Source organism: Anoplopoma fimbria, chromosome 18 (assembly GCF_027596085.1).
Source record: "Anoplopoma fimbria isolate UVic2021 breed Golden Eagle Sablefish chromosome 18, Afim_UVic_2022, whole genome shotgun sequence".
Classification (NCBI taxonomy): domain Eukaryota; kingdom Metazoa; phylum Chordata; class Actinopteri; order Perciformes; family Anoplopomatidae; genus Anoplopoma; species Anoplopoma fimbria.
The window spans coordinates 12,142,350-12,213,939 of record NC_072466.1 but is presented as its reverse complement, the minus strand read 5'-3'; the positions used below and the strand labels follow the sequence as shown (position 1 = coordinate 12,213,939).

The following is a 71,590-nucleotide window of genomic DNA, read 5'->3' as shown; positions in this document are numbered from 1 at the left end:
AAGCGTTGCGCTTGATCCATTGGCATGTCTACATCCTTTCATGTGTTCAAACTACAAATGTTTTTGCTGATTTTCATGGGTGTCAATGCTTGTGCAGGTTGCTTTATGTTGCTTGTGTTTCACTTTCATGTTTATCTTTGTGCTGATATCTTTAAAAAAATCTAAATATTCCTCTTCAGATCAAATAATGATAATTTGTTATATGACAGTTGTACATAAATGTAAGTTAATTGACTTTATTTGATAGAATGTACATGTTTTCTTTAGCCACCAGATTTAGGGAGATATAAAATATGTACTCTATAGTTTATGAAGCTGTCAGTATCCCCTGTTTATCTTGTGCTGCTGGTCCAGAAGTGCCTGTTGCAGGCTCACTTTGGCATCTTCAAAATCTGGATTGAGCTTTAATGCTTGCTGGAAGTCACTCTTGGCATCGTCGAAAAAACCTGTAAAATATAAAAAAAATGTGCATACATTATACGTTTATGATTTGTAATGTAATGCCTAATTGGCTTGTTAAGAGTCAGCAGTTTTATTTAATGGGCAGCATGAGCACGAGCGCCATCAGCGAATACACAGCTCCATCTAGAGTATTAAAGAAGGAAGGACACACCAGACTGACTTCACGGCTACAGCATCAACCCACCTATATCTGATCTCTATCAAAAGACAGCTTGTTGACTTTTGAAGAAAGACTGACACAAAGTATTGTGCAAAAAGGGACAACAGGAAGCTTGTGGAAAGGCATATTTGTTGAAAGAAGCTTATTTCTTATTTCATTGAGCCAGTGCTGTGTTCCCCCCCCATTAATTATCTTACTAATCTCAGTATCTAGTGTGTCAAAGGGTGTATACTAGGAGTTTTACAGACTTTTGACCTGGCCTTTTTTTAAACAGTAATAAAGCCCTGTAACCTGAGTTCACTGTTCTACTTTCAGATTCAAAGTACAGGCTATTCTTTGAAACTGCACTTTAACCATAGTAGTAAATCCTTATCTTTGATTTTTATCTGTTTGCCAACATATATGTAACTGACAAATTTAAGGAAAAAACAACAGGAAGTGTTTTGATAAGGTGTTGGGCCAGTGAACACCACTCTTCCAAAACATAGTTCCCCATTTTGGTGTGATGATGGTTAAGATTGAGACTGCTGTCAAACATATTGGTCAAAAAAATTCCCAAAGGTGTTCAATTGGGTTGAGATCTGTTGACTGTCAAGGCCATCATAGATTGGGATTAAAATAATTTTCATGCTGATCAAAACATTCCCACATGCCTGTATGGAAGCATCTGCATTTTGTTTCTTATTTATTTTTATTTTTTTAGCTTTTTGTATACAATCTGGTATGGATATTGTGATTCTTTGCACCCATAGATATAGATTCCTTATTTAATACATTTTTATTTCAGTTTGGAATTATGAACTAATAAAACAAAAGGACAAAGTTTTATAACACATCCCAAATTTGACATTTATTTTGAAGCAGATCGGAAGTCACATATTTTTGCTCTGTCTATTATTATATAATATACTATTATATTATTTATAATGACCCTATTACCCAGTCTGTAGTGGATGAGACCTCTGTTGTAGAAAGGTATTTCAAACCGGCTGTCAGTCCGTATGGCGGAAGTGAAGTCCTCTACTGCTTCATTAAAGTCCACCCGGAAGTACTTTATCTGTCCTCGGTTGTTATAAGCACCGGCCAAACTACTTGCTTCACATTCCCTGTGGAAATATGACACCGTTAAAGATGGATTATTTAACAATTATGGCAATGAAATGACACCGAAGAGGGATGAACACAATTTAAGTCAGCAGAAACTGGGTCATAGTAACTTGACAGATAACAGAATATGTTGTAACACTAGCTCGACCACAGTGGCGGACTGTTTTACATCTTTAAACCAGAACAAACAGTACCTGAACTGTGCGCAGGACGAGATAAACTTTGAGTAAAGTTCTTCTGCCCGTTTGAAATTCTGTCTTTTAAACTCAGAGTGAGCATATTCAAGTATTTGGGGATTATCTTCCTCCATAGGTTGAAGGGTTTATTTTTCTCTTGTTTTACTAACTACGGATATGACGTCACATATTGAGACATCCAATCAGTTTCAGCGGCTCGCAAGTGGGCGGGACTTGCATTCAATACAGTAAAATCGAATAGAAAATACTGTATTTTCCCTTTACATCTCATATAATTTATTTCTTTGACTTCACTAACATATATTACATTACATATTATTGATACTAAATATTTATATGCCAATGTTAATTTTAAAATAGTAACAAAGATGCCCCTTTCCCTGTAATTTTTTGGGTAATATTGTGACATAGATGCACCTTTCGTCAGTTATTTTTTAATTTTAGTTTTAATTTTTAAGCTAATAACCAGTAATATTATGCAATCAATATGCGACACCTCCCATTAGTCCTATATTGTTTGACCTATTGTTTGACATAAAAAGGTTGATAAATATTATTTCCCATTAAATTACCCAAAATAATATGTAGTGACGTAAATCCAGACCATAATGGACCATAAAATCTAAGATCAGTTATACACTAAGGATAGCAGATTTCTGATGGTTTAAAATCAAATTATTTTTGTAACAGCAGGTGGCAGTCTTGAATCAGATCTCCCTAAAACAGGCAGTGCAGTCCTCAGTGCAAGTTATGTAGGTGCAATTAAAACTATAGTTCAAATTATATATGCATGCCATTTTAAGAGAGATTCCAGTCACCGGCTAACTATCTGAAACAGTATTATTCTTATAGTGTAGCAATGGGGGTGTTTTTAATTGTAAAGCAAAGGATGTGATCCTGACAGACACAAACATCTGACACACTAGTCTCAGGACAGTGTTGACATTCGCTGCAGTAAATACACAGCAAGAAGGGAACCCATAAGCAAACTGGCGAGACATTCTCAGACCATCTCCCAGGTGAGAAAGTCACCTGCCCTGGTGAAAAATGCAACCTTAAGGAAGCAGAGGTCGCCCAGTAGCCGTGCACTTATCCTTTTGCGGCCCCTTTATCTACAGACTGTGTGGACGAGTTAAAACAGTTCAAATGGAAACCAGTTTGACCCAAAGGAAGACGGTTCAGACCACTGGCTGTTGACACTTCCGAGAAAATGGCAACAACATGCAACCTATGGAAATGTAGGTTAACTGAAGGCCATTTCATCACATGGAGCAAGACGTTTCTGGATCCCACAACCAAGAAGCCCAAGAAGACACAAACTATATAAAACTGAGGAACTAGATATCTCAGAATTAATCAAATAACAAAACTCAAGTGCTTTTTAACACATTTAAATCAGACAGGATGTTTTTATTTGAGGCCACCTAAAACTCCACGAAGCTACGGAAAGTCTTATACAGCTTATTTTGACAACAGCAGTCTTTACAGTTGAAGCAAAGACTGTTATGTTCAGCAGCCAGGGAACTATCGCTTCTTCTTGCACCCTAAATGTTTCTATTTGCTGTGAGAACTGACACAACGTATTAAAGTCCACTGTGGTTTGGCAGAACCAGAACACACATCCATCACACGCCTTCATCCTCTTCACTGACAGACACACAGCACCATCACACTCATCACCACAGATCACTACTGTTAATCTGTCTCATACTTGAAGTAATTTTTCAGTAAATTAGAGACTTTACCAAATAATAAATGGAGGGAAGTAATTACTTACTTCATTTCTGGCTGGGAGGATATGGCAATTTCTTCAACAGGTGGAGTTGGTGATTGCAGTTTATTACCAAGGTCAGGAATGGACTCAATACTAAATACATGCTCAATGAAAAAGATTATTTGAAAGAGAACTATTTGCAATAAAAAAAAAAATTGAAACTCAAACAAACCAGGTCATTTGCAGTAAAATGTATTTATATGCTTTAGTAAACACAGTTGAATTCCTTTTGTCCATTTTCTCATACTGTTATACTTTTTGATAATGTTATCCCTAAACCTGGCAATCTTGGCAAGAAAGTCAATAATTGTATATCCCAAAATGTCCAACTATTCCTTTAATACAGACTATCCTACAGTGAAGGAATAATAAATGTTAATACCACAAATGATCTGGTATTCCCCGTTTTTGACCAACCACATATGGTTATTTTAAACATCCTCAGTCCATTTCTCATTTTAGATGATTGTTAGATTGTTCATTATAAGGTTACATCACCTTTATTAAACTTAATTATCAATGAAACAGAACATTGTTCAACTCTTTCGAGAAAATTCAAGTTTGTCCTCAACTTTGCACCAAACTCAAATGTGTCTTTTCCATTTCTCAGAGGTATGTGAGTCCCATTCATCTTCTTCGACTGAATCGCCGGTGGGCTCACCTCCCTGAACGCCCGTGTGTGTGGTAACCATGAAAACCGCTAAAACAGCGAACAAACACAAAACAGCTGTTTGGTTAAAGGAAGGAGGGAGAGGATCCGAACCAGACTGGAGGTAAACGTCGGTGTGTAGGATCTTTACCTCACACAGACAGAGCAGACAGAGAAGCTCTGTTGTCAGCTCTCCTTCAGGCAAATAAGCCAACCCATTCCAGAGGTTACATGACGACCTCTGACTGTTGTTTTTTTGGCAACACTGAAGGTGTAAAAAACCACATGATGGTGATAACAGGGTACAAAAACAGATGGGGGTGTAGGAAAAATGTTATTGTCCAAATTAATTTATCAACCCAGTTTAGTTGAATCAATGGCTCTGCTCAGTTTGTGGACTTTATTCCAGCTTTATTTAGAATTTTTAGTGACAGGATCTATGTTTCTGAGTAAAAGGGGTTTAGAGTTAGGGAGTGATCTTTTCTTGACCTCAGATCTCAGAGCGCTTCGCGAAGCCAGAGTAAATTATAACACATCGTTAAAAGAAATGTGGGAGCTTGTCTATATTGTTTACATTTCTATATTGACACAGAAATACATACATGGCTCTGAAATGTACAGTTATACAAGAGATACTGATATAATGGCTCTTTTGTATCCACAGAAACATATTTTAGAGTTATGTGTTGATTTTGCCAGCTACTTAATAGTACAGTACAGACTGAAACTTTATTTTCATTTAGGTATCATAAAGATGCATCAATCAATCTCTAACAACATTTTAAAAAGGAGAATTTAAGAGAATTTGACCAAAATTATCAGAACTTATCATAAGTCAAAATAATATTTTTTGTCCTCACATGAAAATGCACAATGCCTGTTAGCAGATAAATAAAAAACATAATAGAAGTAAGATTCAAGTTACACTCCTACAAACTTAGGCACTTTTTAAAGTAATAGCCATTCAATGTATTTTTTCACTGTTAGTGGCGGACCCCGCCATTCCCATTCTGGATACAAATTACTGTACACAATGTATTCACGGGGCATTCATGTAATCCAGTCTTACTTGTATTAATTTCACTGTTACCAGGTTCACTGTTAAGCCTAAAAATATAATGTTAAGACATAATATTCATGAAATTGACAGTATCACCCTCAAGTTAAAAACTAAAAAAGACAACAGGGTACACAAAAACCTCCTTTGTTATTATTTTATTGTATGACTTGTCTGCTTGGTTACATCTATTATTCTTAGCAAACATTATATGTCATCTGATAACATTTACAGACACAGAAAATAAACATTTATCATCCATGAAACATATTACAACTTGTAACAATACTTAAACTGTTGCAACAGATTATACAGTAAGAAAATATGCCGTCCCCAAAATATGCCGTCCCCAAGTATCTAATGGAAACAGTTTACTGGTTTATAAAAAACAAACTATTTTTTCCATTGAAATATGTAACTAATTAATTCCAATTACTATATACAATATGCAACTTTGTACAAACAGGATGCAAAACATACTTCATACAGTACAGGAGAAACAATGGAAATACTACTTGTTTTCTTTGGTTATTATACATCACACTATGTTCATGTAAGAGTTTAGAGAAAATTGTTTAAGTAGCTTTAACTGCACCTTCAAAACATTGCATTTAATGCCCACATTCAAGTGTAGACATTTAACTCAACAGTGCACTACAGTCAGTAACTTGAGGGTTATTGGTTTATGAATCACAGCTTGACACGATCTGTGGTTGAAGTCCATACAGTAGTTATGGGAGGATGGATGATAGGAAACACATGTCCATGTCCAGGAAGTAAGCCAGCGAGCTGTCCCTGCAGAAAGTAAATAAACAAAAGGTCAGAATGTGTTGAGGGTGGGAGGCTTTTACCACAAATCTCCCTCAGAAAAAATAATGTCAGTACCTACCACTGTGTCCAGCCTTAAGCACTGCTTAACATGTTCTCCAGACGCTCTATTCTCCCAGACACATCGGCTAGTGAGATCAGTCAAGGAAACTCATTTGCAAACACATTTACAGTTGCGATTAAATGATGAATACATACATAAAACACACTGCTAAACTATATTACGATTACAATGACAGCAGGTAGATATCATAAGCTTTAGTTTCAGAGAAATCCGCTGCCCGGAATGTTTATAGCAAAATGTCGACAAAAAGGATATGCTTGGCTGTGAGCTGCTGGATGGCAGACTGCGTTTGCTTCTGGAAAGCCAGTCTGGCTTCACATTTACAGGGATCCTCCACCACCACCACCGCCTTCACCTCTTCACCTGGAGAAAGCAAATTTCACATTAGTACAACAGATCATGCAGAAAGTGAAAAAGCACACAAACTACCGCCCACTCTACCTTTTTCCACTGGGATGCAGTTCAAGAACAAACCAAAGCTTGAAAGAACACTTTCCGAAATATTCTACAGTATTAATTTACCATTACTTTTGCCACAACAGTAATGCAATAATAGTGAATTAATTCTACAATATTACCCGATAATTGTCCAACAAATGCTACAGTCAACAGTGAATTATAGAGTCAGGAATTAAGCACCAGTTGGTTGGGATGTTGTGAGGCCCTGCTTTCGAAACCAAACACATTCTGCACATTGCTTTGAAAGATTTGAGACATAGACTTTCTGTTGTTCTTACGTTTCGGGGCACATGTTTTCTTGTCGGCATTCAAGAAATAACCAATCCGGCACTGGCAGTAATATGAGGCATTGCTGTTGACACATATGTGTTCGCAGTCATGTCCCGTGGCACAGGGGTCCAGACCTGGAATAAACCGTGATTAAGGGATGGCGCTGTCAGGATGGCAACGTGGGTACAGTTTCATGCATTATACTAATGGTAGGCATCTTGTGATAGGAAAGGTAGAACTCTGCAGATCCATCAAACCAGTTCATGGCTATCAGTATCTCTTTCTACTGTTGATAAAAGTAAAATAAACTATTTTAACTATTACAGTTGAATCTGATTCAATTTCTCAAATAATCTTTTACTTGCATTGGTTAAAAAAATAATATATGCAAGCTTTTCTTGTGTTTGCATTTGACCACATGTCATTTGTGGTTGAAAACTGGATCCATTCATACACCTTCACCACATCTCAGCCAAGGTAATTTACGAACTGCTTAGGTTCACTGTGTGTTGGACATAACAGGTAAAATCACAGAACCTTGAGGTACAACAGTAATGACAGTTACATGGACATATTATCTCATCGGTACGAGGGGGACAAGACACACATCAGACAGAAACATGGGGACAAATTCACGTTTACAGCAGAGCCTCATTTCTCCAAATCTTAAAGTTCTTGCACAATTAAAATCTAGCAATTCAAATAAATCATTCTGATCAGTAAATTGCTTTAAATTGTGGGAATTTTCACACATTTCCCCAGCAACAATTAGGACTCTTTAGAGCTCATATGGATGTAAACAAGTGCATTATGTGTGAAGGTTTTGCAAATGCCCATATTTTAGTGTATATTTCAGTCATTATTGCATTAGTTCGGATGACATCTATTGAAAAAGTGAGGTTCCACTGTGCATTTAAATCATTTTACATTAAAACGGATAAATTAAAAGCATTACCACAATGATGCTTTGATTACAAACTATTTTCTAACAAGCTCCATTTACATTTTTTTTTTGCTTTAAAATAAAGAAGCTGAAAGTTTAGGGCTGCACAGCCACAATACTTTACACAGGATTAGCATGGCGACTACAAGCAGGTTCTAGTACCGACATCTGCAGTCCATGTGGGGGTTGAGAGCATCTGGTATTTTTCCACATGATTTCAGAGTTTACATTTCACCAATAACACAGTAAATGATCCACAGGCTGCAACAAAACCCCCTTTAGACTGTAGGTGCCCTTTACTGAGAAACTAGAACCTTGGTTAATGGCGGGAAAAGGTCTTGCAGGTCTCTTTGTCCTACCGCACAGGGTCTCCCTGAACTTGGAGGTGAGCTTCTCGATTACACCGTAGGTCTCCACGTAGAAGACGTGGTCCTCCAGAGGGATGCTGGCCATCAGCTGCAGGGAGCGCATGTCAGCTCGGTCGACCCCGACAGCGTAGATCTCGATGCCTGAGGCCCGAGCTGCAGCAGAGACCTCCTCCACCTGGTCTTGGGGTCTCCCGTCTGTCACAATGATGGCCACCTTGGAGATTTTCCTAGACAGAGGCCGGGCTCCGGACTGCTCGGTGAAGGCCTCGTTCACAGCGGTCTTGATGGCGAGGCCCGTCATGGTGCCAGCCGCCAAGGGCTCGATGCGGGAGATGGCTATCTTCATGTTGGGTTTGTTGAAGTGGCTTTTGAGGAGGAACTCAATCTTGACCGTGCTGGCGTAGTTGACCACAGACACTCTGGTGGCGTCGGAGCCAACGTCCAACGTGTCGACCATGTCAGCCAGGAATATCTTCACCTTCTCAAACTCACCAGGACGCACACTGCGAGAGCTGTCAATGATAAAGACCAGGTCCAGGGGACGGCTCCTGCACTGAGAGTCTGTCTCTGGTGATCAACCAAAACCATGGCAGAATTAAACCCATTTCATACAGAAAACCAAGTTCATTATTCAAAAAAACATTCAAGCTTGTTGGTTAAACTGTCACAGTGAGAACAAAACACAGGACACGTTGGGATACACAACAATGTCCACAGGTTAACAAAAGGAAACTGTTGTGCATCACTGCAATGGTAAAATGAAAGCTTGTGTTTTAGGTGAAATTATTTAGTATGCCATAAAACATACTGTATCATTTCCGTCTTTCAATAGTCCATCATAGAATTATCATCGGACATATCCTTTTATTTAATTTCCCTTAATGAAAAGGATGCTCGATGCCCACACATAAAAAGAGACATCACACCTAAAGATAGAGAGATTGTTAGGAGCCCTGCCTGTCCAATCACATTCACATAAACTAAAGTACAATCTGCAGTTCAGCATCAGATCCTTTGTGCTTTTTCAAAGCAAAAAAACTGATTGTTTTACACTGAACCAAACTTTGACCCAATTGCTTAATTTCTTTTCAGAAAATAAAAGATATTTTTCCATGCACACACAAATTTGTGGACACACTTGTTTAAATCTGTTTTAGTGAGCACTTGCAACATTGCCAAGATAATCCATCCACCTGACAGGTGTGGCTTATCAAGCCGTGATAAATATTCATTACACAGGTGTAGCTCAGGCTGGTCTCAATGAAATGGGACTCTTAAATTGTCAGTTTTATCTTGAAAAAAAATATTGGGATGACATGACTGCAGGAGCGATAAAAGCATTTTTTTGGTCAAAGATACAAAAAAAAAAAAAAAAAAAACAACATTGGAGATGGTTCATAGTTGTGAAATAAACGTTCAATTCATGGGCAACAGCTCTGCTGGACATTCCTGCTGTTAGCATGCCAATCGCACGCTCCCTTAAAACTAAACAACATCTGTGACATTTGGTAAAACTGCATATTTTAGAACGGCCTTTTATTGTGATCAGTCACACCTGTGTAATAATGATGCTATTTAATCAGACTCTTGATAAACCAGATCTGTCATGTGTATGGATATTCATGGTAAAGGTGCACATGCTCACCAACACTGATTTAAACTGATTTGTACACTAAATTTGAGAGAAATAGGTATTTTGTATGGATAGAAAAAGTATTAGATCTTTTATTTCAGAAAACAAAAGGGTTGTATTTATATTTTGGTAGAGTATATATATAAAGAAATACATTAGTTTTAGCTCTGTCTTATTTTAAACTTCAAATGCACATTTCCAAGTGGTCTGCTTTTTCTTTAAGTACCTAGACATGGTCTCGTAAATTCAAATACGATGAATAATGACGTCAAAGGAAATGGCAATTCAGTCTGCTTAGAAGGCTACATCAGAATGAAAGAAACAGATCTGACCTGGAAAACATTGAGGATTTGGTTTGGAAAGCAGACCTGACTGTTAATATTCTACCTGTCTCCACAGGACTGATGGTGGTGATGAAGCCGCTTTGGGTACTGACCAGTAGCGTCACAGGAGCGGTGGTCTCCACTGGAGGCACAGTGGTCACCACCACTGGCAGGCTGGTTGTCACCGGTGCCACTGTAGTTGCTGGCAGAGTTGGCTGCACTGTTGGCTCTGGTAGAATGGGAGGGACAGTAGGGGGGAGCACCACAGGGGCTGTTGGTGTAGTTGGGTCTGACTTAGTTGGGCATGGACCTTTCAATTTGTAAGGGAACGGCCCTTTGAGCCTTTGATTGGGATGATGAGCTACTGGTGGATATTGACCTTTGTATATGTGGTGCATTTGCGGAGCCACTGGCCCTTTGAATCTGTTGTGATAGGGCGGAATGGGCACCAAGGGCCTGTGGTAAGTCACTGGAGGAGATAGAGGAACAGGTCGATACACGACCGGTGGAGGGATCCTGGGTGGCTGGTAGTGGTAGAGATACCCTCCTCTATACGTGTAATCACTTCTGTGAACTACAGCGCCACCAGAAAGGAAAAGTGATAGAGAACATTAGTAGGCTGAAAGTAAAGGAAAGATGTGTAAGTTGACATTGACAAGTAAGTTGTAGTTAAATATACATAAACAGACAGACAAATTATTAGTTGAAGCACGAGTGTAAATTCAGCCACCTGGGTTGTTTACAACAAAACTGTAATTTTCTCAACGACCGTCACAATTTCACTTTTCATGCATGTTGTGTTAGAGAAAAGTCTAAGATATTATTGTTATACTGCTGGTTAAATTACATTTGTGAAAAATGAAATATCTAGCCATACTCAACTCTAGCTTTTAATATTTTATCTTAAATTTACAAAAATTACAGAGAATCAAAAAGTCTAAAATAGATTAAAAAAGTCTAATGTGGTAATTACATTTACTCAAATACTAAAGTTAAGTACAGTGATAAAGTACTTGTACTCTACTTAAACATTTCCAGTATACACTACTTCTACATTTGAAAGGGAATTATAGTACTTTTTACTCCTCTAAATTTACTTGACAATTAGGTATATAGGTAATAGGTATTAGTAAGGCTACTTAGCAAAAATAAAAAATGTCCACACCGAACCTATGATGACCTTAACCAACCGCTACAAAAAATACTTCTTACACATACTGCAAAATAAACTGTATAATAATCGGCACTGAAGGGGGCTATTTTTTTCTGATATGGGTGCTTTTTACTTGCTTATAAGACTTTTACTTAAGTACATCTTTGAATGCAGGACTTTTACTTGTTATAGTGTTTTTCAGAGGTGAAAGAAGTATTCCGATCTTGTAGCAATACATCAATGCAAAAATACTCCATTACATGTAAATTACTTACTTAAGTAAAAGTATGATTGGCAAAATGTACTTACAGTAATAAAGTTAAAGTACTTGTACTGCAGAATGGCCCCTGCAATTGATCCGCTATATGACATCCTTGGATTGAACATAATATGGATCAATGTGCAAGTAGTATTCTACTGTTGCAGCTGGTCCAAGTTTTCTAACTCATTTATATACTGTTAGGTTTAGTCAGTTCTCAACGTAGAGTTTGGGCCCCTTCAAAAGCTCATAAGATCTAAATCTGGGAGGTTGTGCGATGATTATTGGGAGAAAACAAAGAGACAACAAAGAGACATAAATAATAAATTGTTTTCGTTTTTTCTTACTTATATTTTGGGTGGATTTTTGAGCCTAAAACTGATTTTTAGCAATGCATTGAATTTAATAAGCTTATCATATCATTTTTTAAACTTCATTTTAAAAGTAACCACAGCAGTCAAACAAAACAAAAAAAATGGAGTAAAAAGTACATAAATCTCATTGAAAAGTAGTGAAGTATAAAGTACCGTAAGCTTACCGGCACCTCCCAACTGTACTTAGGATAAATAGTCAATTAAGTTAATTTCTTTCCACCGGTGGTGTATTTATAGTGCTATAACGCTTCTGTTACTTTAGTAAAATAAACTTCATCCACCGCTCTCACCAACTATTCCTAACTGTCTTTCATTATAAAGTAAAGCACTAATGAAAGTTCCAGTATAACTTACTTGCTGGATTCAGGGTCCTGAACGGAGGTCGACCAATGTTTCTGGTTTGAGCGTAGCTTTGTGCGGCGACCGTGTGAGGATCCACCGCATCGAGGTGATAAGTGGCCAGAACATCAGACAGCAGCAGCGACAGGACGCTCCAGAGGAAAGACTTCATCCTGATCTTCACGTGGAGTCCAGCGGTGTCTGTCCGCTGCCTGCTCTCCGTCTCTGAGGGTCCTGCTGCGGTCTGACCGCCTCCACGAATGAGGGGGGTCTGAGTCCCAGACGTCAACCCGTCCGTCCAATCCAGAGGTGGGACATGACCTCCAGGACACCGTGAGAGACGGTATAGAAAAAGGACTTCTGTCCTTCCTGCAACGTGTGTAGGAGACCTCAACAGTACCAGTTATATGGATGTGGTTTGACCCCTCTGCAACTTTAGGGTCATTTACATATAAAGGCCACGAGACACCCAAACGCACCACTTTATACTGCCAAAATTGTAGCATTTTTTTTTTTTTTTAATTACATTTGAATTACATTGATTACATTTTTCATATGTTGAGTGAAGTATTCAATAATAAAACATAAATAATTAAAATATTATGGTTTGGGTTAAGGGGTTAAAGGTAGTAGTCACAAGTTGTTGGATGAGCTTTCAATATGGTTCAAGCAACACTTGGTGAAATTCTAGTTAATCAATTATGGTATAAGGTCAAATAAAAAATGTAAACAAATATCGAAGATCCATGCTATGTTGAAAACGGGGATTTAATAAAAACCAAATTCAAAACAAATGGTTAACCATTTTTGTTGAATATTTCCATGACAACTGTACAGACGCAACCTGCTGCTGAACATTATGTGTTATAACTGAAAGCTCCACTAGAAGTGCCGGTGATTGGGTTTCTCTCTCTTGAATTTACTTTCGGCATTCTTGGCACGAACAAAAAAAAAAAAAAAAAAAAGAGTCATGAAGACATAGATGTTCTGAAACGTTTATTGAAGTCAAATGTATTTCCACTAGGATAAAATCATATTACCAATAAAATAATGGAGAGGTTGTTGATAAGCATGCGACTACTAATGTTCACAAGACTCGCTGTTTGCTCCAGACCTCAGGTGAAAAAGAAGCAGAGAAAATCATCCATCATCAATGCCTCCGCTCTCTCTCTCTCTCGATCTGTCTTGTCTCTCAGTCTCAACTGGGAAACTATTCACTTGCTTCGCTAACACATCAGGGCAGCAGAAAGTTACAAAAATGTCAAGGGTGGTGGTGAACTGAACCACAGCAAAGCTAAATAAATAACGGACGAAAAAGTGCTACAGATTCCATTCAAGACTGAGATGGAATAGCCTAGATATTAATTATTAGGGGGGGAAAAAGTAACACAATTCAACAATAAAAGCTATAATAAGAGGATTGTCATAATAGTTTTTTTACACTTCATATATCAATCTATAGATAGGATGGTGCTGGATTGATGATAGCATTTCAAGCAATGTAATTTTCACATGTATCCCTTTTACTAAGACATAAAAAGGCCAGAGGGGTGGGAGGGAGGGGGAGGCTGGTAACTTCCGTTGCTTTTCAAAGATCACATTCATGTATTTATTTCTCACAGATTTCTTTCTTTCCCACCTTTCTCCTCTCACACCTCCAGGGTGCTCTATAGACGCTCTGTAGAAATACAGAGGGTAGGGTTGGACAAACATTGTCAGTGGCCTTACACATACACAGTAGGAAGGTGTTCAGAAGGAGTTAGTGAGGAAAGGTAGGAATGCATATGGTGGTGTGTGTGCATGTGTGTGTGTGTGTGTGTGTGTGTGTTTGTGTGTGTTTTGGCAACAGGGCTGGTGCTTAAGCAGGCATGTAAGGGGGAGGTGGCTCCTTCTCTGGCATCTTCATTGCCATCTCATAAGTGGGCAGGATGTACTGGAGAAGAATAAAATAAAACAAAACATTAAATAAACATAGGCCTATACCTACACTACTATGGAGGCGGCTGTATAATAAGACTGCATGTCGTGTGTCACATCATGAGTGCAGCATTTCAGTCCAAGATTATTATTTTTTTTTTAAACTGATGAGCTGTAAATTGTGCATTATAAACATTTCCTAATGTAGCAATTTATGTTTTTTTCCCTGACATGGTAAACACTTATGAACAGATACTGGTGTCCTCTTGTAGCTTCTCAGACAACCAACATGGTGATGGTATGCCACCTGCTGGTTTACTGTGAGCATTACATATTGCTGCATCTGATAAGTGTATTTTTATGACAGGAGATACTACTCATAAAAGTAATAACGGTCAATCAGGGAGTATTTAGCAGCGTTACACACCTGGGGAGGGGTCTCGAAGGCCGGGTAGACAGCAATCTCTGGCATGTTCCTGTTGTTGATGTACTTGTAGCAGTTCCACACACAGTTGATCAGGTAAGACTGGAGAGCAAATACAAGATCACATTTTGAATGTTATTGTTTCATCTGGCTGTGTGACTCCACAGACTAGCACTTTCAATCCTTTAACTCGTTTAACCACAATGTCTCTTTACTTATAACAGGACAGAGCCAGCGTTGTTGCTAGCTGTGTTAACCATGTCTTTAACTCAGCCTTTTTCTGAATCCACTGATATGAAACCATATACAGTGCATTTTCATATTATTTTACTTTACAATGATATTAATCAAATGAACAAACACACTCTATAAGCCAGATTTAACTGTGAATAACCAATAATATTACCTTGAGGATGATAAGGAAGGCAAAGAAGACCAGCACAAAGAGCAGCAGGCAGCTGGAGTCCATAGAGAGGAGGTTATCCTTGTATGGGAAATCCGGCTGAGGAAGACAAGAACAGACGTCAGATAATCAATAAGACCTTTTTTTAACTTATTCAACCCACATCACCTTCAACTCTACCACGCAATCAATAGAAAAAAGTAACCTTACAAAATGTTGAGGCTGTTCAAACAAAAAAAATGTTAAAACGGTAGGACTTTTTCAGAAATTAAAAGAAAAAAATAGGTCAAGTGTTTCTCTATAAAAAATCAAGTTACACAAAATACGATTGCAGTTTAAACAGACTAGCTTATCCGTTAACAGTTTTCCTAATTACTTTTAGGGACCAACTTGACAGCAGCATCGTCTGCAGGTCATTTGATTTTCTCGGTTTTCTCCTCACTTTCTATGAAAGTGGAATCATGTTCTTAACTGTCAACAGTGTCCTCTTGCAGATAACTGTTCAGGTAAAAATTTAAGATTGCCATAAAACATTTTAAAACTTTCTCCTTTCCATAAACCTTAGTATTTTTTGGTAAAAAATGTTTAAAATTAGAACAATTAGGCTTAATTCTTAACATTATCTTTTTGTTGTCATTATCCTCCATTGTAAAATAAACATGGGAGCGGTAGTGCGACTGACTCCTAATGTCTACAGGATAAAACAGTTTGGGCTGGTGAGACTGGAGGGACTGTTTGCACTGACCAGCTGGTCCAGGTAGTCCTTGATCCTGGGTAGGTAGGTGAGAGAACTGATGGCCACCAAGCAGCTCAGAGCAAAGTCAAACAGCTGATAGCAGAAAAACGGGATGAGCCAGCCGTCACGATGCTGAAGAAAACGATTAGAGGTGGAGAAAAGTCATGTTGTGAACTTCCTGATAAATTAGGCAGATCGTGTTTGAGGTCAATGTGTACAGGGATCATGTTGCATTTTTTACAACCTTATATCCACACCCTTGTCCTAGATTAACTTTAAAACAGATCTGTATCCAGTAGGTAGGCTCTACTGCCCTCTGTAAACTCTACACATGAGGATTCATTCACAGCCTGAGCAGCGTACATAAACACTACAGTTTTTAATGTTTTAAAGTAGAAATGCACCAATACCGATGTCGCCTCAAACAGCTGGATTTGCTATCTGTGACAACAGGCCGATCTGGTATTAAATACTATTACTTTAAATCAAAACCATTCAGTACATATGTATATATTTTCTAAATGTTGTTTACAAAGTAAGGTACGCAATCTTTAAGTCAAGCCTGATGTTGCCATACATATAAAAACGAAGAGCCCTTCATTTAGAATAGGTACTCTGTATCAGCTGATAAAGCCTACGTATCACGTTCGGTGTCAGGAGTAAAAAAGTTGAACAGGTTCATCCCTATTTAATAGTCTGTTACTGTGATTCTAACATTGGTTTTCTTGGCTCAAATAAAAAAAGTTTCCTAAACCGAAATACTTTTTCCTTCGGCTCAGGCTGTGGCTGCATCATCAGCTGTGGCTTGGGGTAAATTAAGGGAGCCTGCCTTAAAGAGACAGGGAGTGCTGACATTGTAACTATGTATATCAACACATACACTTATTGTAACACAAACACACACACACACACACACACATATATACATATATATATATATATATATATATATATATATATATATATATAGAGAGAGAGATAGAGAGAGAGAGAGAGAGAGTTGAGAAAGGTTGAAAATTAGCAACGTGGTCCAATGACTAGACTACAAAACAAGAATCTCTACAGGCATTCTGGGTGTATACTTCTACGTCACTCTCCAATCCTTCATTATGAAGCAAAGTACTGAATACCTTTGGTATGCTATGATCATGGTTCAAACGTTTAGGGTATTCAATTAGGAAACTACAGCTCTGCACCGCCACACTGTATCTGGAAAAGGGTTTCTACTACTGTTGTCTCAGGGCTTGTATTTGCACGGCTAAAGCATAACTCTTGCACAGACTGCCGGCATGAACAGACTGCCGAGCCTGCAGATGTGCGTCACACTTTAACCGTGCAGTCATCACAACTAGGAGATTAATTCAGGGCCACGTCAAAAGGCTATCAAACCTGTCCGTCTGGATGCCATCAGGCAGGCCTGTGAGGTAAAGATGACAGGCAGTAAGAACAAAGCATCGTGCGCTGTACTCCTACTGCATCAGGATTCTTTTGAACATCCAGCTAAAATGCACTGGAGTTAAAAAACAAAACATCTTGCTTACCTCTGAACTCTGGTGCTATTGATATATAACTTGAGAGCACTGTTTTTTTTGTTTTTTTTCATGCACATTCTAGGATTACATATTAGCATAAGAAACCATGACAGTGCTTTAAATGAAATGAATGCTGTCAAAAGACAGTTAAAAAAAAGGCACATCATCCACTTACAGTAATGGCTCCATACACCATCATGGCACTGATGGTGAGCATCAGCAGAGAGATGGCAAATCCAACACAGGCATTCTCTGTGTGAGAAAAAGTGAGAATAAATACATCAATCCACCAAATGCAGGGAATGATTCATTACAATTTTAGTTATGGTATTTAGCTTTCGCCTTTATCATAAATGTGTATATCAGTGAGTGAATAATCTCCTGCTGTCTTTGAAGCAGCAGTGATTTGCATACAGTGTAAGTGAACAGTCTCCAGGGCTTCTAACTCTGTTTTAAAGGCCAGCTTTGGGGAGCATTAAGCCTCTCCCTCTCACCGGCGTAGTGTCTGGAAATACACAATGAAACTCAGCCTGGGATAATTAAAAAGGTCTGCCTTTCATATCCTCATTTCTCTCCATCACTCAGTCTCTCCTTCCTCAAACTCTTCTGCCTGTTGGACTAGATAAAGATTATGCTGGTGAGAAAGCTCCAACAGCACTGCGGCCCGATGACATTTCTTTGTTATTTAGCTCAAACATAACGACTTAAATATCAATGTATGAAACTGTCAGAGGACTCTCTGGAACTAGTATTAAAGTTATAGAGAACAAATTCACCTAGGCTTAAACTAGGAGGGGGGGTCAACCATGCCACCACCGTTGTTTCTCTTCCTCTCCAGCTGAGTCACCGTTTCAGAAAAATCAAGAGGCCTTCCCCAAGCCAAATCAACAAAACAACCACCAGCTAGAAAGAGAAGTACTCTGGTGGTCTGGCCAGCCCTGCCCTTGCACATATAAATACAAGCACCTAGGACTAACATAAATCCTTACATTTAAATACAAAAGAAACAACAACAGTGACACCACACCAATACCAACATTCAGTTGGTTCAGTGTACATAGAGCAGCAGTGTTCTGTAGTCCTCATAAGTTGTTTTGTTTTGCAGTCAGTGGGGAGTTTTTTGCTCCCTGTGGAAGATGAATCACACGTCTAACCTCAGCACAGCAGCAGCTCATCTGTTAGCAGCTACACACTCCTAAATCCAGTGCAGATAATGTTCATTTAGTGATGTTTCAGTGGGAAAGCCATCTTCACTTGGACACAGAGGAATTAAAAGGCCCACCATGACAGGATGTGTTTCATTTGTTATTGCGGTATAAACAAAAAAGAAAATGTTTTATAATGCAGTTTGTTAGCCCATGTAATTGTCATGTATACTTCATTGCTTACCAGACATCCTGTCGGAGGCAAAGTAATGGTCGATGACCTCATACTGCAAGTCAATGGTGGGCACGTTCTCTGGGTGGGTCACAGCTACAGTCAGCAGGATGCCCATCAACAGATTGACAACCTGAGGAGAGGAAGGAAGAAAGAAAGTTTATAAAAAGAAGCAGTACTTTTGCTCGTCTTAAGAGTAATACTTAAGTTGTTTCACTCACATAATTAACAACATTTTTGGAATATGTTTTAGATTGAATTCCTCCCTTACATTTAGCCATTGGTTTCAGTTCATATTAATATTGTGGGGAAGCCAACTTGCCGAGGCATTGGTGAGACAAGAAACATTACAGTGAACAATTGATCACCCTCCTGTGTCACTTTGTGAGGAGGAACCATTTAAGGACTCAAGGACGCTCCAGCATTCAAGCCGCTGAGAGGCATTGGATTCATAAGATACCGGGTGTTGCAGGAAAAAGCAACTGAAGTCAAAATAAAAATTCTTCAGGATGCAGGAAATAATGCGATGACGCTCAAAAATACTCTTTCATTTAGAAACTAGTTTTTAAAAGGGTGGAACTAAAAATGAATGATGAAACATAACATTGTCGTCAGGTTTTTCAATAAATTCAACATTTTAACAAAAACTTAATTATTGATTATTTAGGTGAAGGAAGCACATTGTCAAAATGTTCAATTACTGCTTACACTTTTACATTTTTTTTAGTTTTTAATCCAATTAACCTTTTTTAAGTTATTATATCAGCACACCAGAGCACACACACTGTTGGCCTGTTGCTGCCAACATGCACAACATTGCTTGTTACTCCAAAAGTGACCACTTTTGTCGATCCCTAACTTTAATGCCATTTTGGGGTTTCCCTGTGTTGTAAATCTTCGTGGAAGCAGTGATTTCGTAGGATTGGAGCGACATGGCGTGTTTTCATGTGTCAGGTACTGTCCAAAAGTCAGCAGAGGACTTTGAAAACCAAAACCAGAAACATCTGTTGCGTGACGTGGTAAACGAGATGGGATTAATCCAACTATGAGCTGAATTATAGCCAACGTGAACAAACATATGAAATGCAGTATCTTGATTTCAACTTCAAATACAATCTGCATCATACGTTGAACGCGATTATAAGCTAGATGTAGACAGGTCGCGTTGCTGTGGATTCCTTCACCATCACGCTTGTTGTGATACGTGGTGAGCTACGTTAGCGAGTCAGCGGAATGTCGGCTAGCTCGCTAACCGTTAAACACGTTCCAAACGTTCAGAACCCGGATGCTGACAACTGGCGAGATTCTAAAGCCGTTATTTGTTGCCATGGTATTGGCGAGAGATTCTAAAGCCGTTATTTGTTGCCATGGTATTGGCGAGAGATTCTAAAGCCGTTATTTGTTGCCATGGTTTTGGTCTACTAGCCGCGTGTTCATGGTTGCGCGAATTGTATCGACAGGAACACTTAAGCTAGCTAATCTAGCCTGAAATGAAAGCATGCTAACGTTAAGGCTAGCGTCCTGTCAACGGATAATAATTAGTGGAAAGTGGCGCTTAGCTAAATTTGAAGTTGCTGATAACAATCATCATAACTATATCAACCTATAATGGTTGATATACATCATGTATCTCAGCACTTAAAGGACTTTAACACAGTTGATAGGCAGCGCTAGCTAGCATTAGCTTACTTAGCTCCATCGACCATTTTACGTACCATGTACCATGTCCCCAGGATGATGGTCCCCGTCCGGACGTGGCAGCATCCGCAGCATCTGGTGGTGTACAATCTGTCTCGACTGGGTTTAAAGTGATGCATGTCCTCCACGAGCGTAGGAAGAAACATCGGGAGAGCTTGTCGTGGAGGAGAAACAATCTTGTCAGCATCAACAGTGAGCGAAAAAACGGGAGGAACGCCCACCACTTCCTACACCAGGGATAAAAACAAACGCTCTGACGGGCACGGGGGGGCGGGGACTAGAGGGTTACTTTTGACTGACAGGAGTGTGAACCAATGGCCGTGAAGACATTCCGAGTAGAACCAAGATGCCACGATGGAACTAAATTGAAATACTGTCCAATTACATTACATCACATCACATCACATCACATCACATTACAGTCATTTAGCAGACGCTTTTATCCAAAGAGACTTGGCGTAGTGGAGAGCAAGGTAGTTCTCCAATCAGAGGGTCGGTGGTTCGATACCCGGCTTCGGCAGTCGATGTGTCCTTGGGCAAGACACTTAACCCCAAGTTGCTCCCGAAGGCGGTGTGGACTGGATGATGAGTCTGTCAGTGTGTGAATGGGTGAATGATATGTAATATACTACTGATTGTAAGTCGCTTTGGATAAAAGCGTCTGCTAAATGACTGTAATGTAATGTAATAAGTGTATTCAACATAGGTATTCAAGAGAACTACTAGTCACCAGAAGTCATAAGTGCATCTCCTTTCTTAAACAAGCATCTAAAAGCATAAACCAGAGCAAAAGTACAGTGCAGAAACAAACTAATATCCATTTACATTCAGCTTCCTATAAAGGTATGGCTGGATTACCAGCCGGGAAAAGCAGTATATTGCTACGGGTACCAGTTCTTCAGGTGGATTTATGGGGCAATAAGTTTGCAATAATTAAATATAAGATAAAATAAGATAAGATAATCCTTTATTAGTCCTGCAGCGGGGAAATTTACAGGATTACAGCAGCACAGAGGATAGTGCAAACAAGAGACATAGTAAAAAAAAAAACAAGATCAAAAATAAGTATTATAAATAAGCAAATGAGCAATAAAAAAACAGTAAAAAACAGTAAAGAATCCACAGTAACTGAAATATTATATAGACAGAAACTATTATAACTACTGTATTGCACAGTGTATTAGTGTATTAGCGTCATGTGGTCTACTCAATACCCTAATACACTGTGCAATACAATAGTTCTAATAGTTTCTATGTGCAAATGTGTTCAATACTGCAAATTGAACACATTGTTCAATGTTCAATACTGCAAATGCGTTCAATACTGCTAATGAAAATATCAAAGCAACACTTGCATTATTTACCTAATCGTGAGACCCCATTTTATGGAAGGGGCCACGAGGTAAAACCATGCATTTACTTAATCACATTACTGCAAAGTTATTAGTAATTACTTACTAATACTTATACAACAATGTATGAGGAGTGGGAGGAACAGATGCTGGGTCAGTAGGGGCCCACAGCTCATTATTGCCCTGTGGCCCCTTGTGAGTTTGATAATAGATAATAAACCATTTTCACATATCATCACTCGTCAACAATTAAATTAGCTCTGTGATAGCAGATCGATTACTGAAAAAAACAACAACACTACAATACTTAATCATCTTACTGTACTATATATTATAGTATTACACACATGGTGCAATAGCATGTACATAATATCCGCTCATTGTTATACATAAGTTTAAACAAACTGTATTTATGCTCTCAATATACACTCATAAAACAAAACAAAAAAACAGAACACATTATGGAATAAAAGTTATAAAGCACATTTATTAACAATGATGTAATACAACAATAGTAAATCAAATGCCAAATTCATGGCATATATTTATCCATCCATTATCCTTAACCACTTATCCTGTTCAGGGTTGCGGGGGGACTGGTCCAAGCCGATCACAGTTGATTATTTATTTAGTACAACCAGGACTATAGACAAGATTTTAGAAATACTAATATTGTTAGTCCTTGTCATAGTAGAAAAGGCACAAGTGTTACCAATAGAATTACAGGGGAACACCACCTAAATTAAAGTTTTCCAATATGTTATTTCCATGGCCTAGAGAAGTTCAATCAATATATCTGAATCTGAATATGGGCGTAGTTCCCCTATTCTACTCTTCTCAAGTTGCCAGCCAGCCACGACAATGAAAGAGTAGAGCCAATATGCATAAAAAAACCTTAGCAGCTAAAAGGAATTCAGTCATTGTTAATTTAATTTATTATACCTTCAATTTTCCTACTGTGGCATCAAAATGTCTTTCATGAAAAAGGGCAATCAGGTATTGGCTGTTCAAAACATTTCTTGTAAAGTGACTCTAGGTCTTTTTATATATTAAATATTACACAAAAGTGGGCATACTGCCACTTTAAAACAATAATATTGCAAAGTGTATCATACAAGATTGATAATTAATAAATCACATATTGCATCTATGACCATCTTCAACCGTGCAACCAAACAAATGATCATATACATCTGCCTTCTACACCTGATTTTCACAAAAATTGAAAGCTAACATTAACATTCAGTGTCCTCATTTGTCCTACATTGGCCCTGTGTACAACAAGCAAACTCAAATCTTTAATAAAGATAGTAAATCAAGACTCTTCTAATATTTCATTATAAATATAAATAAATTATAAATGAACAACTGCAGATACATTTCCATGAAGTGCAAGTATAACTGTCATTTCCCATCCCCACCCTCCCTCAAAATATGAAAATAACACATTTACAGTAGTTCCCAAGTTACAGACATTGGCCTTAGAACAGAAACATTATTTTTAAAGTTTTAAGTTAAACAAAAACTACCTCCCTGTTGGGTCTGTGATAATCTTCATCTGAAGCCCTCTGTTGACCCAGAATGTATCCTCCGTTATCTTTCTTCTGCCATGTGTAGATTAATAAAGCTGCCAATACAGCTGCCAGCACCACTCCTATTACTCCTCCTGTAATAACAGCTGAGAACATAAATTACTGAGTTAGAATACAAACACACAGTATACCCCTCCGATTCATTCAATGTACCATGCTGCAAAGTACCGGCAAAGATTTCTTTGTTCTCCAAGAAACTCTTGCTGTTTGCCAAAACGACAAATCCTGATGCCCCGCCTGTGAATGTATTTTCAAAGTTCAGAACCGAAGGACCCTGAAGACAAAAGTAGGAACAGTCGCAAAACTTTATTCACTGCTCTGCCGTCTAAATTATAAGGTGGAGAAATAATGAGACTCATGAAAACAACCATACTTGGGACGTATTCTTGGTTCCTTTGCTGTTGGGTTGACCCTCCATTTCACCTGAGACAGAGAACATGACACGTATTGTGTGTTGCTTTGGACAAAATAATGACAAGAACAACAGATACAATATTAAGTGGATTATGAATATTTAAGTCATTGTGAGTAGTACTCAGCATTACCTTCTTCTGACCAATCCCCTGAACCAAAGCCAGAACTGTCCAATTCATATCCTGATCCCTCTAAGTCCTCAGGAGGGGCAGAAAACTAAGTAAATGGAGAAAAGGGGATGAGGATATTTAAATATGCGGACCACCACAATACTGTTTCCTGTCTTATTATCAGATATATAAAAACAGAACAGGTGGAGGGAGTCTATAAAAGTTACTCTCCTTAAGAGGACAATAAAGAAATGAATCATGTCATAGATACAAAGTCCCATTGAAGCAACCCAGTCTCAAAAGCACACTGTGGCTGACAAACCCAGAATGATGCCGTTGTTATGACCAATAAAGTGTAATGAGTAAAGAATAGAGCTTGAATAAAATGGTAAAGTCACTCCACCCATTTGGCAAACAGTGAAGGTAAAAGAACACATAATCTCTTGTTTTTGGACTCACCACTTTCAGTGTTTCGTGTTTGCAGTTTAAGTGTACTGTATAGAGTAGCTAAACACGTAATTAAGAAGCTCTTAAAAACATTTCTTTACAAGTAAATCATTATCAGAATACTTTTTTCTAAAAACACAAGGCATTTATTTGAAAACTGTACTGAATATTCTCAAGCTAAACTCATTGATAGGGACTAAATGGCTTGTATGCAATGCCTGTATGCCTCGTAATACAGATTTAAAGCTGCTGTGATTAGGTGAAGAGGGGTGGAGGAATAAAAACGTTTTGAAAATGGAGTATTGCTAATTACTCAAACCTAAAGGCTCTGTGCGTATAGAACAATCTGAACAGTCACACTGTTAAAACCCTGCCAGAAAATAAAATGTGCCTTTGGTACTTCCTGGATCGGGGGACATTGTTATGGTGCATCGTAAATACTTATGTACTTTTACTTGTTATTATAGTGCAGGAGTTTTACCTGAAATGGAGGATTTGTATATTGTGGTGTTGCTACTTTTACTTAATTATCTTAAGTACTTCTCCACAATTGGAAATATTTGTGTATTATTATTTCACACACAACCTCACACAGTAAATTCAAAGTGTAAAAAGAAAGCAACACAATAATATGTGAATACAGTATGAACAGTGTCACTCTGCTTTATGAGTACCTTTACTTTTGATACTAAATCCACTTGGTAATAATTGATGTACTTCTATCTAGATAACTTTGAATGCAGGACTTTTATTCTTTATGGAGTAAATTAAATTTGTTGGTGTTTCTGCTTACATACTTCCACCAGGGCCAATGGGGCATGTTCTGCCCTGTTAAGATAGATAATTAATACTGAAGGAACCAAAAACTGTTAATTGATTTTGGTAAGAGGTGTACAATTGACAAAAAGGTGAGTGTGAACACGTTTTTATCAATAATATCTTCAATTATCTGCGTACAATATTTTATTCATAATCCCTGTCACACCAATACGTTTCTAATTAATGTTAAAAGCTGTTATTGAAATAAAATATAATCAAATAAGCATGTACAAATTCGACTATTGTACATTAAATATAGGTCATTTTTTAAAGGTTTCTGATAAAACTCAAGACCCAACCATCAATAAGATCGTGAACGTAAACACACCTTTGGTCAATAATACATAACAAGCTAACTTCAGGAAGTGAGTAAGGTAAACGCGATATTCACTTTACGTTTACACTGTTAAAAAACAGACTGAAAATGACTTACCGACATACTGATTGGGTGTATTAATCCCAAAGCTAAAATCAAATAAGATGTCAAAGAGTTTCTCATCTTTCAGGTGAGTTGGTGTTCAGATTATTTTGTCCTAATCCTCGACAGGTTCTCGATGGCTGTTAAAGGTGTTGAACCTCGAGCCTCCCCAGGTCTGCACAAACCCCGCCCTCCGCTGAACATGATCATTAGATGGTCACGTGTTTACATTCGTTTTTTAATTAAAATTAGCATGTATTATTATTGATGCATTCACGTGTAAGCAGTATTTTAATGTTGTGGCTGGTTAAAGTCCAGCAAATAACTAATTTATATACCTTGGGGTAGTTAAATATATAATACGTAATATCTTTCGGATATTTCTTTTTATATTTATATATTTTTTATATATATATTTCCTTTTATTTGAAAAAAAAAAAACTACATGATAGCTGGCATGTTTTGAAGAAACAAGTACAATATTAATCTCTGAAATTTAGTGCAGTAGTATTAAATTAGTATAAGATTCGATAACATCTGTATATTTTTATTACAATAAATTGAAACCATGCGACTACACACTGCGGATCCGAGAAATTGAAATAAAAAATTATTGGGAAATCCGTTTGCTGAGAACATAAACTTGCACCTGTTTAAGTAGTGTTCAGGGATATTATTATTATTATTATTATAAGGAATAAACTTTTCATAATTTCAAAGATGGAGAGTGACCTTTTCCTATCTTGGAGACAGACCACTTTAAGTAGTAGCTTATCCATCTGATATTTAAAATCTATGTAGAACAGCTTTAAAGATGGCAAACGTGACAAAAACCACAACAATGCTGGTCAAATGTTAGAAGAACAGTTTAATAATACATAGTCACAATTCTGCTTCCAAAAATGAGTTTGTTTTCTTCATCTAACATCTGGAAATGTACATAAGGCCACCTGAAAATGTACATGACTTTGACAGTGTGACAAAACTCATATGTTCATATTTATATAATTGACAATATTTTACATTGCTTTTGCTTACAAGGTAGAAGCTGTTCCAAAATACAGCACTCTTCTGTACAAAAATAATTCTTGTCATGTCCTGTGAAGTTTCCGTGGTATCAGAGAGGACTAAATGCAGCCTCAGTTTTAGTACAGAGTGTTTTTTTTCTTCTTCTTTTTAAACTGTCACACTTCAGAAAGACTATCAACAGTGGATGTTACAGCTCCGGTACAAATAGAGGCTGGCCTTTCCCATAACAGATTAAAAACAAAAAACATGCCAGATTGTGAAGCCATAAAGTTTTTTTTTTCCTTTAAAATAACACTTGATCAAATAAAACTGTATACATTATATTCAAGGGGAAAGGAGTGATGAATATACACACATCAAAATGCACATTTTTGCCTTTTTCTCCCCAAAAAGTGTAAAAGACATCCCATTTACAGCATAAACGTTTACAAATGTACAACTGTACAGACGAAATAAAAGCATCACTACAAATTTAGAGCAAGGCCTGTCAAAAACACCACAACTAGACATTTTTTTTTTTTCAATTAAACTAATAATCTTACACTTATTAACTGCACATATACTACATGTATTCTACAAGTATTCATATGAAGCCATCACTACGAGCATTACAGGTGAATTGTATAGCTTTCGATGGCCCCACCGGCCTCCACCAATGCACTTGCATACCCAACCAAATGGAAAAAAAAAGAAGTTTAAAAAACAAAAACAGAACCATTTAAAAAAAAAAAAAAGAAAGAAAAAAAAAGGTTCTTTCGGCATCCCTTTCTTCAACTTATCCCACTACTTCTAGTTAATTTCACCTCAGATATACAAAGCTGGGATAAGCTCCACTTCACAACATTTTTTTTGGACTACTCCTTCAGGCGGTGGGGGTCCCATCGTCGCTGCAAGCCCCTACCCAAAAGCAACAATTTACACATACATAAAGATGCTATACATCGTTAAACTACTTCTACGCAAGAGATGATTATTCAGTACATAAAGATACCGTTTCTAGGGCAGTGTTCATCTCAAAGTACAAGACAGATAAGATGTTACACAAAACATGATAAAGGAAAAAAATCATTCCAAGGATTAAAACCTGTCACAGCATGCCAACACATACCCCAGTCCCACCCCACTATACCCACAAAAAAGCCCCCCCACTACAGTCATTTCATGTTAAGATTATACCAGGTTACACGCCCGCTGTACAACCAAACCTCATGCTCTGCTTCTATAAGTTAATGGTAGCTATTTATTTTGCATAAACCCCGAGTGATCACCTGGATGAGGGACAGACGTGTCGAATGGGGCTCAGTGGATGCAGCAGCTCAGGTTGGTCAGTCTGTTATATTTAGTACCGAAACTGTTCAGAAAATTACATCAGGCAGAACAAAACCCCGCTTGGGTAAACACACGCCTCCCCCAATCAGCCTTAAAAAGAATAAGCCACCACTGGAAAAAACACCACCCTAGACTAAAGCACCAATCCCGAAGCCAAGCTCGCAAACTGGTCTTGAAGACCTCTGGGTGACTGTGGCACAGGACACATAGTACTCACCTGTGGACGGAGGGGTTTATATCCATCCATACTATGTAGTGCTATTTAAAAACTAATCCATCAGCTGCTTTGGCATGGGAAACACTTTTACTGTGCATGGGGTAATATACAAAAACTATTTTCAATTTGCCTAGACTTGATTAGAACAGCTGACATAATAAGTCTGGTTACAAAAACAAGTGGAATTGTTTTTTTTTTAAAGGATCACTCAGTTTAGCCTTATAAAATCACTTGCTGGTGTTAATTGTAGGAATTGGAAATTTCAGCAAATGCGTATAATTGTTTTTTTTTCTACAGAGAATTTACAAGGTAAAAAACTAAATGTACAAGAGAATATGAAAACCAGTCAAATACATCAATTACATCATTAACAATGGGCTTGTGCTTTACCCAGGGAAAAACAAAATAGGTAAAGTAAAATCTGCCTGCTGACTGTGCGTCCCCTGGGGGCCACACTGGGGACCTGCACCAGGGGTGGCAGAGTGGCAGGGGTCAGTTGTCACAGCGTTCTTAGGTGAAGTTGACTTGTCTTTTTTTTGGTAATTCCCTCAAAATGGGATAACAGAGGGTGTCAAAGGCTAACCCCTATGGCTAAGGAGCATCTCTCACAGAACAGGGGGGTTTGGGGCTCCTACTCCTCCACTTCTTCAGGGGACCCAGGATTTCGACGTGACTACATGAGGCCGTTCGTGGGGCCACCGATGGGACCCAGTTCAGATCCGCTCTTCATGTAGTACTTTTCCAGCTTGGCCAGAATGTGCTTCCCGTAGGTGTACTTACGTAAAGTGGCAATGTGAGGACGGATCTGAGAAGGGAGAGAGCACAAAAGATCAGCAGATTGAAAGTAGAGCTGAAATGGCTTGTTTATTATCAATTAGTTGATAAAAAAACAATTTAATTAATTAATTTAAATCATTTCTGAAGCAAAAATTAAAACGATTCACTGGTTTCAGCTTATAAAATGTTGGTACTTCACAATAATATATTAACTATTTCGAGGTTTTGGACCAAGACATTGGATTTACAGATGTCATTTTCTCAGATATCTTACATTTAATAGGCAATTAATGGACTATCGATATTACCAACCTTGTGCATGATGATTTTGCGCTGAGCAGGTTCTGCCATGTCAATCATTCTTTGAACCACATAGTTGGCGTACTGGTCCTTCATCATGGTGTACAGGGCGCTGTGGGGCCCGTCCTTCTGGCAGCACACTTCATCTATCAGCAGAGCCCTCTCTGCACGCGAAGAGTGGATCACACACTTCTCCACGACATTACTGAGGAAAAACAGAGAGGAAAGCTTCAAATACAAAATCATTCCTGAGCTGATGGGAGTCACAGCACTGGTTTGTGACAAAAAAAATATATATTTCTATAGCGAGTTGGTGGCTGCACTTTGCTCAAATATAACCTTGTGGTGGTTTGTAAATTGTTGAGGTAGACTTACCTTGCAAATTTGTGTTGACTGAGGACAAGAACCTTTCCTCGAACCTCTGCGACTATCTTGCTCTTATCTTCTGGTCTGCCGTGCTCCAAAACATGCTGAATGACGTAGTTACCATACTGATCCTGTAGGAGGCAGTGGAGGTGTGAGCTCAAGGTAAAAAAAACCCAACAACATTACAATATTGACTAATCACAAAAAGGATCCGTGCGACACCCTTTACTCTGATTGATGCTCATGCACTACATTTATTCCCAATAGGTGTGAGATAATCATGCATCTCTAGAATGAATCTCTAGAATGATAGGTAGATGAATGAGTGACACCCCCATGTGTAGTCTTTACAAATACCCTTAAGCCATCACTGCGGAAGGTCAGACAAAACAGATGCTGCTGGTTTGGAGTGTTGCTGAACAGACACAACAACCAACAGCATCGTTGCCCCTTCAGAACTGGGTGATAGACAGTTATGGGTGTAATTTTAGTGTGACAAGAGGGAGGCAAGAACTCACCTGACCAAGAAACAAATGACACCACTCTGAATTGATCTTGTTAGAGTAGTAATATAATGGGTAGGTTATGTAACCTCCATCTTTAATTTGGTAGTATTTGCCTTTAAATCCATTTCCTGTCAATGTGTTTTAACAAGAACCAGCATAATTTTGCTCCTGGACTTGAGGTCTAGCCAAGTCCTCAAGGTTAAGTGGTTTAAGCACTAGTTCTGAACACTTTAGTTGTCAAAAGAGGTACAAACTCTCTGTAAATCCTATCAAACAATTACAGTGAAATCAAGTAGAAGAAAACAGAAAATCAGATTGATCAGGAAATGCTTTAGGCAAAAGAGAGGGATCATCAGGCAGCAGGGAAGCATGTGCCTTGTGAATCCTCTGTGGCTTAAAGCAAGATGGGTAAAAAGGCAAGAAAGAGGCGGCGCAGAGGGTTAGGAGAAGGCCTGTAGTTGGAAGTTGAAGAACTATTTACAGGTTAAATAAGATTCTTTACACAAGAAAAGATAAAAAGGGAAAGAGGAAGGGAGGACACGGACATCCGCGAGAGAGAGGCAAATTGCTCTGACCTTGAACAGTGCATCGCGGGACACTGTATAATATGTTTTGGGTGTCATCTCCAATGATACGCCTTGATATTTCTAGATGGAATAAGTGAAGGGGCAGGGTGGATGTTTAAAAAAAGATGTCAGATGCAATGACAGCTAACAGTACAAATACATTCATCTTTACACTTAGCGGACCACAACTACACAGGAACAATGACAAGCTGAATTTATGAAATGCTCAAACGTGAAGGAGACATGCAAATACACATGACAAGAACATATCTCAATGAGCCGTCACATCGAACAAACATTTGCAGACAGATTGGGGACAGATGTGCTCACCTGGCCCAGCTGTTCAGAGTGTTGATGCAGCTCTTCCAGGATGGGCAGAGTCTGCTCCTGGGTGCAGTGCTCCAAAATCCTTTGGATAACTCTGCAGCCATAGGGGTGTGTGGAGAGCACAAACACCTGCAAAAGGAAGTGAAAATAAGAGCTGATCAACATACAGGTAACTATTAATTGATACAGGTAATAGGCATCCATCCCTTTATTTTTAATACTTTTTCAGTATCATTCTTTATCAATTATTAGTACTTTTTAAGACAATATACTTTTGTGAACTGTAAATTGGTATTACAAGATTTCTTATGCCAAATGTATAATTATTACTCTTATACTTTGTATGGCCTCTCATGTGGAGAGTTGTGTAATAAAAGTTTCAATTCATTTTAAAAAGGAAGAACAGGGCCCGGTTTCAGAAATCAGGTTTAACAAACTCTTAGCATCACCCTGACCTCTGAGTTAACTAACCCTGATATTTTGGTTTCAGAAGAGCCGAGTTTTTTGTGGTTTGTTTGTCAGTCAACTCTGAGTTTATTCACTCCGAGTTAAACATATTTTTGAAACTTGGCTTCACAATATTCAGTGGCTTTATGTCAGCCACTTAAACAAATGTTGTAAAGGTAAACACCCCAAGTCACTGAAATGCTGTCAAAACTCATTCACTATATGCAGCTTATTTATAAAAAATAAAAATAAAATAAAAACCTGACTCTAAATTCTAAAAGCTGCAGGACAATCATACTCACTCCGAAATATTAACATATTATCTTAAATATATTAGGAATTCGGTTTGATCAGTGATTGGATTCATAAACCGGCATTTTAAAAGTTTTACATTTCCATCTCCACCAACACGAGTAGATTCTAAATTAAAAAGGGAATGACTGACAGCCGAGTCATTTCTGATTCATGATAAAAGACCCACCTGTCCTTGGAAGGCATCAATGATGAACTGTAGGGCCTGAGGCTGGACACACTCGATACACTTCTGCACCACATGGTTGCCATTCTGGTCCTTGACACACTTCAACACGTGGCCATCCAGCTCACGGACAATGTCGCTCTGAAGTGACGATAAAAAGGGACAAGGGCATATATTTATCTGATTAAATACTGATTTAAAAAAAAAAAAAAAAAAAAAAGACAAAAAGAAATGATAGGAAAAAAATGGTTAGCAACAACATTTAAGAGAAGTATAATCTCACTTACAATTACCTGCTGGTCTGAGGAAATGGACTCCAGGGCTTTCTGAATGACCCTGCATCCATACATCTGCAAAGCCAGGGGAAGGACGTGTCCTCGGATACGTGTTGCCAAAGCCAGCTTCTGGTCTGCACTTCCAAACTGCACCACACAAAACACAAACTCTATTGCACACATGCTACAGAAAACTCTGTTCTAGTTAATATGTGTGTTGTTACTGAAATGACACCGAGATAATCTGTAAACTGTCCCAACCTCAAAGAACTTTTGGATAACATAGTTCCCAAATACATCAGTCATCAGTTGGTATGCTGCTTGCAGAATCTCTCCAAACACCATCTGCCTCTCAGCGGGAGTGGCCCTCTCTAGCTTCTGCTGGATAAATCTAGACAGAGAAGAATGAGACAGAGAGTAACGAAATTTGTCAGACTTTTTGTACACCAATGCAATGCATTCTTTTAGGTTTACTGTTTAAAAAAAGCATTTCTTAGCCACCTGGATCCATGCTGGTCTTGAGAGAACTCCACCATGTGGCCGGGCAGGTCACGGAGTTGGAGGTTTGGGAAGCGGTTGTTCCTAAAGTCTTCCAGTAGGCGGCTGCGTCCAGACGGCATGACATCAGAACGACTGTAGCGAGGTCGAGACGGCGGGAACAGCTGGCTAGTGGAATTGAAAAGACTGGACGTCCCCCCGGTGCTCCGGTACTTGGCCTCGGCTCCAGGCGCGGCAGAAATGTAACGCCCGCTGCCATTCGTCAGGCCACCTAGGAGCAGAGAATAACCGGATACTGTTGTAGTGGTAGTGTCAGTTGCACATGATCCTTATGAATGTGAAACAGAGAACGACCTTGGGGCGGAAGCCAAATTTCAGAAAAATATTCTGATCTTTTACTGGGTGTAAAATATCTTTAATCAACTATGTAAAAGCCACCAATCACTCACTATTCCAATAAATATGAGTCCTACCTAGGTGAAGGCTAGTAGAGGATCCATGAGAAGAGGGCAGAGAAGGTGGAGGAGTGAGTGGAGAGTGACCTGGTGTGAGGCCAATGGGGCTGGGTGAAGAGGAGTAACCCAGGCTGTTGTAAAAGGGCTGGCCGATGGGAGTCAAACTGCTGCCACCACGTTTGTAAAGATCAGAACTTGCCAGCAAGGAGTCCCTGCGAGATACACTGCTACTGGTAGAGCTAGACACTGCAAGAAACATAATTGAGCACCAATTGAGAAAACCGACTCTTTTACAAAAAGCAAAATTCCAATTATCCTCATGTAGCTTGTAAATAAGTCACTGACCAGAAGAGCCGAAGCCTCCAAGAGCAGAGCCCAGGCCAACGCCGAGGGATCCACCGGTACTGCTGAAGCCCAGGGAGGAGCTCTGTGGTGGAGGCGCAGCAGAGGTGTGTGAGAAAAGGGAGCTGCTCTGAGAAGTGTTGGGGACCGATCCAGAGCCATAAAATGAGCTGGAGGGCAGGCCGCTGCTGGGTGGGGGAGCCTGCTGCTGCTGCTGCTGCTGTTGAGGTTGAGGCATGGAGCGGTATAGACCTTGGCCTGGAGGACCAGACATGTTGTTGCCGGAGCCAGATGCTGACACCGCAGCTGCACGGGGGGGGGGGGGGGAGAGAGGAGAGTGTGAGGGATAAAAGGGGAGCTGAGGTCAGAAAGACCCCTTGAGTGGTAATAATTAAGTAAGAACAGAAAGGAGTGGATCCACATATTGGAAATTATAGTGACTAAAGGACTAGTACTTACCAGCCTGCGCTGCTGCAGGGTTGATGAGAAGAGGGGTCTGGACTAGACGAACTGGTCCACCTAGACCAGCTCGGGCACCAGGGCCCATCACCAAGGCCCCATTCTGGTCATAATAGGCTGCAGGGGCCAAAACCTGATAACCTAAAAAGATGAACATAATAAGCAGTCAGCAATTGAAAATAGTTTACCATGTACAAAACAAAAAACACAACAACTTTGTTTTAGCACCCATATTTCCGGTTGAAAGAAAATGATCCAAGTCTTTCTATGCACTCACATTTTGGCAGGTTTAGGCATTTGACAGGTGTCGCATATCAAAAAGCTAATTAAACAGCATGATTATTACTCAGGTATGCCTTGGGCTGAACACAAGGAAGGCCATGCTGAAATATGAAGGTTTATCACACAATACGAAGCCACAAATTTTGTGTGCCATTGGCATGCTGACTGCATCAATGCCCACTAGAGCAGTTGTCGTGAATTGGATGTTACAACTATATGTCGCCTTCAATTTCTGCAGTCTTTTTTCAAGATAAAACTGCCCAGTGGCCTTTTTGAGTGGATTTAAACAAATCTGTACAAAAATGTTTTTGATTAAAAAGTCCTTGGTGTGCATGGAAAAAGTCTTAGATATTTAATTTCAATGTGAAAAATGGGAGTGAAAACAAGTCTTGCAATTATATTTTTGTTCCCCGATAAAACAATAAAAATAAAATAAAAAAAATCACTGAACAAGCTACATTTTTTGGGTCAGAACAATGACACACCAAAAAAAAAAAAAAAAAAAAAAAAAAAAAAAAAAAGTGTACATTACTAAATTCTACAAAACATAATTAAAAAGCAGTTCAAGTGACAACAACAAGCAGTGAAGATAAATGTGTTGCTGCTAGTTTCTTTGGCTATATGGTAGTAAGGTGGTCCACCTACCAGACATTCCTGCGTATGCCAACGCAGGGTTTGCAGCTGCTGCTGCAGCCAAAGATTCCTGCTGACTCTGTTGGCCTTGCCCAGGTGTAAGAGGTCGCTGGTTGTTTCCTTGGCGCATCACCTGGAGAAGAAAAAAAAAAAAAAAAGGATAATGTCACACCCAGAGGCTGCACAAGTAATAAATGTGAATTATCCATCTGAGTAGTTGTGAGCTTGACTGGCCCACGGCTGTAGATTCATAGTAAATAGCATTTTCATAATTTGTTTCCCCTTTAAATGTCCCTTAAACAAGACACACACACACACACACAGAAATCTGTCTAATAAAATATAAGAGGGACAGCCAGCCAGTCTGAAGGTATTTAAACCACGGCAGTGTTTTGTACTGTAATCATTTACTCTCCTTTTTATATACTTAAATACGTGCAGCACTAAGGACATCATAGTTCTGTCGCTACATGGCTGTTTTCTTCACTGAGAAATGACGTAATCAGTTCTGGATGTCTTGAGTGTATTATAAAGTCATGAAATAAACCAGACTTGCATTAGTCTGCCCATATTAGCTTTGAGTTGTGTTTATGACATGAATGCAATAGTACAACTGTCATTCAAGACAGGCTTTTCACAATAAGCCTGCTTTTTGAAGCAACCTATTCCTACCTGTTGTTGGCCTGGTCCCTGATTGGATGCTTGCTGATTAGCTGAGTGATTGGCATTTGATGCAGCCTGTTGCTGGAAAAGGTTGGCCGGGTACACACCCCAAGGAACGCCATAGTACTGTGGTGGAACCACTGTGGGACCTGTGGAAAACAGGTTAGAGGTTTCATATACATCTGATTAGAATAGTGTCTTTTATCTGAAGTTGGCACAACAGCATTGTGTATCAAAAATACATCTTAATGCTAGCTTTAACTGACAAGAACACAAGGGATAAAAATGTGCTTTATTTTCACCTGCAAGCGATGCTGCTGCTGCCAGCCCAGCGGCAGTGTAGGGATCCGTTCCAGGGGGGCCAGCATTAATGATGTAAGGGTTTGGCACAAAGGCAGGAGCAAGGCCAGCTGGGTAATAAGAGTAACAGTAGTGCAATTAATTTCTCCATATCAAATCTCATTCAAATGACTATGCAACTGAAAAGAATTAGGTCTCCGGAGACAAACAGTAGCTGAACTATATTCTGAGCACACTGTACTACATCCTTAGTAAGACAAAGAGCCTCATTTACCGAGATGCTGCTGCTGGGCTGCAGCCAGGGCATATTGTTGTTGCTGAGCTGCAGTTAGCTGTTGTACAGTCAGGGCATTAGATCTCTGGAACAACTGGGGGGGGGGGAGAAAAAAAGATCACAATCGGCTCGGCAAGATTACAGTAAAATGTCTTGAAAGATTTGTTTGGTTTGTCTACCAACCTGCTGCTGTGAGTTGTAGTCAAACAATCCTACTGGAGTCCCTGAAGAGTCCACCTGAATCTGGTTACCAGCATAGTCAAACTGGAGGGACTCCACACCGGCTTGTTGCTCCATACCTCCCATGTTCTGGGCCTCCTGGCTCTGGAAGTCCTCGGGTGCCTTGTTTTGGGCAGGGTTGTGCTGTTGGAAGGCATGTGGGTGGTGCTGTCCCATCATCTCCAAACCAGACTGACTGGGACCCATTCTCTCCACAGCCTCAGTGGGGGAAGCTTGGCGACTTCCAGGGGTTGGACTGGGAAAGTAAAGAAACACATATGTAATTTTAGGTCAAAACTTTCCCTCAGTCAAAAGCCAAGCAACGTTAATGAGACTATAGGTGTGAAATTTATATTCACTCACATATTTTGACAATTTCATTCAGTTAAGGCTTCAATGCAATGCTCAAATTTGCCAAACATTAGAAGACTATCTATAAAATAACCTTGTAAATTCTGAAATGGGGAGGATTTTTTTCAAAAAACAAGGGCTGCATATGATGGTTACAGGTTACGGTTCAAAGTCGGAATTTTAAAATCACCATATTTATAAAGCACCAAACAATAGGCTGCCGTTCACAATACGTTACTGTTAAATGAAAACATACTTGAAGTCTTTGCATTCCCTGTCCATGCCGTTGAGAAGACCTCTTCCGTTGGCCTTAGCAGGATCATTCTCATCTCCAACCTTCATCTCTGGGCTCTTGTCCTCTTCAAAGGGGGAGACTTTCTCTTGGACATCAATCTTTTCTCTCCCATCTTGGTCAACATCTCCTCCACCCTTTATACATTAAAAAAAAAAGATTATGTAAGACTATGTGCCACCCTTGAGAATAATCATTGATAAGCAAGAGGCCCCCCTTCTTGTGAGTTAGAAGTCAGACAGAAGCTAAACTTACATAGCCACCGTTCCTGTAGCGACCATCCATCTTGTCACCAGGAGAAGAGCTCAGGACGTACTCCACCATGCTCACCCCAAGACCTCCACCTTCTGAGCGAGGTGAAAGCACAGAATTGGCATCACCATTCCCATGGAAACTCTGGCCTGGTCGCCGCTGCACCATGATTGGCTGAGACACTGAATGATCTGAATAAAAAGCCGTGATCAAATGTCTAAATAGATGTGAACATTAACTATAGCTGGTTAAACATCCAGTCAATGCAAACCATATTTGATTTTGAATAAATTCCGTACAACCAGTTCCAACTATGAATTCTTCATCTTAAAAGAAGAAAAAGTGAGGTGAGAATAAAATATACAGAGATATAGGAGCTACTCACGAGACGATCCCCATGCATTGTCCCTCCACTCCTCTCCAAGCAGCATGCCTTTCCTTCCATCCTTGGCCAGCTCATCAGAATCCCAGAGTTTTTTTGCTGGCAGAAGCTAAACATAAAATTGGACATCTTTTGTAAGTAAATGCAATGTTATATTTGAAATAGGCCACTATCAAAAACTGTAGCTTATTAAACACGTGATTTTTATTGGCTAAGTTATAATTTTTATGTTTAAATGTTTTTTTTACTGTGGTGTTGGTCAGCTTAACATTTTCTCACTTAAGTCATACTTCAGCAAAAATCGGAGTGTGAACGTATCACTATGGACTTGGCTGTAGAGATTGTAGTTGGCTCCTTAATGGAAAACACTTTACTGCATTTTTATCTCTAATAATTGCAACTACTGCAGTGGAGTTAGTGTAGTTATATAATCAAAGCAATTCACTCACCTCTGCACTATATCCGCTTAATCACTGCCCATGTGCATGCTAAAATGCAAAATGTAGCAATATGCTCAACGTTCACCTCAATACTAACATACAACACCACAAGCACAAGTTGGTTTCCTTCAGTAAGAGCGGCTGTCTCCCACTTCTCCATTGGTCAAGAAAAAACACAATGTCCTGATTTGATCTACGTTAAGGAGCCAACTACAGTTCTCTAACTGCTTTCTTTACAGCTTTTACACCATCTAAATATTCATTTTGATTTATTGCTGTACTGTAAATGGAGAAAAACACTGATGTTAGGACAAAAAAAAAAAAAAAAAAAAAACACTTACCTCTCCCATGCCCCTTGACTCCAAAGCAAGAGCTTGAAAGTCATAGTTCATTTCATCACTAGCACGGACCTGAGACAAGAGAAACACTGCAGTGTAAAAAATAAGGCTAAATGCTGTACATGGAAAGCCACAATATAGATATAAAAAATTTTCACACACACTGCAGAGCAGAACCAACTAACCTGAACTTTTATTTTAGTTCAATTTGTACTAATAAATTGCCAACTACAAAAATGGCCTACACATCATTTCAAGGGGCCCCTCAGCCCACAAAAGCTGTTTCAATATGAAATATCATACAATGTATGATTCATTGTTAATTTTCTGCACTGAGGCTTATGGTTTTGGAACCAATTGGATGTTAAGATTACAAATACATGAAAGATTAGAATTATAGCACTGTAACATTACACTAATGACAAAACAGAGCTGCTGCACCCAATTTATTTTCACCCTGGCCCCTTGTGATTGTGCATGCATGTGAAAAGAAGGGGTGCTGAATACAAAACGTAACTCTGGCATGCCTGTGGGCCCTTTGTTATCTCAAACGGAGATCTTTGACATAAAACACTAAGGTGACACCACAGAAATATTTTAAGGAAGATAAAAAATATATACAGTAATGCAACATTAACTCTGATATAACCTGCTGAAAAACACACACACAAAGAGAAAGAAGGTGGCCATACAATAACGTCTTTTTTCAAAATCAGGCTGAGCAAACCATTTTAAGCATGTATGCATGCATGGGGGGGCCTTTGTCTGGGACAAAGGTCTCAGACATGCATAGGAGATTGGGGCCCCAATATACAAATCTAAGGGGGACCATTGCTCAGTTAATATATTGCGACAGACATTAAGAGGCCATGTGTCTCAATATTACAAAGGTTGGCACCAAACAACTACTATATATATTTTTTTTTTTTTAACAAATGAATCGAGATTTGTAAAGAGAGGGAAAAGAACATTAAAAAACTATTTCGAAATGAGTATGTGAATTGTGGTGCCTGATGGATTAGTCACCCCACTGGTTTATATAGAGGAAACAATGGTCTGATAAAAGTTCAGTATACCTACATATAAATAACATCAAGATCATTTTGATGCCAATTTTGCCATCTTTAGCATTCCCAACATTATTTCAGGTTGAGACCATACTGTACGTGTGCCATAATAATGTAGTATTCCACTAACATTAAAATGTTCTACCAAGTACTTTCCCTTTGTCCTCCTATAGCCCAAATGCATGCAGGTTGGATGAGGTGGGTGTGTCACTACAGATACCAGTAAGAATATCAAGTCAATTCAAGAAGTCGAGTTTGTGTAACAAATTTGTAAATCTGAAAAGACTTATCAGATGCCAAAACACTGCCCGGCTGTTTAATACCGTACATTTTTCATGTGCTCCAACTTTAATAAAACGTGGCTAGAAGAACCAAGTGGAATACATGACCTAGTGTCAGTTGTGACTAACCGAGTTTTATTGTTTGGGCTGCCCATCACATTATGTGTCCAAACACAAAACTGACCAAGCAAGCTGCAACAGAGCCCAGTTTTCAAGTGGGATTTACATGTTAATCATGCAGGTTCTTAAATTTAGCGACATGCAGATTTTCCTCATTTGCTGCTTTCTGGGGATGGTATATCTAACAATGTGTGTGATGGCGACTTTTCCAAGTTGTGAAAAGGTCCAATAGAAATCACCAATAAGTAATCATGTTTTGATGGTTGTTGTTGTTGTTTTTTTTTGTTGTTTTTTTGGAACGGTGTGTAGTTCAGGTAAAATTGACAACCCAACCACCACCCGCCCTACCCTTCACAAAGAACAATAGGTTGATTCTTGACATAATATTCAGTGACATTTTTTAGCTTTAGCCGATACAACTGCTGCTGTCTTTTCTTCTAACCAGCAATAGATTAAATAACATTACAATGACGAAAGACCCTTTACCTGATCAACATGATTGGCATCACCAGTCGGCCAGCGATGTTTGCTGGGTGTGCAACCTCCAAGTTGCTCTCCGGGTTGCCTCTGAAAGAAGTATCCAACTGTGGCATCATCCTGAGATCGTCCACTCAGCGGAGGCTGCGGGGTACCCGGGGTGGTAGGGTTGACAACCCTGTCCATGCCTTGTAAATGTGGAACTCCAGACGCCTGTCCAGCTACCCCAACGTGAACTCTGACACCTCCAGTCTCAGGAGCACCATTTGCATGCAGCATCCCAACTCTTGTCTCCTGCCAGGCCACGTCATTCATACCTAGGATGCTGCATGGAACGCTCATTCCACGGGAAAGCCTGCACAAAACAACATACAAGTATTATTTTGACACAAATATGCAGTCTGATAAGTTGTGATGTCTTGCCTAATTGACTTCTAGTCTACCTGTGCGATTGTCTGACACAAATAAGTCAGACATATGGCTAAAATTACTTTTACATCAATATAAAGTCAATGAGGACCCCCCATTTTAACGTGACAGCTAGGTTACTGTACTCTGGTCCGCTATGGAGTTATGAAACCTGTAAGTTGCAACATGTGGCCTTTATGTTCGACTCCTGTGTGAGTTTAGAGACAAACCCAACTTTTTAAACACACTGTTGTATAAAGGAGGAACCCTAAGCAATACTACATAAATAACAGGAACAACTATGTTTTCGCCGGGACATGACTAATTCCCGTCATCGACGTTTTACGGCTGATGATTGAAATGCTGGTTTGCATGAAAGTTGTCCTAAATATGCAAATTTAGTTACATAGTTTGTCCGACAAGGGTGCACTAACGTGAAATAGGAAGTCCAAATCGCCGGTTCTCTCAATTATGAATGCACAATACAAGAGCAAAAACCGGTCCAGTACAGGCATTTTGATCGCTTGCCAGACCAAGAATGCTAACGCTAAGCTAGCTAAGTTAGCTTAGCGTTAGCTGGTGGACAGGCTAACGCAACCATTAACATTAATAATGATTAAACGACGCGCGAGGCTATCTCACAACACTGCTGGGGTTAGCCTCAACGAGAGCTGTCGCTGGCTGTAAATACATATATATAACTAGCTACAACGATGTAGCCGACATTACTGGTCGATATGGCAAAGCGATGTGCTAGCCTTTCATAAAGCTAGCTAATGTAGCTAAGCTAGCCCGAGAGTCCGCTGCTAACGAGCGAGCTAACTCACGGCTTTGACTGAACATTTACGTTGATAGAGGCTCAAAAAGCACAAGGCTTGGACTATGTATCATGTGTTGCACACCGTCGATTCTTTATTCATATCCAATCCTGTATTGCCACTAGCGGATATTTCACCATGTTTATTGTTAGCTAATGCTACTTCACAAGAGCGAGCATTAGCAGCCTCCTGTGCTAACAAGCTAACATGCTAACGCTGCCCGCAGCAGGCCTGCTCTGTTTATTATTGGTTGGCGACGCTGGACATGAAAGTTAAATTCTCGTATTTTATCATTGTTTCACAGTACTGCACGTGTGCTCCAGTGTGACACGAACACGAGCTGTTTTTCTTGCCTCTAAATACCACATTGATTGGATGCAACAAGCCCAATAAACCCCCCCAACAAAAAAAATAAAATAGCTAATGCAAGTTGCTGCTGTGTGAGCTGAAACATCAACCAAACACTCAGCGGCTAAACAACATGGCCCCCCTTCAAGTCCCAAACAGAGGGGCCTTTACCGCTAAACAAAAGGGGAAACACTCTCAGCACGGCGGTCGCGTTTAACCCGATCTCTCCGCGCAGCTTTCCGCCCTGGATGTGCACCGACAGAGAGCAGATACTCACGCGTTGTCTTTGCAGAGAGGGTCGATGCTCGCTGCACGCCGTCGACCCGAGTCTATATTGTTTTGTTTCCTAGGAGAGAGCGGTGATTTAGCAAGGCTCGCTTGATAGTCAATGCTAAGAGTTTGCCTACGCTAGTGCCCCCTCCCTGTAAATAGCGTGAACTACGTAGACATGCGTATAACAATCAATGTAAATGTGCCTCCCGACATATCAGCCTTTGTAGACCATGTGAAGGTAACATCAGTGCTGCGCCTGAGTGTTTTTAATGTGCTCATCCAACATATTTTTTATGAATAAGCACTATTTCTCTTAAAAAATGCGCTCATATTGCTGCTGGATGTTATTAAAAAAAAAAAAACTACAGCCAACTACAGTTCTCAAATTGCTTTCTTTACAGCTTTTACACTGGGAGTTTTTCCATCTAAATATTCATTTTTGATTTATTGCTGTACTGTAAATGGAGAAAAACACTGATGTTGGGACAAAATAAAAATAAAAACCTCTCATATGCCCCTTGCTAAATGCTGTAAATGGAAAGCCACAATATAGTTATTACACACTGCAGAGCTGAACCAACATTACATTACATTAAGTGTATTCAACATAGTTATTCAAGAGAACTACTAGTCACCAGAAGTCATAAGTGCATCTAAGTGCAACTAACCTGAGCTTTTATTTTATTTTTGTTCAATTTGCACTAATACATTTGAAAACTACAAAAATGGCCTACACATCATTTCAATGGGCCCCTCAGCCCATAAAAGCTGTTTGAATATGAAGCGGATATTACATGTATTTAATTGGATACTTGTTTATTCAATGTTGTGGACAAGGATGAGTACAGATAAAAAAAAAAATGTTTTCATCGGATAAAGGGAGTAATTTAGTGGCGAGAAGCCGGTAATAGAAGTCACACTAAAGGAGAATTTCACACAATCTTCGCGTAAAACATCATCATGCAGTTATATTTGGTTGATTTGGGCCGATCCTGGTTCGGGTGGGTCCTCGTGTTCCATGACCCTCCTCTGCATGAGGGAACCGGGTGAGATCCAATCACCTCTTCCTCTTCAAACTGTGATCTCACCTCCCTATTTCCGATTGGATTGCTAAATTTAGGAAACCACCCTATGCTTTATAAAGACACTGCGGTGGTTACTGGTAAATGTTCCGGTGTTGGTAGACGGGAGCGGCCGACGGGACGAGTCTCATTCAGGGTTTAGAGAACAGAGGGAGTGAACGGCCCCAGAGGATCCGTGTTTTTGATGCCGGATTTAGGCGAGAGGTAAGGGGGGAAAAACAGGCAGTAATGGCAGACATACGGAAGAAACTAGTCGCGGTGGGGGACGGCGCATGTGGGAAAACATGTCTGTTGATCGTATTCAGCAAAGACGAGTTCCCCGAGGTGTATGTTCCGACTGTGTTTGAGACATACGTGGCGGACATAGAGGTGGAAAACAAGCAGGTCCAGCTGGCTTTGTGGGACACCGCAGGGCAGGAGGACTACGACCGGCTGCGGCCCCTCTCCTACCCGGACACCGATGTCATTCTGATGTGCTTCTCCGTGGACAGCCCGGACTCGTTGGAAAACATCCCCGAAAAGTGGGTCCCCGAAGTCAAACATTTCTGCCCCAATGTGCCCATTATATTAGTGGCCAACAAGAAAGACCTGCGCAACGACGAGAACGTAAAGAACGAGCTGTCCCGGTTGAAACTGGAGCCGGTGAGAGCAGAGGACGGCCGGGCCATGGCCACGCGCATTGGCGCATATGACTATTTGGAGTGCTCTGCCAAAACCAAGGAGGGGATCTGGGAGGTATTCGAGACTGCAACACGGGCGTCTTTACAAAAACGGAAAATACCATCAGGGAGTTGTCTCAAGTGCTGTGTTCTGATGTGAATCGACGCTGTCTGGAGAACCGTGACGCGCAGGCAGGACGCTTCCGCCGCTGGGATCGGTGTGTGAACATGTACGGGCAGTGGCCATGGCTTTGGATACTCCCTTTTATAATCAGACGACCTTGGTTGGGCCAAAAATAATGACTGCAAACAAGTTGTTTTTTTAAACACAATCGATGATCATCGGTGTGTGTGTGAAATGCACTGGTTACAGCATGTTCTTTTGCTGGTCACATGATCCCAGTATGACAGGTGGAGGGGTAAAAAGGACAAACTTCCTGTCAGCGGACGCCTTATTTACCCCTGTCTGAGGTGGACATGTCCTCTCTGAAGGCCTGCTTTTGAGCCTGGGTTTAAATTGCTCACTCTTTGTGTTTCCAAGTGTTTGCATAGGCCACTTCTAATGCCAAGGTTACAGCCTACTTTGTAACAAGCATATATTGCACTCGTTTATGTCCACTTTGTATTGTAAAAATATAAAAAATATTTAATTTGTGAAATTGCACAGCAGAATTGCTTTTAGACACTACAGTAATTCACAGAAAGTTTGGAACTTTCTAACCGTTAGTTCAAGTCACTGCAACAATGCCCATGGTATTTCTTATGATGTTTAACCATGAATAAAGACATGGCTTCAGTTTACAGTTCAAGGAATCAGGTGTCAGTTGGAACCACATCCCAAAAGTATGTTTTTGGCTCAAAGTATTACATGTCTATATGCCGATGTTAGGCCAAATACCATTATAGGTGTAAGAGTCATTAGACAGTGTGGTTTAGTAGGTTTTTTTTTTTTGTAGATGTTTTGTGACAGTTAAATGTACAAACAATGATAAGCAGTATTTTTTTTTTTGCTAAGCATGCTTCTTCCCCAAATGTTATGCTCTGCTGGTGACTACAATGACTCAGTGAGGGAGGACATTCATTAAAGAGATGCTTATTTATCATGGATTACAAACAATGAAAGTCACATTTTGAAGCACATACAGTATCCCACCATGTTTTCTAAACTTGGAAATCCAGGTCTAGCTGTATCAAAGACTTCAAAGACCTGTTTGCAATTTTCTATTTAGCTACAGCTTCATTTACAGTTATGGTGGTGATATTTCCGAGAGAAGATTGAGCATGTGAGATGGTGAAGCATGTGATTTGCTTTGCTCAGTTAAAACACTTTTTCTTAGAAAGTGTCGTGAAAAGAAGGCTGTGTCAGAGCTCTATGAGCCAGTAGCACACACTCAAAATAGGAATATGGGAAAGAGTGGCTATTTAAAAAAGGATGTTATGTTATTAAAACCACAGTTGTATGATAATTACACAAACATAAACAAAAGGGTATGCCTTTGACTAAAACACTAGGTAAAATATAAATGTAAATTGTAAAATAACATTTTTTTTTTTTCCTGAAGATGTTAAATGTTTGTTTACAGCTGAACTTTGATTGATTGAGAAACACAAAAACCTTAATGTCTTCCATTATGACCATGGAATGTACCTCAAATTTATTTGGTCAAAAATATTGTCAGAGATTTGAAGTTGGCAACAGAAATCAAAGTGTTTGAGATTATTTTTCCTTTTTTGTGTAATGAGCTCATGTCTGATATGTGTTTCGAGAAGCAGTGTTGCGTTACTGTTGTCTTTTACACAATGGTGGGAGTGCTTGCTCTAATGACAGCTATGAACATCAGTTACAGAGGGTGGTGCAACACTGGGAATCCGGGGTAAAAACCCTGGTGGATTTACCATTTGAGTTATTCTTTTCGTGACAAATCAATTTCTCTTTAAACATGTGATTTTTCTTTGGTTCATTTAATAACCATAGCCAAGATAAATCACAGTTTAAAAAGAGTTATCTTTTATAAATCCAACCGGTTACAATGGTGTGGACGTCACATTCCTCCCTGCTTTCTGTTGCTGGGCTTTTTGCTGACTTACAGGACAGGAATGCATTGTGCTAGACTGGTTATTATCCCACACTGGCCCCCCTCATGTGCCTCTGATTTAGGTTAATATTTCCTGATCAGACAGAGTACAGCATCTTTTTCTTTGTTATATACTTTGAAGAATACAACTATGAAACCATGGACAAGGAAAATTATGAAAATGTGCCAAACATATTTGTGTGTAAGAACTTATTAAATTATGACTATGTCATAAAAATAATAATAATGACATAATTTCCAGGTTTGAATGGAACAATGAACTTTTTTGTGAGGGAAAAACAATACAGAATGTAAGAAAACAAATGGTACTGTTTTGGGAAAGTCAATAAAAAAAATCATTGTGTTTCACCACCTCTACGTATGCGCTTTTGCCTAATTTTCTCTCTAAAGACAAATACTGAATGTAGTGTTGCAGCTCGTATTAGGTTCCACATACCTCAAAGAATATGTATATATTTATTGACAATTATATAAACTTTGTTGCAATATTCTGTGAATTGAATCATCTATTGCATTTGGGATTTTCTTTCTGTTTTTAGTAGGATACATTTACCCATAACTTCAACATGGGTTATATGATTAGTGGTAGAGTAACTCAGTATTTTACTTACTTATTATTTTACATGCCAACATAATGAGTTTATTAAGTAACGTTTTTAAAGTACAGTACAACATTATATTAAGGCTTTATTTTTTGTATTATGAGTATTCCTTTCCTTTTTATACTTTACATAAATGTAGCTGAAAATGCTTTTGTACTAAAGCATGTCAACTAGAGTATACGTATACTGTTTTATTGCTTCTTTTGCTTAAGTAAAATATCTGGATAACACTGCTTATGATTACACATAGCCATTATGAAAAAAAAAATCATACATTTCAAAGTGTGAGTCCGTTTTAGGACTGTCAAACTGACTCACTTATTCTCACAGTTTAATGATAAGAGAGCTTGTGTCACGGAAGCTATTTGGGTATCTGCTAAATTTAGACACGAGGATACAAACGAATGGTCATGTTGTAGCGGTGTACAGTGAGCTTTTTAAAGTTATATCATTTTGTGACTGTGTAAACTATGTAGTTTCTAATGAGTAACTATATATTTGTGAGTTCTAGGGAAGCACAAACTTAAGGGCTTCTTGTCGGGAAAATGTAATTTATATTGGGGAGGAAAATAAAATCTGAAGATGATTTTAGCAGCCTGGAAAAATCTTATTGTAGAACCTTCGCTTCCCCTTACTTTTATAAGCATACCAAGTAGTTCAATTTTTAATAATTTATGTTAAATTATATACAAAAAATGCACAGAGATGTACAGTATGCAGTACAAACTGTCTTTATTGTTGGTGACATACATGTTTTTAAATAGTATAAGACAAAAAGGGAGCACAGTAGGACCAGAACAACTGGGAGGGAAATAACACAAAATTAATTTGAAAAAAAGAGTAGAGAGACATGCATCATGGTAACACAACAGATGCAGTCAATACAAACACTGTAGTACATCCTGGTTAGCCACAGTCAGTTAGTTGGATTTGACAACAAATGGAAAAGGAATGTTAACCTCCATGTGTCTGTCATCTACTCTCACAAATGGTTCAATAATTTTGCTTTTCTCCTTAAGTGTCTGCATGACATTGTTGTGGAAAGCATTCATACGTTTTACCAATAAGTCAATCCAGGACTGGATGTCAGCTTGAAGTTGTTCAAATGACATTTCGGCAAAAATATTCTGGAGTTTAGCTTTAACGGCTGTGAAATATTCTACAACAATTTTGCGTGCCTTTTCAACCTGATTGGCAACATCAGCCAGGACACGAGAGTTGATGGCATCATTGTATACATCGGTCACAAAGGTGGAGAGCTTCTCTACGTTCTGAGATTTAAGGGTTTGGAGAAACTTCTCGCTTTGCTCAGTGGTAAACTGCACAAATGCAGATAATTTATTAATGACATCTTCCAGCTGGATTTCCCCCAGTTTCCTAACAATCACAACCACTTGGTCCTGAATTTTCCTCAAAGCCACAAACAAGTCATCAAGAATTTCACTTCCGCTGACAACGTAGTTCGAGCCAGGAAGGGTGAACTCAATGGCTCGGCAATAATCAAGGACTGCTGTAAACATGTAGGCAAAGTACTCTGGAACTTTTTGAACAGCCTCTTCAGATACATCGGCAACAAAAGCGGTATATTTCTGGTAGATCTCAAGCCCAGACAGCCTCTTTCCATAACCAGGAATCTGGAACTGGGTCTCTCTCAAGAATTTAACAACAGCATCCAGGACAATTCCAACTTTCTTTTGGTACTCTTTGAGGATCAAAATGGTCTTCTCTGTGACAGTTGTCATAAAATTAGAAGGACTTACTGCTGCAAAGTTGTCAACAGCCCTCTTGAACATCACTTTACCCTGCTCTCTAGCCTGCTCAAAAGAACCCTCAAGGCTACTAGCATGTCTGGAGATTGTGTTGTATGTCCTGACAGCAGGATCAGACACCATTTCCATGACTGTGGGCACCTGTTTCTTCAGTCCCAGCATCATCTCATATGGCATCTCCATGTTCCAGGTTGTCTGAAGGTTCAGCTTCTCAGAGTTCATCACAGACAGCTTCAGAGCCAAGATATCAATGTCGGTTGTTGGCTCAGACTGTGTGAAATAGTAAACATGAAACAAATATTACTGAAATGTTAATACGCCTTTTACCTTGAAATTACAATCAACTGTTTATTAGTAAGCAAACAAGTAAGCAAACGTTCTCTTACCGGGTAGCGACCATAGAATCTTGCTTTCACTTGTGCTGGGCGCTTAGTCTGCATTTGAAGTGCAACGAGTCCTGCAGATGGAGTGGATATAGAAACAACAAGGCCTTCCTTTGGATTTCCAGTAATCTCTTGATAGATTTCCATATTCAGGACAGGGAGATTGACCTTGGCTGAATTGGTGAAGGTGGTATGGACATCTTCATAGCTTAAAGTGATGGTGCTGTCATGGTTTCCCTCAAGCATTGGATGTTTCACAGACAGGACAGAGACCATTTTAAATCCGCCGACCGTGTTTACGTTGGTGTTGCCCTCAATCTTTCCAGTCAGAACCTCAAATTCAGAGGTTGAGGAAGCACCAAGTTTGATGATGATGCTGTCCTGGTTTAGCATGCTAGCATCAGTTTTGAGTGTGACCATTGCGGTTTTCATGGAGAACTCGTAGGTCAGATCACCCAGTACTGGAATACTGATGCTTTTAATTTTGGGTAGAGTGATTTTTGGAAGAGTCAACTTGCTGAGGGCAGATGGAACATGCAGAGCAGGTGTTGTGATGAGACTGATGTCGGGCAGGGGAATGGTGAATGTGGACACCTCAACATTAATCACTGGAACTTTGTAGGAAGGGACTGTAATGGTTTTGGGAAGCTCAATGCTATACTTTTCATACTCTGCCTTTGCTTGGTCATAAGATGTAACCAGGATGGCGGCAGCCTTATTCTTACCAATGAGCATTTTCTTTTGCAGAGTTTTGACATTGTTATTAAATAAATCGATGATTGGATCTACATTAATGTCAATGGTGTTCATCTCAGGGCTCTTCATGTACTTCAGCTTGGAGTTCATGTCAAATGTCTGCTGAGTTGTGATCAAGAGATTGCTCAGGCCAGTGTCTTCCCACAGAGAGTAGTCTTCCACTCTTGGTGTCATCATGCCAACAAATGGCACAGTTATTTCAGGAATGGTGATAGGCTCCTTCAGTACATCCAGATTAGCTTCTCCATTGATCTGGGAAAGTATGTTAATTTCTCCGTCACCATTATCCATGGTGAAGTAATGGGAATATTTGTACTGGTTGAATCTAGCCAGACCTGTCCAACTAGCCTGCTGCACTTCAGAGTTAACGGTCAAAGAGATGTCATTCTGGAGATCCATCTTTCCAGACAGCTTGAATGGAAGGGCAACCTTGACATTTCCCTTGTTCTTGGTGTCAAACATAAGCCCACTAGGTGTGACCAAAGCAAGTGCAGAGTTTGAGAGAGTTCCCTCAACCTGTCCAGCCAGCTCTGCACTGTGAGAGGCAGTGAAATCAATTTTCAGGTCTGCGGCATTAGCCTGGAATTTGACTTCTGCAACACTGCCCTTCATGAAAGGTGTTTCTGTCTCAAACTTGGCATCAATAATTACATGGCGGTAAATGCAGATATCGGCGACCACATTTTGATTCATTTTCAAGTGGCTGCTGCCTGTTGCTCCAGTGAAAGTCAGTTTGGTTGTGTGGAGATCCATCACCACCTCCATGTCACTCTTGTGGGTTGCTTCATCCGAAAAGTCCTGAACTGCATACTTTCCATTGGCCAGATTGGTAATGGTCAGAGTGGCAGTGCCAGCATCAAGCTGGAGGACGTTCTTTTGATTGACTGATGTTTCGCTGAAGATGTTGGGGGATGGCATATTGAGATCATGTTTGTAGCTAGTCTCCACAGTGGCAGAAACTCCATTTTCAAGGGCAAAGAATACATTGTTGACAAGCTCGGCAACATATAACTCAGTGTTAGCCTTTGCAGTAGTTTCAGCAGAAGCTTGAGCTGACAAGCCATAGAGAGTCACTGTTCCCTTGTGGTCAAGTGTGAAACATGACTGGTCAACTTTGATGTTCTCAGAGATGGACAGGCGACTCATCTTGGGCGCAGCAACTTGAGCACTGGCATCCACTGTGAAGTCAAGAATTTTCAAAGTAGACGAAGCCTTTGAGTAAAGGTTGATTTTAAACTCTGGTGTGACTGAAGTAGTTGTGATATTCTCGAGGTCACCATTGGTCCTGAGTGTGTAGTGAGGGGAGGTAACTCTGAACTCTCCATAGAGTTTTCCAAAACAGGGAATCTTGCTCATATCTGCAACTTTCTCTTTCAATTCCATAGTGAATGTGTCATAATCAAAAGATTGGAATTTCTGGACCATCCTCATGAAATAGTCACTCATGTCATCAATCAGCTGTTTGAAGTTAAAGGAATACAGCTCATTCACAAGCTCCTGAACAGGTGCCATAACTCTTTTGAGCAAAGGCTCGATGTCAATTGACTTGAGAGCAGCAAAAGCAGACTGCATCTTTTCCCTCACCTGATACTGTTTCATAATTTTAACAACCTCGTCCATGATGGCCCCAATTATCTTCTCAACCTCATAGCTGGAGAGGATCTCCTCTATTTTGGCATACATAATATTGAAGTTGTTAGCAATGTTATGCTTCTTGATCCAAGCCATAATAGCCTCCTTCATTGAATGCAGCACATTCATGACTTTGTCAGTTGGGAACTTTGCTGTCAGGTTGGTCATGACATTTTCCATAGAGTTGATAAACTTTCTCAGATCTTCGATAAAGAGGTTGAAGTCAAAGCTATCAATAACCTCCTTCAGTTCTAACAATTTGTTCTGCAATTTGGCACTGATCTCATATTTGGTGTTGATGTCTTTAAGCATCTCAATGCTTTGGTCCATCAGCCTCATCATTGTGGTCTTCATGTTTTCAATAACTGCAGGCAGATGCTCAATGAATGGGATCTGGACAAAGTGGCTGTCACTGTTCTTGTCATATTTCACAAATGCAGAGATGGCATAATCTTCTGTGACCTCACTTAAGAGAGGAGTTGAAACAGCTCCTGACATCTCAATACCCATTCTCTCTGCATTGTTATAGGCATTCATCACTTGGTCAAAAGTGTGCTCGTTTACTTGGGATGCCATCTTCATTGTGACACTTTGCTCATGGAGGCTCAGCATGCTGTTGAACTTGTTGTCCATGTTGGTGTTGAGAGTGTATTCGTTGTCCAGTTTATGGGTGGTTGAGGCTCTGTACTCAAATGAATGTGTCAACAGCAGGGGTTCTGCCTTAAGGAGGAATTTGCTGTATTGTTCGCCACTCTGCGCCCCATAGAGATAAAATGCAAAATTGGAGTTGAGCATGGCATCAATGTTCAGAGAGAAGGGTGCAGCAACAGTTGTGACTGTACTGTCCACACGAATAGATGGTGAGTTGTAGTTAGCCACATTGTTAAATTTCATGGTCAGACCAGCAACCTCCATATCAGTGGTATGTGTTATTTGAGCGCCCAGGAGTTTACCATTGGTATTGCACTTTGCAGAAAAGACCATATCAACAAACTTGACTTCATAAGTATGCTTGAGCTCTTTCTCTGAAAAGACTCCCATCATTGTTCCAGTCAGCTCCATGTTGTAGGGCTCTGCCTTGAACTGGGCATCATTCACAAAGTTAATCTCCATGATCTTCAGGTCATTCTTCACATTAACTGAGGCAGTAAAACGCTCCATGTTAACTGCGATGTCATGCATGTAGGAGTTCCTCTTGTCAAGGACGTTGTCAGTCTTGGAGCGGAGCACGAAAGATCTCAGTGTAAGAGACAGTGAGTTGGTATTTTCGGTCCTCATCTCGTTGAAAGATCCAACTATGTTGTTGGAGAGGATCAAGCCATCTTCATTCAGTCTGAGGTTCACTCTGTTCATGGTGTTGATGTCAAAGAGGTTACCCTTAAGGATGCCGTTGAGATACACGTCCGTGCTTGCAATCTTTCCCTCAACATTGAGTTCAGCTTTGTTCTCTTGAATGGCTCCCTTAGTGGTGAGTGAGACGGTGGCACCAGAGGTGTCAACTCCACCGTGGAAAACATTCTCAAAGGTCATTGGGCTGTGCTGAGCAGTTGTTGTACAGCTGGTGGTCAGGCCATTCGTGTTCAGGGCCAAGGTTGCCTTGTAAGAGGCCAGGCTTGAGAAGAGGTTCAAAGAAGCATCAGCATTGATCTCCAAGCCGGAGGGGTTCATGGACCCAGTTAACAAAGAGTAGGCACGGTTCACTGTATCATCAGCTTGATTCTCTATCCTGAGGCTGGCCTGTCCGTCAGAGGCAGAGAACTCCATTTGGCTACGAACCATTCGCTCATCAGCCTTGGTCACAGAGTCAGACTGGATGGTAAGCTTGACTTCTTTATAGCTAAGGCTCATTTTGGTGGTGTGCTTGATGGGGTTAGTGTTAATGTTTGTGTTAGACTCAATCATGAGTTCCTCATTTTCATATGATGCTTTGATCTTGTTGGCAACCTTCAGGATTTCAGAGTTCACCCTCAGTGTACTCTCCAGTTTAGCTTCTTTCTTTGCTGGCTCAACAGAGAAGGTGTGGAGATAAGTGGTGCTAGCAGTCATGGATCCAACAGACACACTTCCGTCTGTGTTGATATCTCCGGAGAGCATGTTTGAATCTAGGGTGACCTGGGTGGTAATAGTCAGCGATGTCTCCAGGCCAACAGGGGCGACAGCATAGATGTTATACCTTCCTGTTGACATTACATTGTCTGTGACAGCAATGGTTTCCAACACATTAAAACCTGTGTTCATTAGAATATGGTTCAGGGAACCATCAATGGTGAATTTCATTGTCTTCTCTGCTGTGTCTGTGATTGCTGTAGCTCCTGTAAAACAGATAAAACAGTACAATTTTAATTAACTTTTATTTTGTTCCTCTAGAGTTAAATAATAAATGTATAATTATTTTAACTAAAGACAAGAAAAAAGATTAAATTACCCTCAGTTGAGAAGGAGAGAAGTTTGATTGGACTGTCAGCCATGACGCTGAACTTGGCCATGTAGCTAGGAGACTCTGCAGTGTTGTTACCAGCAGACACAGTTGCCTCCAAGTTATAATAGTTGCTGGTGACCTTGGCAGATGCCTCCACCATTCCCATCAGAGGCAGGGTGAGATCATATTCAGAGGGGATGGTAAAAGTGGGGATTTGGATCTCTTGTGAGGCAAACTCCATGCCCAGCTGAGGCATTGAGATGCTCGGGGAGTTGACCATTGGAGGTATCCTTAGCTCCTCAGATGATTTGCCTCCAAGAGGTAGAGGGACAGTGATGGCCATACGGTCCTTGTTGAACTGGTATTTGAATGTGCTATCCCTGGTGAAAGGAATCAAGCAGAGCATTTGTTATTATTTAATTTAAAATATACATTTAACTGGTGAGTACATGTTGTGAAAAATAATAATTATCATTAGATTTGGGCTTTACTTACAGGTTCATGAATAGATTTTCAGGCACGGAGGGCATTTCCACACTTGCAATTCTGTTCCTCAGAGTCTCAACATAGGGAACATCAGCTGAGATTTTGTCCATCCAGATATCACTGGCCTGATTGGAAAAGCACCACATTTCTCATGCGTTAGTCTGGAAGAACTAGAACTTAGTCAAGGTCTGATAAATAGTTGTAATGATTTTATTATTTTCACCTCAACTGCCTTGTTGAGGACATGACGCAGTTTCATGTCTGTCTTTACAACCTGCTGGTCCATGACATCATCCGCCAACTGCCTCAGCCAGGCCTGAAGGGCTTCAGTGTAAGGCACCAGGATCTTAGTATCAGCATTCATGTTGGACTTCAGCTGAATCTCAGCCTGGTCTTCACCTGAGGTACAAAGCATTTAGCATTTAACTTTATTTTTGAGACAGTGTTTGAGACAAATGCATGGAATTATCAATTTCTGAAGTCCATTAGTTATATATTTTTTTAGCAGACATACCATATTTGAATGTGACTGCCTGAATGGAGGAGGTCTCTGGGAGCTTGACATCACTTTTGATCTCCATTGTGAGTCCATCAGCATTGCTCATGGTGGCAGTGATGGCGGCATCAGTCTTGAGTGAGGGGACTAACAGCTGAACCTGCAGCATGCCATTGGTCATGGTCTGAAGCCTGTGATTAATAGAGAAAAAATAATTAAGTCAATGCCTGTATATAAAAATGCTGTTGCATTATTGTGGAAATGGGAATGTAACAGTACATGGCTCTCAGATATATTATTTATTGACAGTTTGTTTAACAAAGATTTTAGCTGGGTTGACTCACTTGGCACGGCCAATCAGAGAGAGCTGGGGCACGTTCTTGTTGGAGATCTCGAGGGTCATGGATTTGCCTTTGGCACTGCTGTCGGTCATGGCAATCTTAACGCCGGCCTCAACATCAAAGTCAGGTACCTGAATTTGGGTGGTGAAGACATTCCTGTTCCTGTTGTACTTCATGGTGGCGGTAGCCTCGGTCGGCTGAGAACCTAAAGTGAGCAAAAGTATAACTTCATCAATCATCTATGTTATCCTATAAAAATGAAGAAGGAAGATATTATGGCACATAGAATAACTTATTGTAATGTTTTCCAAATAAGATGCTCATACCCTCAGCTCTCAGAGCCATCTTCAAAGAATCAACCTTCTGGTTGCCGTCCTTTCCTTCGCTGAGGAGTTTGTAGGTGATGGTGGCTGTGTACTCGGACACCTCTTTAGAAGGCTTGATGTCCACAGCAAACCTGGGTTGAAAAGAGTTACATTTAAAATGTTAAATCTTTTATGATATTGTACTGTGTATGTAAAAAAACACAAAAAAACTTTCACCAAGTATTTGTGTATCAAACTTTGACTACTTCTACTAAACAGAGGCAAGACACAATTACATTTCCATTTCCTTGTGACTTGAAAAGCATCAGTATGTTGCAATAATTGATATATAAATTGACAAAATAATCACAGATTCTTCAAAGAAGAACTTACTTAGTCTCTCCATTCAAGGGGAAGTAAGGCACAGCAGTTTTATCTCCAGTGCTGGCATGGAGTGTTTTGATGCAGTATTTGACTCCAGAGAAGAGGGGTTTGCAGCTTGATTCACCCTCTGTGTGTGGGATCAATGTAGCGTGTCCAGCACCCACAATCAGCACTTTATTGCTTTTTCAAAGAAAAAACAGCAAATCAGTTTCCATCTTCGAATAACTTTGTTTAACAGTCTGTAATAATTATTACCATCTACTACATAAGCACTTTTCATTCATGATATATAATTTATGAATGTATTTTGTGTTATTTGTTACCTGATGCTCAGGAATTTGGTGGTGCCCTGTGGGGCGGGTATGGAAAGCTTGACCTGGTTCTGCTCCATGGTGATCTTGGCATTGAGTGTGCTCTCGTGGTACATGTTGGTGTGCATCTCAACAGCGGACACAACAAATTCAGGGACGTGGACTCCCATCTTAGTCACAAACTCAACTCCAATAGAGGGTGAGAACAGCAGCTCCTTCTGTGAAAGAAAAAACAGATCACATTAAATTAATTAGGTTGCAGAGTCATGAGAAAATATAAAATGAAACTGCTACAATAATACAACTACAATATATTATACTACTACTATATATTTAATCATTATAATTGTAACACTTTTTGCAGGACATTTAAGGAAGTACATCAATAAAACAGCAAAAGCATAATGATAACACTTTAATTGACTTTTTGACAGAGCACTGAGGGTAGTTTCAGGATAAAAGATGGAAAGTTTACCATGTTTGGATCCATGCGAAGGCCTCCCTTTGCTCCAGGAGCAAAGGTACCAGACAAAGCAAATGTCAGAGGCAGGCCAGATGCTGTTGGCATGATGAATTTGTTGTCCATGAAGATGTAATGGGCAAAGATCTCATTCTCAGTGCTGGACATCAGATTTGCCACAACCTAATAAAAAAGGGTCAATTTCAATTATATCTCGCTTTGGTTTAGGAAAAGACAGTAAGTGTATAACAGGAGTAGAGAATATTACCTTTTCAGGAATAATCTTCATGAAAATTTCTGCATACATCATTGCGTTTTCAGCAATAAACTTCAGATCGTTGCCCTTGATGTAGCCAAGCTCTGCTCCCATGATCTTCAGGTAGGCCGTGGCCTCTGGGGATTCTTGACTCTGCAGATCCTTCACCAGCTTGTTGAAGTTGCGGACAATTTCTCTCACAAGATTTTCGGGAATCTACAAAGAGTTGTATAAATTGTGTTGGTATCGGTGGAAATTATAATAATAACCCTGACTAACTGTATTTAACAGAAATAACAACACACAAGATGTACCTTTCTTCCTTCTGTGTCCATGGTAGGAACCCATTTATTCAGGGGCTCTTTCATCTTTGGTGGTATCTTGTCTAAAGTCCAGTACAAAGTCTTAGCCAAAGTGTCAGGGAAGAACCCATTCTTTCCAAACAAAGCATCAATTGTTGGCTCCAAGCCCCTTCCTTCCATGCCAATCTATTGGAAAAATAAAACAATTACATTAAAAAACAGTGAGGGTTACAGTCTGAATCTTGGCCAAATAATTTGTTTAAAATGCTAAATAGGTTTTATTTTAGGGGCAGAAGGGTAGGGTTGGCGAAAATGATTGAAGAAAGTGCAGCAGAGCATTTGTAATAATAACAAGAACACACATATGAGTTTAGTCTTCTGCTGCTAGTGTTTTCATTAAGTGTAAAACTACAATTTGAAACAGCAATACATTAATGATTATTATGGCCTACATACCTCCCAAAGATCCATGTTGAAACCAAAGACTTCCAATGTAGTTTCCAGCAACACCTCCCTTGGCAATTGGCTACTGGGATCAAAGACAATGTTGCCCTGGACGACCGCCTGCATGCTGTCCTGTGCCAGGCCCAGCTTGTAGTTGCGAGACTTTGTGGTGTAGTCGCTGTGTGTGGTGACGTCAGTGTCCTGCAGGGCATCCATTATCTTCTGACCAAGTCTGGGGTGAAAATGACAGATCATAAGAAGTTGAGTTGTTAAATCAGCACAGTTGCTTCAATGTAACAAAGCATAGATTGTGCTGTCAGTTGAAGGGAGTCCTATTCTTACTTCTTGGTCTCTGAATCAGTGGAGGAAATTATATTGTAGACATGGGAAGACACAAAGGACTTGATCTGCATGTTCTGCTCCTGGTTAAGCAGCTTCTTCACTATCTCAATGTCACTGTCCTGGGGATTCCTCATCAGGATCAGGTAAGCTGCCAGGCGCTTTTGCACAGCACCCTTGGGGTACTGGCTGACCCTCTGGAGGTTCAAACGAACCTGGACAGAAAAACAACAGTTACGTGTTTGTCATTGTGGAAATTCCACACCATAAAATCTATGGAAATCTAGGACATTGTTCATCTGTGATGGGGGATGTTAGTTACCTCATCTGTCACAGACATACGTCTGAAAGCCTGGATGGCAGCCAGCTGCACAGACAGTGTGGTTGCAGGCTGTCTCATGCACTTCAGCAGGATGGTCTTTATAGCAGCGTCAGCAACCTCCATTGCATCCCCCATGTTACCAACAACCTGGATGGAATAGTAGAAGACAATAAGACAAAATACTGGAACTGGAGTTTGCCATAAAAAGTTGTGTTCCTAAGCGGCCTGTGTTCACTGCTGGTTACCTACCCTCAAGGTCAGGAAGGTCAGATCTTTCTCTCCAGCGCAGTCCGCGCCCAGGAGCGAAGCCATGAACTCAGAGACAGCAGTGATCTCAGGGGTGACGCCCTCAGCCTGGTACAGTCTAGTGACAAAGTTAGACATTAGTGATTCATTTACAATATAAACCCCCACTCACTGCTACAGTATTAAGGTGGACTCAGATTTAAAAAAGATCTTATGTAAGTTTACTTACTTCCTGACTGCATTGCTCAGGGCATACATGATGGCTTTGCTCTGCTTGTACTGAGCCATTTCCAGCATGTCCTTCACCATGAGGCGGGAGGGGTTGGACAGCATTCCCAAGGCGTAGACAGTAGCATCAACCTCAAGAGAAGCATTGTCAAAGGTCCTGAGGATCCTCAGCATGGCGCTAGTGCATTCTGGGGTGCCGCACTGAGTCAAAGATTGCCATGTCAGAAATTGGGACATGTCCATCATTTCGACAGTAGCAGATCCCACAACCTCAACTTCCAGGCCGCGCAGCTCGGACACCAGCTTGTTGAAGAGGCCGGCGCGGTCCTCGCCCTGAGTGGTCTTTGACAGGGTGTTCAGCTGCTGCATGGTGGCAATGACAGCATCCTTGGTCTGCACCGGAGACTTGTCGTCAGCAACTTCCATGGCCAAGTCCTTGAGGTTGTGCTCATCTGCACAGAATTACATCACAATAAGACAATGCAGCAAACTTGACACAATTAACAAATTGAGCATTTTTTGATATTTTTAAAACTATCTTTAAAAACTAAACACTTACTGCGATCAAAGATTCTGTCATTGATCTTGCTGGTCTCTCTCAGAGTCACAGTTTGTTTCACCAGAGTAGAAATTCCATACTCATTCCTGTTTGTAGAAAACAAATGGTCAAAATAGGCAAAACAATTATTTTATTATATATAAACTTCTATTTGTTGGTTTGGAACTTTTGGGAAATATGGACCACTAAGGAGAATACTATGTTAAATACAATGTTAAATCATATCCAGCACAAAAACATTTATACAAACATACCAAAAATACTTTTTCTAAAGCATATATAAGTCAAGAAATGTCCTAAACTGTACACAAATAATAAAACAAACCTTCATTAACATTGTCAATTTTTGCTCTGAAGAAGTGGGAAGTATGGTTCTCTACCCATTCTAGAAATTAGTCCCTTTTGTAGTCTAAAAGACATTAAATGGTGAAACTCCTCTATTAATGAGTGCATCATTTATTGTTTTAAAACTTACTGGTGTGAGAGGGGCAGGAAGATGTGTTTCTCTGTGCAGATTCCACTGGTCATGTGCTTCTTCTGGTTGTCAAACTTGTAGTTGCAAATCTGAGTGCTGCCAATCATCTGGGACAGAGGGTAGTTCTGATGGCAGAAAGACAACAATGTTTTGTTAGAGTATGATGAAAAGCAGACTGCTGGAAAGCAATGAAGAAAATAGCAGATTCAAAGTGTTTAGGATGTTTTGTTTTCAGTTTCACATGGACTGCTTTTAGTGAATTTCCTCTGGCATTGTTGGGCAATCCATCAGTGGATTTATACCATGAGAATATAGCTTCTGTTAATTTATATTATGCTATTGAACCCTGTTCAAACAACTCTTGGCTTTAGTTTGTGATAGCGCTAGTAGGAGGTTGTTGCTTAATCTCTTACCATGCCAGTGATGAGGGCCATGGGACTGGTGACCTGCCTGCGGGCAGCGAAAGAGTTACAGTTGGAAAGATCCCTGCTGACAGTCACATCGGTGGCAATGTCCTCTCTGGCGTTGACGGTGAAGTCGGTGGGGCACACTCCGTGCACGGTGGACTGAAATGATCAGAGGCAACAAAATGTGGTAAACATGTTTTTTTGTCCTTAAGCAATCTGATTAACAATTGAGCTGAAAGATTGCCCCCCCATTATGAGAGCATGTGATACCATCAGCAAGATAAACTTATCTAGGACTTTGACCTGCAGCTGAAGATTGTCATTGTGAGCACATGTTCTAGACGTGTATTTATCACCTGTGACTGGGGCAGCTTATCTGCTTAATGAGCAACTTGTTCATCATTGCATGAGTCTTCACCATAATCAGAATCAATCTCTACATGGTGACTCTGACCTGAATTGATTAGAGACTGCTGTAAATACTGACAAAGCAAAAAAAGAAAGCAATAAAACAGTGAGGATAGCTACCATTTTGTTGTTCTTCTCCTCTTCCATTACTGGCACGATGAGAGCAGAGATGATTCCCCTCTTGATGTTCAGGATGTTGACGGGCTCATCGTCCTCAGGGTAGAGGCTGACATAAGTCTGTCCTTCAACTGTGATCTTCAAGGCGTTCCTGTTGACGTGGACAGATCATCATTTACAACCTGCCATTAAGCCAATCCTTCTCTTTTATTTCCACAATCTTAGCCACTCTTCTGATCATGTAGTCCTCAGTTTTGTGACTAAATAATACAGCTGAAAATAAATATTAGCTGTAAAACATAACTTACTTGGCCATAGCAGCTGTGAAAGCCAGAGCTCCCTCAGCAGGGCGATACATTGGGTTCCCTTCTGGGTCCATACCAATGAGCTCGCTCAGTGAGCACTCTGTTGTACGGAGGATGAAGCTACAGGTCTGGGGAACTTCAACCTCAACCTGTGCAGCAGAAATAAAAAAATGTTTAAGTACTAATGCTTTCTATTAAGTGTTGAGTGTTTTCAATAATGATTTGGGATGTGAGACTTACTTTGCAGGAGACTTTGGGGCCGCTCTTATTTTCGGTGGCGCCATTCACGCTGTTAAAGGTTTCAGCTTCATAGTTGTACACAAACCGCCGGAAGTTTTTGAATCTTTTGGCCACTAAAACATATTTGAAACATCATTTAGAGCTCTGTCACGTTAATTTTTACACTTGCTAAGAAATTTACAGACTTTAAATACTTTTAATTACTTGAACACTCGGATAACATGATAAATGATTGCTGACAGATTAACTCATTTGTGTATTTATCAAGTTAAATCACATCTTATAATAATTTTGTTAAGATTGAAAAGACAACTCACATAAGCAAACTGGGGATTGTTCATCAACACTTCCCATATCTTGCTCTGTAAAGGAAGAAAAAATGCATTTGCTTGACATTTTAAAAAGCCACAAGTTACTCTAAAACTTAGATGAGAAATGGAATACTTAAATTATTTTTTACATACAATGAAATCATTATTAAGTTTGTATGATTTGTGTTAGTCTTTTAAAAAGTAATTTGAATAGTTACAACTTACAAAACTAAACTACCAAACACTATTAAAAATGTTCACAAACAAAAACAGCAGCATCGTAAAAAGAAATCATCCGCTCTTTCAAAAAACCAAGCAATAAACATACACTGACTTCTTTCTCCAAAGTAGTATTTACACTTAAAATAGCATGCTATATCTATAAGCTTCAAAATAAAATAATAATACTTACGGGCTAGTGTGTATGTGCCCAGCAGCAGCAAAAGGCAGAGCTTGATACCACCCATTATGGGCTTAGTAGAGCTCCTGAAGGCCTTAAGGTAAAAAGAGTCCTCCTCTTTCTGTGAAGACTAATTCTTGTGCTTTGGTCCCTCGGCTTTTATAGTTCTCCAATCTTACTGTATGTGATCACCAGGACTTGCAAATGTGTTGCCCTGGTTCCAAAGTTTGAGCAGTCCTTGTGGCAGGCCAAAGGTTAAACCTTTCACAAACTGAGACTTGTCTGTCAGCACTGGGTGGGGGTGTTCTATGTGATTAAATTACCTCTTCAGCCTTTGTTTTATTGTTTGAGGTTGTTTTTCTTGAGAGAGTAGGCTAATCCTGAGGTCATTTTAATGGAAAAATTAATATATAATAATGTTTATCACATATCTTTATTGAAAAAGAAACATATTTATAATCAGGTCAATGTTATATTATTGCTCATGTATCGCCAATCACTAACTTTGATTGTTTGTCTGTAGTGCTCAAAGGGCAGTACACACACTAAGGGGATTTCTTTTTTATCCCCAGTTGTGTGTACTATTTTGTTTTTCATTGTAAATGTTTTAAAACTATTGTCTTCAAGTAAAATGATTGTTAGACATTTAACTTCTTCAGAATTGTGATTTTATTGTTAAAAAAATAAGTAAATACTCTGTAGGTCTTTATTGACTTACACTATAGTGTCCTCTCTGAACATTCACAAACACATGAAGGCCTCTTACAGAAACTCACGTTAGCCTTTGCCCCATGATTGCTGAACGGTGATTCATATTCATGCAGAATTGAAACCTTAGTTACCTGCTGCTTTTGTTACAGCACTTGGAGAGTTTGATCACACTAGAGTATCTCTTAAAGCTGTAGCATTGGTTATTTTATGAACCTATATGATCATTTTTTGGGCTGTTTCATGCCATGTTGATCTTGAGATTTAAATATTTTGCGCACACAATATCATCATTTATTTTAATATTATAAGCACAGGCGTAACATCTAACATTAATAATGGCTGCATTCCATTTAGGTGTCCCAGTTCCTGAGCCCTGCTTTAGTGCATTGTGTCTAACTGGCACGGCTTAAACGAACACCTGAATGAAACACAGTCATCTTAGATGTTATTAGAGTGCTTTTCCTGCTATGGCAAGTCAAAAGTCTCCCAAAAACAAAGTCTATTTCTTGTGTTAAATAACACAATAATAACCCAACACAATAATTTTGGACTGGTGGTCAGAAGAAAACAAGACATTTTGAAGTGTCATTTTGAGCTCGGGGTAACTGTGGTGGGCATTTCTTCAGCAGATTTAAACATAATCATTATTTGCAGGCATCCATAAAATAGTTGACAATTAGCTCCTCCTCAACAAACCACAGGAGTAACATGCTGCTTGAACATTAATGCATGAGTAATACTGTTTAGTATATACACTCACAGGGGGTATTTTTACGTATTGAATACTTTTACTTTGGATAGTCTAGGTACATTTTACATGATAATACTTATAACATAACATACTAAATAACATTTTCAGTGCAGGACTTAAGACCCTTTCACACAGAAAGCGACAATGTGCTCCGAAACCCATTATTTCCAATGGCTTGCGCTATCATGATGGCTTATCGCTTCACTACCATTTGTAATGTAGCGGCTGTGTGGATTGTTCACATGGTAACAACAAATTGACCTGAGTGGAACTTTGCGCACTCATGGACGTGGGAAGCATAGCTTTGGCTTTACTTGAGAAAATATTTTTAAAGAGTAATATTGGTACTTTTACTTTTACTTAGACTCTGAATATCTCCTCTGTCACTGGTAAGAAGCAACTGACATTTACAAAGAATTACTCTGGAGATAGTTACATTTCAGACTAAAATTATGTGTTTGACTTGTGCAGTATTCTTCGTAGCTAAATCTCATTTCACTGAAAATACATAACTGTCTTTGTCTGGTTCAGGTATTATTTATTCTATGACATATCCTACTATTAAAAAAAGCCCTCTAGTATGCTTGGCTTAATAACTAACTGTGTCTCAGACACTGTTCCATAATGTTCAATTTAATCTAAAGAAAAGGTACAGTAAACCAATGTCCTCCAACACAGTGGATTTAATTTAACAGTCAAAGAGTGCATTGTGTGTTAATTTTTGCTCATCAAAAAGACTGCTGTTTTAACATTCTTTGTTAATATTTAACTTCTTTTGAGAGGTTTGTTACAGCTGTTTGATCAGGATTACAACAGAGGTGAACTCAAGATAAGTCAATCAGGCAGAAGAAGCCTGAAATTGCATCACAACAGCACTGAGTACAGTGATTACAGGGACAAAATATCTTAGAGGGCCTGGACCAAATGGCCAGGTCAATCGCTAATCACAGCTGCTGAATCATGTGTAGTTGATTAAAGGTGGAAATGTTTACTACATTTCCATATATGAGGGATATTCTAGGCTTAAATATTTGGCTTTTACACAGTTGCCATTTTATGAGGTACATTTAGCCAAAACTAATGCAGTCTAATACAACAGCTGTGCAACAAAGCCTACCATACATGAAGGTTATTGTGGTATTGTATGTATTAGTATAATTGTTCATTGATATAATAGAGGTGGATAAAATATTAGAAAGACCTCTGTGTAATGCAATACAGTACAATTCACCACCATACAACTGGACATTGTATAAACTTCATGTTTCTATAATATCATTCATTGCAGGGTTGCTTTTGTTAAGACAGACACGCTTAGTTGTAGCTAAGTGTATCAATATTATGACAACTGAGTGTAATTTATGAGAGATGAGCATTAACATTTTTTTATCTGGTTTCATTTCATGCAGTATCTTCCATAACAACCACGCAGATGGTGACATGAAACACAACACAAAATAAAAAATGACTGCAAAAGCATGATATATTATAGTTTTATGAGTAATTGTATTTCAGGTAGCAACTTGTTTTCAACTTTAGTTTTTTTTTTTTTTAAACTGGCAATATAAGACTTAATGAACATATTTTAAAAGGAAAGGGATAAAAATGTCCCTTTGCCAGCCAGTGGGGCTATAACTGTGGACTAACGTGGCCAACTTTATCGGCCACTTACTCAACTGCCATCTCCGTCGTCATGGCGAACGTTACGTATCGTCGGGGTAACAGTATTCGACCAACATCGGTCCTACTGGAGTCAAACAAAAAGTGTGTTGCCTAACTTATTTAACTTTGAGTTATTTCACCTTGTGACATCAAGAGCTACACTTACAGTAACGTTATTTATTCTGATAATAGCCGAATGATCGCCCCTATTTGTGTCTCGTGTTAACGCTATATCGTTACAGCGTCATACAAATGAGGCTGTGCACAAGACACATACAAATGAGGCTGTGCACAAGACACAAAGAGGTGTTGTTCAAGAACAATGCCCTGTTCTTTATTCATGGGAAACCATGCTTGTGGGAAAAACTGTGGTTTAAAACTTATGCTACATTAAATTGTTTGGTTGTAAACCCAGTGGATAGGCTGACGTGTTTTGAGGTACCCGTACTCTCACAGGTGTTACCAAATAAGGAGTGTTACGGTTTCACCAACACGTAGCTATATATAACAGTTAAAGAATTTAGCTAATCTTTATTGACAATACCTAGCATTATCATGAGCTACACCCAGCAGCTGCATCACCTGTACATACACACAAGTTTGATTAAACAAAAAAATATATATGTTATAATTTATCCATCCATCCATCCATTTCCTTCCGCTTATCCGGGGCCGGGTCGCGGGGGCAGCAAGCTAAGGAGGGTCCTCCAGACGTCCTTCTCCCCAGCAACACTTTCCAGCTCCTCCTGGGGAACCCCGAGGCGTTCCCAGGCCAGACGAGATATATAATCTCTCCAGCGTGTTCTGGGTCTACCCCGGGGCCTCTTACCAGTTGGACGTGCCTGGAAAACCTCTAAAGGGAGGCGTCCAGGAGGCATCCTGATCAGATGCCCGAGCCACCTCAGCTGGCCCCTTTCGACGTGAAGGAGCAGTTCCATGTCCCCAGCCTCCCCCGGGATGCACGAGAAATTATTCCGGAGGTGGGAGTTGAAGACCTTGCGGACAGGATCCTCAGCCAGACGTTCCCAGTTCACCCTCACTACACGTTTGGGTTTACCGGGTCTGTCCGGCAGCCTCCTCCGCCACCTGATCCAACTCACCACCAGGTGGTGATCAGTTGACAGGTCTGCTCCTCTCTTCACCCGAGTGTCCAAGACATACGGCCGCAGGTTTGATGACACAACTACAAAGTCGATCATAGACCTTTGGCCTAGGGTGTTCTGGTACCAAGTACACTTATGAACCTCCCTATGCTCAAACATGGTGTTTGTTATGGACAGTCCATGACTAGCAGAGAAGTCCAACAACAAAGCACCACTCGGGTTCAGATCGGGCAGGCCGTTCCTCCCAATCACACCCCTCCAGGTTTCTCCGTCGTTACCCACGTGAGCGTTGAAGTCTCCCAGAAGAACTATGGAGTCCCCAGTCGACGCCCTTTCCAGAACACCACCCAAGGACTCCAAGAAGGCCGCGTATATAGGCACAAATGACAGTCAGAGACTTTCCCCCTGCGATTCCCAGTCGCAGAGAGGCGACCCTCTCGTTCTCCGGGGTGAACTCCAGAACAGCGGCTTGTGAGTATCCCCACACCCACCCGGCGCCTCTCACCCTGGGCAACTCCGGAAAAGGAAAAAGTCCAGCCCCTCTCCAGGAGTTTGGTTCCAGAACCGGTGCTATGCGTGGAGGTGAGCCCAACTATATCTAGTTGGTAGCGCTCCACCTCCCGCACCAGCTCCGGTTCCTTCCCCGCCAGTGAGGTGACATTCCATGTCCCTAGAGCTAGTCTGTGATGCCGGGGGTCAGCACGCCCAGGTTCCCGCCCCAGCCTGCCACCCAGCTCACATTGCACCCGACCCCAATGCCTATCCCTGCGGGTGGTGGGCCCACAGGGTGGCGGCACGATGTAGCTTTTTCGGGCTGGGCCCGGCCGGGCCCCATGTGCCAAGGCCCGGCCACCAGACGCTCGCCGGCGAGCTCCCCTACCGGGTCTGGCTCCAGGAGGGTGCCCCGGTTTCCCTATTCCGGGCGAGGTGCCACAACCTTGCATCGTCCGATTCATTGGGGTTTTGTGAATCGCTCTTAGTCTGACCCCTCCCCCGAGACCACTTTGCCTTGGGAGACCAGGAGCTATTGCCCCCGACAACACAGCTCTCAGGATCACTGGGGCACACAAACCCCTCCACCACGATAAGGTGGCGATTCATAATTTATATTACTCTTATATGCATTACAAAAACAAACTAGAGGAAATGGGAAATGGAGTCCGCAGGTATCAGGTAGTTGTAAGGTCAGGTAGATTGACTGACCAATATGAAGCATTTGCAGTAATGGACATACATACTTAAAAAAATATTGCAAACTGATTTTTAATATTGAAGGTGAATAATGAACATTGGGTCAATATTTGTAATATTTCTATTTATATATTTTTATCATCTCCTTAATATGCACCTTAATCTACCTTGAATTTCGAAATTCAAATTCAAAATATCACTTTAACACACTGCAAATGACTGAAGTCATAAGAATTAACAATAGATGGAAGGCAAAACATATAGCCTCTTGTAAAATGATTACACCTGAGTAGGGCCTTTCATTTTCTGGGAAAGGGTGGTTGTTTCTTAGTTCTTTCTTGCGGCGGTGTGGTAAGGTGACCCTTCCCGTGGGGGCCTCTTACTTTATTTATCAAGATAAATCAATGAATAGTGATTTTAAATAATTTTGATAGCTTGATAACTTACAAGGCAAGGATGCTTCTTTCCAATTACCAACATGGCCAAATTAATATATCCACAGAGATTTTGCTGCTCTGTTAACATCTCTGTGTGTGTGTGTGTGTGTGTGTGTGTGTGTGTGTGTGTGTGTGTGTGTGTGTGTGTGTGTGTGTGTGTGTGTGTGTGTGTGTGTGTGTGTGTGTGTGTGTGTCTGGAATGCTCTCCAGCAGAGATGTCAAAAATGATGCATGATGTAATAGAGACTACATTGCTGTAATGGCCCTTTTCATCGTTGGAACATTGAGCTTCTTGCAAGATCCACTTGTACCAACAGATTCGTTCTTGAGTGGCTTATACGCGTGATTTAGGAGAACCAACCAATTCTCTCCTTTTTTATTTCCTCCATTTAGATACCAAGCCAGTGAGCCATCATGTTCAATAGCAGGTCCCTGGGACAGGTAAATGGATTTCAATCATTATTGATGTTATTACTTTACTACTTACACCTCTGCTTTTCCTTGACTTGTCTGAAATATGGCAGTGTCATTACTTAAGAGGGCCCACAGGCCATTACACAATCACATTAGGGCAGTAATCTCCAGAGCTCTGTCCCAATCAGGGCAGTGCTTAACAACAGAACAAATATCTAATGCTCCTAAGTGCCCCTCACCTGCACTTTGAATATACAGCACTGGGTTTTGCAAGACTGCTGTTGAGCTGAGACTGTAGTGGCAGTGTTTAGATGGGTAGTTCTGGTTCTGGTTCTTTTCTAGGGGTTGTGGCTGAGAATGAGTTTTTCAAGGTGCTGAAAAGCATAACTTAACTATTAAAGAATTGTATATCTGAGCATCAAAGAGCCTGGAAAACATGTTGTTGAGTTATCTTATTTTTTGCTCCCATCAGTTAATGAATAATTCTACACATCTGTTGTGTGTGTGTTTGTCTGTTGGCAAACAGCAGGCTTTAGACATTGCATAACTGACAATGAACCAATATTAATTGGCCTAGCTTTCAGTGTTGAGCTTCCAGAATGCATCATACATGTTGGGGCTGGCTTAGGTTTTAATTTATTGCATAACATAACATAAGTGTTGACGTGCCATAGGTGTCTAACTTAAGCAATGTAGATGTTTGTTGTTCACAAGTATTTCTGTACAGGGAGGACAATGAATTATGTGCATAAACTGTATGTGGTACAAGTACACTTTTGAATGTGACACCCTGAAAAAACATGACTACATCTGACGGACTGGTATCTCCTTGTATCTTCAGGAACTAGTTGATAACATGTTCTAGTAGTGTTTAGGAGAGACAATCATGGATCAAAGGTTTCAGTTTCTGACAATGTTCCTATTCCTGTTATGACTTATATAAAAAACTATATTGAAAGCTGGAAGCTAAGTTATATGCAGAACAAAATCTCATTTCTGCCATTCAGGGTTTTATCAAATGGGTAATGACATTAGGGAATTTCTTTATAAAACTATGGGACCATACAACAGCCACATACATTTACCACTGTGGCATAGTTATCATACCTACCCCCAACATAGAATATGTTTCAGTGCCCCCCTCTGGTTGCTAATATACATTGCATGTGTTGTCCTGTTAATTAATCTGATACAATATAGGCTACAGAGAGCACATTTGTCAAATTTACAATTTAAAGCCTCTGAACACCGACACAGGTGTTTTGAGTTATTCAGGCTGATTAGACTTCTACTCGGGTTGCAGGTAGGCCGGAGCTCTGATGAGAATGTTTTAGATCACAAGTATTTTTGCCAATAAGAATGATAAACTATTTTTCTCTCCCACACAGAAAGGAAGGCTTGCAATTATAGAAATTCGAAACTTCATTTGAAAAGCTCAATAGAAGTTTTGAACCTTGAGAGCTAGGGTTGTCAATGCATATGACCAACTATTTTTCATCACACACACAGAACAGACAGCTAGCAGACCGGCAGACCGTGAAGCAATATTTGCCAAATTTGACTCCTCCTTAAAATACGCCTTTAGCCTAGGGGTTATTATGTTTTAAAATTTTAAATGGCGGGTAAAAATAGAATTTGATGGCCTTTTTTATAACCCTTTCCGTCAAAATGACAGGCAATGAGGAACTCTAACCACTGGCTGCCACCTTATTTAGGTTTTTGTATTAATATGAGGAGGTATTGTATAGATAACTCCTCATTTCATCTTCACAAATCAGCTGTTCCTTGTCCATTGCAGGTTTTCAAAACAACAGACAAGAACAAATAAAAACAGGTGCATCTGACAAAAGATAATCTCAAAGTGGCACGCCGTGTCACGCTGCGTGCTGAGTCACTCCTGGGACACAATGTCATGGACCTAACAAGCAAAAATTGGAATAGTTCAAACCTATGTGTATCTTTTAGAACGAATATTCAAACGACATAGTGTCAAATTTGACCGCCCAAGTGGCAGTACAGTCTAACCTGATCAACTATGCTCAACTGGATGCACATCAAAACAACTATGTCAGATTTCACGATATTCAGATAGATTTTAACAGTATTTTTTAAGCAATTAACATTGTTTTTAAATATGGAGCTTGTATGTTACAGACAAGACAATTGTATGTAAGGTTTGCACCCAATTCAATTGAGATCGTTGCAATCTTACTTGGAGAGAATGAAATACAGATTTGGCAATCTTGTGACATCACATAGTGCAACCAGCTCAAAACTTTTATACTGTAGTATATGCATGCATTGTGGTTTATAGGCATAAGAAGCCTATAATTAGTTATTACAACAGGATTTATTAAACACACTTTATTTTACACCACTATCCAACACAAAGATAGAAAAATTAGACATGCAACACACATAGTATACAAGTTGTTATAAGCACCGTTGTTGCATTTAATGTCATTATTATATGCTTATCTATCCATCTATGTTTAAATAAAACTGAACATGAGAGCTTCCGTTCATCTGGAATTTGTTCATCTATGTTTTTTTTTAATATTTTGAACACTTATACATTTATGTGAAGATAATACCGTAGCAATTCAAGGAGTAGCATTTCAATCTTTTATCTTATTAATAAATGTGGAATCAAAGATTAATCTCAAGCTTTCTTCCCTTCATTTTTATGTAAGACCTGTATTGAGCAGGAACCTGCTGCAGATAGTCAGTAACATTTAAGTAAAAGTAATTCACTACCATTCTAAAAATATCCAGAATGTGATTAATGGTGCCATTTATAGACTTAGTGTCAACAGCTGTGTTTACATACTTGGTGATTGCTTTCATTAAGCTTACATGCATGTCATAGAAAGCATTTATGAAGACAGCAATGACATCAATGACATCAGACTTTAGGGTGTTGTCAACAAAGTCCTGAGCTTTGTCAACAAAGAATTTTAGGGTGTCACCCAGGTTCTCCAGGGACATGTCTAGACTCTTCAGGTGATTCAGAGCATCTACAATAGTATTAGGCATATTCTTTAACCAGTCCCTAATCTCTTCAATTATTTTGGCTCCAGCCATGACATCACCAAAACAATACTCTAAATAATCAGCCACCAGGTGCATTGTCTTCTCTAGCACAGGAGTAATGCTGTTGGTCAGCTTATTGAGCACCTTGAGGAGAGGGGTCATCTTCCCAGAGCCAGGCTGTTTGACTTGGGTCTCCCTCAGGACCTTGATGGCATCATCCAGGAAGACCTGAACCGTCTTCTGGTACTGAGCAACAGTGTTCCTAAAGAGGACGGACACCTGGCTAAAATGTGGGGCATGTTTGTTTGAAATGTTGTGGACCTCCTCAGTATAATAAATAATAATATTCTTCAGATGAGCAGCATGTTTGAACAGTTGGTATTTCGCAGCAAAGCTAGACAAACAAGAGGTGATGGCAGGAAGTCTTTCCTGCAGTCCACTGAGCATGATGTCAGGGACCTCTGTGTTGATGACCATCTTCAGATTCATTTTATCAGCATC

General features: G+C 39.9%; 4 protein-coding genes and 1 pseudogene across 5 annotated transcripts in view; all 5 read right to left on the bottom strand.

Moving 5' to 3' along the window:
* The window catches only part of ttc32 (tetratricopeptide repeat domain 32), a 2,504-nt gene extending 439 nt beyond the window's left edge, over positions 1-2,065 (bottom strand). Inside the window, exons 1-3 of the mRNA XM_054618907.1 lie at positions 1,924-2,065; positions 1,562-1,728; positions 1-446 (exon numbers count right to left, since the gene is read on the bottom strand). The exon at positions 1-446 is cut by the window's left edge and continues 439 nt beyond it. Coding sequence (XP_054474882.1) covers positions 319-446; positions 1,562-1,728; positions 1,924-2,039 — 411 coding nt within the window. The 5' untranslated portion in view covers positions 2,040-2,065 and the 3' untranslated portion in view covers positions 1-318. The remainder of the gene's footprint in view (positions 447-1,561; positions 1,729-1,923) is intronic.
* Positions 2,066-6,524: 4,459 nt separating this feature from the next.
* On the bottom strand, positions 6,525-12,648 carry matn3a (matrilin 3a). Its single transcript, XM_054619087.1, has 5 exons — positions 12,435-12,648; positions 10,359-10,868; positions 8,330-8,905; positions 7,036-7,161; positions 6,525-6,661 (listed from the first exon to the last, which is right to left on the bottom strand). The coding sequence occupies exons 1-5, from the start codon at positions 12,589-12,591 to the stop codon at positions 6,525-6,527; spliced, it is 1,506 nt and encodes a 501-aa protein (XP_054475062.1). The 5' UTR covers positions 12,592-12,648.
* Positions 12,649-13,402: 754 nt separating this feature from the next.
* On the bottom strand, positions 13,403-20,755 carry laptm4a (lysosomal protein transmembrane 4 alpha). Its single transcript, XM_054618827.1, has 7 exons — positions 20,524-20,755; positions 18,821-18,941; positions 17,607-17,683; positions 15,909-16,031; positions 15,167-15,262; positions 14,764-14,862; positions 13,403-14,352 (listed from the first exon to the last, which is right to left on the bottom strand). The coding sequence occupies exons 1-7, from the start codon at positions 20,650-20,652 to the stop codon at positions 14,278-14,280; spliced, it is 720 nt and encodes a 239-aa protein (XP_054474802.1). The 5' UTR covers positions 20,653-20,755; the 3' UTR covers positions 13,403-14,277.
* Positions 20,756-23,324: 2,569 nt separating this feature from the next.
* Positions 23,325-25,788, bottom strand: LOC129107363 (syndecan-3-like). Its single transcript, XM_054618828.1, has 5 exons — positions 25,674-25,788; positions 23,996-24,080; positions 23,824-23,873; positions 23,619-23,724; positions 23,325-23,536 (listed from the first exon to the last, which is right to left on the bottom strand). Exons 1-5 carry the CDS (start codon positions 25,737-25,739, stop codon positions 23,373-23,375), a joined length of 471 nt encoding a protein of 156 aa, XP_054474803.1. The 5' UTR covers positions 25,740-25,788; the 3' UTR covers positions 23,325-23,372.
* A 706-nt stretch (positions 25,789-26,494) lies between these two features.
* LOC129107585 (apolipoprotein B-100-like) lies at positions 26,495-61,927 on the bottom strand (annotated as a pseudogene). The gene is made up of 50 exons (XR_008531882.1): positions 61,800-61,927; positions 61,394-61,438; positions 61,077-61,189; positions 60,840-60,985; positions 60,535-60,682; positions 60,013-60,165; positions 59,600-59,724; positions 59,125-59,210; positions 58,567-59,017; positions 58,341-58,455; positions 58,092-58,238; positions 57,773-57,984; positions 57,443-57,662; positions 56,999-57,172; positions 56,697-56,900; positions 56,444-56,611; positions 55,981-56,186; positions 55,667-55,837; positions 55,295-55,425; positions 54,972-55,173; positions 54,646-54,818; positions 54,355-54,530; positions 54,141-54,256; positions 53,652-54,025; positions 48,842-53,538; positions 47,608-48,725; positions 43,336-44,074; positions 42,248-42,412; positions 40,410-40,755; positions 38,459-38,527; positions 37,681-37,786; positions 37,299-37,486; positions 37,008-37,180; positions 36,365-36,656; positions 36,182-36,275; positions 35,910-36,017; positions 35,617-35,756; positions 34,957-35,077; positions 34,030-34,170; positions 33,574-33,876; positions 33,247-33,474; positions 32,777-33,044; positions 32,537-32,666; positions 32,288-32,422; positions 32,004-32,141; positions 31,079-31,204; positions 30,758-30,829; positions 29,686-29,807; positions 29,323-29,515; positions 26,495-29,038 (listed from the first exon to the last, which is right to left on the bottom strand). The product of XR_008531882.1 is annotated as an apolipoprotein B-100-like (transcript).
* Between the last annotated feature and the right edge of the window lie 9,663 nt (positions 61,928-71,590).

Coding starts and splice junctions, on each gene's coding strand:
- LOC129107363 (XM_054618828.1), bottom strand. CDS start 25,739: ATGAGAAACTCTTTGACATCTTATTTGATTTTAGCTTTGGGATTAATA. Junction 23,874..23,995: donor AGGGGATTGGTCAGAAGAAG/GTAATGCTGAGT, acceptor TCTCTGTCTCAG/GTGAAATGGAGGGTCAACCC. Junction 23,725..23,823: donor GAACCAAGAATACGTCCCAA/GTATGGTTGTTT, acceptor TTTTGTCTTCAG/GGTCCTTCGGTTCTGAACTT.
- laptm4a (XM_054618827.1), bottom strand. CDS start 20,652: ATGTTTCTTCCTACGCTCGTGGAGGACATGCATCACTTTAAACCCAGT. Junction 18,942..20,523: donor TCCTGGGGACATGGTACATG/GTACGTAAAATG, acceptor TCCTCTCCTCAG/GTTGTCAATCTGTTGATGGG. Junction 16,032..17,606: donor TGGTGTATGGAGCCATTACT/GTAAGTGGATGA, acceptor CGTTTTCTTCAG/CATCGTGACGGCTGGCTCAT.
- matn3a (XM_054619087.1), bottom strand. CDS start 12,591: ATGAAGTCTTTCCTCTGGAGCGTCCTGTCGCTGCTGCTGTCTGATGTT. Junction 10,869..12,434: donor CAGGACCCTGAATCCAGCAA/GTAAGTTATACT, acceptor GTGGCGCTGTAG/TTCACAGAAGTGATTACACG. Junction 7,162..8,329: donor GTTCAGGGAGACCCTGTGCG/GTAGGACAAAGA, acceptor GGTTTATTCCAG/GTCTGGACCCCTGTGCCACG.